Below are 68,241 nucleotides of genomic sequence, written 5' to 3'. Positions count from 1 at the left end.
AAAATAGGTCCAAAGAAAAGGCTAAAAACCTTACAAGCCTACTTGTTTCTCCTTTTCATACCTTTGATTTATTACAGGTATCACCTTCTTGCTTTGTTGAATACCTACATTTTAAGTGATCATTTTATGGGTGATTTCTCATGATCATTTTGTGCCTACATTTTTTGAGTGGTGACCACTTTGCTTTGTTGAATACCTACATTTTAAGTGATCATTTTATGGGTGATTTCTCATGATCATTTTGTGCCTACATTTTTTGAGTGGTGACCACTTTGTAGGCAATTTTTCATAAACTACCATCATAGTGACCATTAAAGTTCATTGATCACCAAAAGGCTCCCAAAAGTGCCTCTGCCAAATCTGTCCAAAAAATTCCAGAATGCACATCTTTCATTGTAGGAGTCATAAAATCCCATATAATGCATATCAAATGGCCAAACGACATCCTCCCATAATAGATCTTGTTGTTGCACCACCTAAGAAAGTGGTTGCCATGCATCCTCATCCACAAGTAAATCCACTAAAGTGTGAACATCTCTCATAGATGGAAAACCACATCCTCCCATAATAGAGATTGTTATTGCACCTAAGAAACTGGTTGCATGCATCCTCATCCACAAGTAAATCCACTAAAGTGTGAACATCCCTCTCATAGATTAATCCCACCACCGAGGTCAAATGGGAATGTATCCTTTTGAAACATCGAGATCAAATGGGAATGTATCCTTTTGAAACACCGAGGTCAAATGGGAATGTATCCTTTTGAAACACCGTGTCATCCACAATGTGATCATTATTCCAACCATCGGGGTCAAATGGAAATGCATCACCCTCTTTTATGAAAGAGTCATCCTCATGTGACTCTTCACAACTTGTGTTCCTTCATGACAGTCCTTAAACTCTTCAACTTCATGAGACTCCTTGTTGGCATGTGACTCTTCAACTTGTGTTCCTTCATGACAGTCCTTAAACTCTTCAACTTCATGAGACTCCCTGTTGGCATCTTCTCCTCCATCCATGAGAATCATGGTGGCTACAACCTTCTTAGCTTTGCATACATGCTTGGGTGACCATGTCTCTTTGCATTTGAAGCATAAGCCTTTGCTTCTTAACTCATTAATCTTTGGGTCATCCATCCTTTGAGTCTTGCTGAAGGTTTAAGAAGTCTTCGTGGACAAAACCATTACCTTTCTTTGCATCATTTTGAACTCCACTCTTGGGCTGTCCACCTCCGCATGATGAGGGAAATCTAGAAGTAGAAGTGGGTGTTGTGGAAGGAAAACTTTCACCAACATTTGAAGAAGTATTGGATGGTTTTGGAGAGGGTATGATGGGCTGAGATTTTTTAAACCTTAGCTCATAGAGCTCCGCCAACCTCATAGCCTCCTTGATGGTGCTAGGTCTTTGTGCCGATACATCCGCCTTGATGTACGAATCTAGACCATGCATGAACTTCTTCATCTTCATGTCCTCATTGAGTCCATCCACAAACATAGAGAGTTTCATGTCCTCATTGAGTCCATCCACAAACATAGAGAGTTTCATGAACATTTTGATGTACTCTCTAAACCAATGTGCCCTTTTGTGAGAGTTCATACTATTGTTCATGGTATCGGTCAAGAACCAAAGACGAAACAAATGCCATATTTATCTCTCTCTTCAATTCTTCCCAAGTATGTGGCGTAGTCCCTTCTTTGACCAAATGTCTCCACCATTGATAGGCATAGTCTTCCAAGTGTAAGGATGCAAATTGCACTTTATCCCACTCATTCTTTGGATATAGCTGAAAATATATCTCCATTTTATTCATCCATTCCTCTAATTCATGAAGGGTTGATCCTTAGCCCTTGAATTTGAGAACTGATACCTTATCCTTAACATCTTTGGAAGTGGTAGATGATGTATTCTCATGAGATGATAAGAGGATTTATACCTTTGCGCTTGCACATATGATCCCAAGAATTGTGCAAAATCCTTGTAATCTCTCTTGATAAAGTTAGGCATTTCCATCCATGTATCATGAGCCTTCCTTTGCCTCTTTCGGTGAATGACATATACTCCCAATCATGCTCAACCACATCATCATCGACATACAACTCTTCTTCAAACATGGAAGATTTTTCCTTCGGATGTGAGGATACTCTTTTGGGTTCTCCAAGGTTTGGTTCTAAATGTTTTGACCAAGATGTATGTTGCTTTCCATGTAGTTGTCGAGAGGGACTGGCTTGGAAAGATGTAGGCCTCATTTCCCTCATGAGAGGGACTGGCTTGGAAAGATGTAGGCCTCATTTCCCTCATGAGAGGGACTAGCTTGGAAAGATGTAGGCCTCATTTCCCTCATGAGAGGCCTTCTAGCCTCCGCTCTATGAATCCACTTGTGGCATTGTTTGTAGGATTTTCATGGGTAACCCTTGTAAAAGCCTCTTGCATATGTTGATTGCCTTCCCTTCAGTCTTTAAAAGAGATCCCATGTCTCCTTGATGACCACCATGACTATCATTATGCTTAAGTTGACCCATTGGTTGGGATAACTTTTCTTCCAATCAATCCCATTGTTGTAGCCATAGTTTAAAAATTTCCATTCATTTCCATCAACATTTGGATAAGAGTGTCATTTGAAACGGTAGGGCAAGGGGGGGTATGCTTGTGGGCACTTCCAACATTCTTCAACCTCTCTTGAAGGTTTCCCAAAAGTCTCCTCCGATACCTCCATGTTACCATGTCCCACCATCTCTTCACCCTCTATATCCTCGGAACTCAATGCGTTCTTCCTCGGCCTTCCTTTAGGCTTGGGTGCCATGAAAATGTATTGTTTTAGAAAAAACTGGCTATAACTTGGGCTAGGGGGGATTGGGGAGATCTAATGCTTGATAGAAATCTTATGAGATACCCTATCCAACCATGCAAAGACCCAATTAAGATGAGGTGCCCTAATATCCTCTGTTTTAGGGTTCATAGGTATATAGGCTGAAAATGGAAATTAGGCAATAGCATACTCAAAACTCACCAAATTTGGATGAAACTTGGTGTGTGAACTTGTGATATGAGTACTAACTATGCCTGAGAGGTTTTGACCAAAGTAAAAGAGCATGTATGCTCTGTTTTGACTTTTTGGTCAAAGTCAACCACCTAAGTTTGACTACCCAAACAATGTCAAAACGAAGAGGTTAAGGGCTTATTGTGTAGGTCTAATTGAGTACTATGAGATTATGTAAGCACCTAAACTTCATTCTTAATGTGATTTGACTGAATTAGGGAGTGCCTATGCAAGAATTATCAAGAATGGCTCCATTAGGCTCATATTGCACTCCAACTTGCGATGCATTGCCTCTTGATATCCCCCAAGTGTAATGACCATAAAAAATAACTCTGTTCATGAATTATGTGCCATCAATTCACTCCATGCATCAAAAATTTTGGAGAAACTTTACCATAGTCTTCTTTGTATTATGGACAAAATTTCAATTTCCCAAGAAATCAAATGGCATTCCCATAATATCCTTTGCATTTGCCAATGCACTTATCACATCAAAGCATCAATGACCATCATTGCATAATGCATTTGGCATCAATTTCATTGCAAAACCAATCCATTGTTTCAATTCATATGCATTACATAGTATTGGCCATTATGACCTCTTGCATTCTATATGTCATTGAAGCTTGAGCATCGATGGAGAGATTTTGCTTGCCGATCTCTCGGCCAAGCCTTCTAGCCCCCTTACCAAAGTTTTAAATCCAAAGGTACAAGTTGAAGCCATGTCTTCACTCCGTGTACCTAATCCTCTGATGTACCACTTGTCCAAGGCATTCATGACATATTGTTAACAACTATTCACAACAATAAGCCCGAAATGTCCCAAAATAGTTGCAATACAATTGAAATGGGATTGAAAGAGGCTTGATTGAATGCAAGGTATGAAGATTGCTCAAGGCTTAGAAGAAAAGTATTCAAATCAAGATTAGGGCCCTCAAAACCCTAATCCTTCAAGAAACCCCCAAAAGTATGAAGAAAATCAAGATTTAGATCAAATTTGATGCATAGTGATTGCATATGATCATAATTGAACATGGAATAGCTCCCAGTGTATGTGTATGGCATGATGAATTGACCAATTGCAAGGAAGTAGGGTTCTTGTTATGAAATCCCCAAATGCATCACTTGAGAGATGGAGAAATTGAGGAATTAGCTAATGTAGAAACTTGATAGGAACTTATTCATGATAATGAAGTTAATAAGCCACTAATTAATCTCCCTTATGTTTTCTCATTTCCATAGAACCCTAGAAAACAAACGCAACCATTTCCCCCCCCTTTGTGAGCCAAAACCTTAAGTAGAAGTTACTAATCTTGTAATACGAGATTTAGAGAGCTAATTACCATAATTAATTGGCTCGAAAAGAACTTCCATGAGGCGGCACTGTGTGCAGGTAGCCGTGAGGCTGCAGTCCATGATTCGGGTCATTTCTCTCCATTGGGCGACATCAATGCCAAATGCTTCCCACAAACCATAACAAGCTTCAATGGTAGGGGTTTTGCTCCAAGAAATGAGAAAGAAGCACGCAGCTGTCCAACGCCCTCACGGGTAGAAAACAACCAAGAAATCCCTCATTGAATGGCTCTTTGTGATGCCTTTGACATGCCAAATGAAAACCCTAAGCTATGGCCAAGGTTAAGACAAGATTGAGGCACCTAATCACTCCAAGATCAAGCAGGAAAAGGAAAACATTTTAGATTAAGGACACTAATCAAGATTAGTGAAGTTTCTCCCAATTTTGGTCATGAGATTCAAATTTTTGGTGCATCTCTCCCAAATTTTGGTCCCCATCAAACCCATGGCCCTAAAAGCTTAGGACAAAACAAGAGATTCAACCATCCAAAGTCACCATACCCATCTTCTTGATCAAGAAAATTCAAGAAAATCAAGAACACTCGAAAGATTTTCAAGAAAACTCAAGAGTGGATCAAAATCAAAGCTTTGATACCAATTGAAATGGATCTAGACCAAGAATCAAGAAATCAAACATAGAAAAGACCAATTCTAGCATCCATTTGGGTAACAAACACACATGAGAAATATATGAGATTATAAAGAAAATAGAGAAAATCCATATGCACATGCAGCAAAGGAGGTATGTGCATAAGGCCTAAGTGATTTAACCTCTCACCATAAGGATGGCTAGACCATGAGTGACCATCTCCAAGAAAAGAGCCAAGACTACATGTAGATGTCCAAGATACGAATCACTAAAGGATCCATACTATGAACCCAAGGCCCTATTTATAGTAGCCTTGCCCATGGCCCATTATTTACATGTTTTGGACCTTGGCTTATGCTTCATTACAAAGTCAGAATCATTTTCATAGGTTCCTTTCATGTTTTCAAATGAAATACCCTCAATAATAGATATGTTATTAATGCTAGGTCTCCTACCCAAAGCATTAACTACAACATTTTCTTATCCAGGAGTGTATTGAATAGCTGGTTGAAAACTTTGAATAAAAGATGCTCACTTAATATGCCTATCTGAAATCAAAGGTTATGAAAGCAAATGTTTGATGCTTTGTTGTGATCAGTTTTAATAATAAATTTTGAACCCATGAGATACTGCTTTAAAAAATTTAATGCATGCACAACAACAATCAGTTCTTTGTCATAAGTGCTATAATTAATCTCACATGGTCTTAATTTCCTACTCTCAAATGTAATAGGATGATTGTCTTGAATAAGTACAGCACCAATTTCATGTCCACTAACATCACTTACTACCACAAAGAATGGTCTAATAAAATTAGGTAGTGTCAATATAGCATTAAAAGATTTCTCATGTATGTCAGTCTAATGAAAAACTTTGGCCTTTCAACAATTCAGTCAAGTAATACGCTTTTTAAGCAAAGTTTTTCACAAATGTCCTATAATATGAACACAGTCCAAGAAAAGATCTCAATTCATAAATGCCCTTTGGTCTTGACCAAGTTCTAATGGTCTCTATCTTCTTGGGGTCAACACAAATTCCATTGGCAGACATGATGTACCCAAGGTATTCAATCTCTTTTTGAAAGAAATCACTCTTGTTTGATTGGAATAGAGTTGATTCTCCTTCAAAAGGTTAAAAAATTTCTCTAAACACTAAAATATCATCAAAGAAGACAACCACAAAATTCTAGTGCTTCAAGAATATACGGTTCATCATACGACTAAATGTAGTCAGAGCATTAGTAAGTCCGAATGGTATTACTCTAAAAACTCATAATAACCCATTTGCGTGCAAAAGGCAGTCTTGTAGACATCCTCTTTGGCCATTCTAACCTGATGTGGTAACCTGATTTAAGTTCAATCTTAGAAAATACCTTAGCTCCTTTCAACTTGTCTAAGAGATCGTCTATACAAGGTATAGGATACATATTCTTAATAGTATTCTTATTTAAAGCTCAGTAGTCTATACACATGTGAAATGTTCCATTCTTCTTTTATCAAATTTTTACTTTCTTTTCCACTTTTCCTCAAGCTTTCCATGGCTAGGGTTCATCATACAGTAGCTATTTGCCCACACAATCTTGGGGCTTCGGTCGAGGACATTTTTAGCAACACATAGAGCACCATTTTGAGGCGTGGATTCTTTTATTTTCTCCCTCTTCCTATGTGTTCGAGAAATCCTAGAAATGGCATTCCCAAGCTTTCAAATTGATCAAAGGATTTCATACACACCTTCTACCATCACTAGGGCACATTTGGGAGCATGTTATGTTTGTGCGACCTCTCAAAATAAGCATATAGGCTAGCGGCAAATTCTGCCTATAGGGAGTCTTGTTTTCATCAAAGACTTACTTAAATGCAAGCAAGGGGTGGCTTCTCTAGCTTAGCAATGATCTTTGAAGGCCAATTGGCATAATCTTGGTACATTTCTTGAAGCTCTTGGAGATTTTGGAGCAGTGGACAAAATCAGAGAATAGTGCTTCACAAATCAACACAAAGAGAGGGCAAATCTTCATTGACTCTAAGCATTGGTGATGCCTAAGGGTCATTGGTGAATAGATATTGCCAAAATTTGATTCCATGGTTTTTTTTCTTGGAAGTTTCCATGGCATTTAGGGATTTCTTCAAGAAACCCTAATTTCTCAGAAACTAGCCATTCGCTCTTGTCTCATTGGGAACTCATTGAGGCTATTGGAAGCATTGTTAATGCCATATGCATGTATAAGCTTTCATTTTGGACAATATTTGGCTTATTGTGGCATCATTAGATGAAATTTCAAGCTTGTGGATTGCCAATTGCATAAGTGATGATGTGTTGAATGACCATACATGCTATGGATGCACCATTGATGCTTTGGATTACATATTGAAGCTATTTACATGCTTATGATATCATTCATGGCCATCTACATGCCATCGTGGTTTCATTGAGTTGAGAGAGCATTCATCAAAGCTTCTACACTCATTTGATACCTTAGAATTCTATTAGGCTTATATGCATAAATAATTGATGGCAATATGCTCATATTTGGCATGAGTTGTAGTTGTTGGTTGTGGTTTGATGTTGTTGTGGGCTACCGCACCTCCCAAGATAGAACTCTACCCACCTTCACAATTGGAAGAAGCAATAGACAACAACCACTGCTTCAAGCTTACGTCCCTTGAGGCTCTCCAAGCTCGCTCTTGGAAGCTCCACTCCTCCAATCTCCACGCTATCACTATGGAGTTTCTCACACCACAATGCAAGGCAATCCTCCTCTCACTCTCCAATACACATGCATAGAAGAGGAACATGCACTAGAGTACACTCTCTCTATGTCTCTCTCTCTCACACACAAGACAAAGCAAGAGCTCTCATAGCACAAAGGGGGATTGTGTTCTTCCATTATGAGAAATTAGCTTTTATACATCTGGCCCTTATTCACAATTGGGTGCAAAACTTACTAATCTAAAGCCTTCGTTGGCGAGTATCTCATAATGTTTATAATGCCATTATATAACACTTATTAATGTCCTCAATTGGAGGAGCATCTTTGTTAATCCGAAATGGGATTAACATCCCCCCTTACCTGATTTAGGTTATGTCCTCATAATATCTTATCGAGGTCAAAAGACCCAATCGCCGAACTTATGTCTATAGAAGTTCCGGTGGGATTGAAGCTTTTTAAGGGATGTCTAGAACTAAGTGTCTACCATATCCTTGAATGTGACATGCATGTAACTTGGTAGACTCTTAAGGCGATGATAGTAAAGCGTCATGCCTCTATTCATGTCGAAGCAAAGCTACCCGACATCAAACCCATTGTACCTTTCCTTTGGTTGATCGATAAGCACTACGATCAACTTCATGAATTGGATGGCAGCTAGTGTGTCCAGATCTAGAATTCTTCGCCATGCTCATATCCATGTGAGCATTTGCTGCCTTTGACTTTTGGTATCGTAGAATGTTGATGGCAAAAACTGTGGGACATTGTAGTAGACATGAGAATCTCTTTACTTTGCTCCATGGAACTGAAGTGGAGGGAGCTTTCTTTTGATTGGCATGCAAAGTGGATCCACTCATTATGTTGGTGGGGAGCATTGGTATTGAAAATTGTACTCTAGCACTGAGAGGTACTCCTTGGGCCAATCAAGTTGTATGCCAAATTCCTCGAGTTGTCAATTGTGTTGATTGTTGTATATCCTCCCCATGTATGTATTGGTTGGATGTTGTTTGTGCCATCTGCTCTGCGGAAACAATAACTGATCATGAACGTTACAATTCTAATTTCTAGCAGATCAACCAAGCTAGTTTGGTGTGTCATGCCACATTTTCCCACAAGGTCCCCTCTCCTCCCATTGGTGTAGGAGCTCTTCCAATTCAGGCATTGGGGGGCTCGAAGAGGGTATGGTACATATGGTTGCTTCCATGACTCCATGGTAGAGTAGGCATCCGGCATGATTCTTGGGGTAGGCTCAAATGGTGTAATTTGCATCAGCACTTTGAACATCAGTTTAGGCTTCAAGAGGGGACTTCCCACTCAAATGAAGCTCTTGTACTCTGTAACTGACAAAGACTCAATGATATTTGTATCAGAAAAAGTTTGTATGTCATCTTGAGGGGAAAGATCACGTACCTCATCGAGCTACCATGGGGGAGGTAGACTTGTTGTTGGTAACTCTTCGGGGGCGAGAGGGTTAGTGGGAATATGAACTAGGGTAGAAGAGTAGCAAAAGAAGATACAATCAGCCTTAGTTCTGTTAGTAGGAGATACACTAGGAAAGGGATTTAGTAGCTTACTGGAGATGGAAGAAAACACGAAGTAAGTAACAGATGTTGAGGATCCTAGTGTTTCTTCTTGTCCTTCTCTTGAATTGGGTGGTGGTTGGGTGGGCTTGTTAGTTTTCATAAATTCTTGGAGGTCGAGGATTTCTTCTATGGTTATATTGGGATATTCAATATGTTCTTTATCAAAATTATATACCATAGTGCAGTGGGTGAGCATTGCCTCTAGGTGTTTATGGATGTTTCTATATAGTTTTGTATTACCATATGCAGGATATAATGTTGATTCAGAGAGATTTAGATGTTGATGAGTAGTATAAACTTCAATCCACCCTTGGCTAATTACCCATTGGTAGCTATGTGCAACAACTTCGTAGTTGGCTGGTGTTATTGGTATGTCATCTAGTATAAACAGGTCGATTTTATCGACACTCTCATCCAGGATGGCCGATTGTTGCAGCACATGACACCAACTATGAAGGTTGCGCACTATTGGGTGTAATGGGAAGAAGAAAATGTCGGCTAGGCTAGTAAGTACTAGATCCCCTCTAAGGATTCCCATTACACCCAATAGTGCTAGATCCCCTCTAAGGCTAGTAAGTACTAGATCCCCTCTAAGGATTCCCATTACTGAGGTTGGGTTCGTGTCTCTTTTCGTATTCTGATGTATAAGTGTGAGGTCTCCTAAACTAAGGTCATCGGTTAGGTTAACTTCATATTGAAGAAGAGAGAGGGTTAGTGTAGATAAAAACAAAGTGAGAGTCTGAGGATGGAGCCCGAGGTGTCTCTGGTAATGAACCTATCTTTGAACCTATCTTCGAACCTATCTTCGAAGCTCGCTCAATGAGTTGTCATAATTCATCGGGTTGATCATCCTTTTGAGGTTGTTGCTCGCAGTGCAAGCCTTTGCTCCAGTTCCTAAATCCAAGAATCTTTGTAAAGGAGTGCGGAGATGGCTACCTCACGGGCCTCCCGAGTAGCCACTAGCTCCGTGTATCGTCTTTCGGCTTCATCTTTGGCTATGCTATGGGCTGTGGTTTGAGCTTGAGTCTCGTTTGTTGACCTATTGCAAGTGCTCTTGTGCCAATACTTGGGTGTTGTGGAGTTGTTGGTTCACATGTTCAATCACTTGTTGGTGGCTTACCAACATTTGATCCATCTCTTGTGTCTTGGTGCTGATAACCTCATTGAGGTCTCTGAGCTTCCTTGTGTGTGCCTTGTTTAGATGTTCTCTTTCTGTCTGTAGGCTAGCCACCTTTTGCTTGCGAGGAAATAAGTGTGTCCTTGAGCTCTTGGATCTTCTGAGTGTACCCTTCTTCTTTAGCCTAGAACGTGGCCTGGGCTTCCCTTAACTGTTGTGTGTGTTGTACCTCTTTTTCCTTGGTGGTCGCTACTTCCTTTTGGAGTTGTTCCTTTGCTTGATCAACTTGCACTTTAAGCTCATTGTTTTCTTTGGTTGTTATGACTATGGTCTGGCTTAGTAGCCGATTGTGCCCTTCCAATGTTTGAAGCCTTTTTTCATGTTCTTTGGCAACCTTTAAACTTTTACTTCCTTATGTGTGTGGCATCAGCACGGGAAGCTAATTGATCTCGAAGAGATTGCACCTATTCTGATTTGTCTCACAACTGGCTGCCATAATTTTTCATGTCTGCTGCTGTCATGTAGTAGATGAGTTGTGACAAGGTGACTGCCACACTCTTTGTTCCTGTGTGACCAAATAGAGGAGCTGGAAGAGGCCATGCCATCTGCTTCATGAATTGAAGTTGAAGCAACCTTTCAAGACCGTCCATGGTTTTCCGTCCATGGTTTTGTCAAGAAAAGAATCTACATCCTTATGTATATGTAAACGATCTAGGAAGGATGCTGTGCCTAGAGTGCCTTCGAAGTCCAGTTGCCTTTGCTTATTGGGGCTGGGGCTTTCCTCTATCCTCTTGCGTTTGTCCGCTTGTTGGGGCTGGGGCTTTCCTCTATCCTCTTGCGTTTGTCCGCTTGTTGGGGCTGGGGCTTTCCTCTATCCTCTTGCGTTTGTCCTCTTGTTGGGGCTAGGGCTTTCCTCTATCCTCTTGCATTTGTCCACTTCTTGTTCCTTTTGAGCAGCCTCCTCTGGATGTGCGGATGTGGTCTCTTCATCCTTGTTGCCCACATTTGTTTGTGGTAATGGCTCTTCTTCCCGAGCTCGTGTGGCACCTATCTCATCTAAAGTGGGAAGATCCTGTAGTTGTCATGAGAGGTTTTTGAATACAAGGGTGGTAGTGCTGGTAATTGGTGTTTGTAAAGAGAAGACTCTAGAGCTGTGGCCTCAGAGGAGGGTAACTTTCATGTTAAGCTCATGCTCTCCATTCCCAATTCTGTGTCAACTATGGTTGTTACCTTTGGTGGTGCTTGGTGTTCCTCAAGAACTTCCTGATATATGAGGCAATGTCTTTCGGGACCTCTTCCCCTCATCTTTTTAGGCTTTCTTGGCTTCTTTCCTTCTTTTTAGGCTTTCTTGGCTTCTTGGCTTCTTTCCTTCTTTGACTCCCTTAGCAATGCCCTGTATAAGCTCCTTTGTCTCTTGAAGGATAGCTTATCCTTGCTGTAGCTCTTCTGGTATATTTGTTGGGGGCTCCATGTCTCCTTGGGCATGTGATATTTCCACTTAAAAAGGCATTTCGGGTATGGGGATGTTTCCTGCATGGCTTCAAACTTTCGAGTTCAAACTTTCGAGAGGAGGAGCTAAGAGTTACATACTTTGGATTGGTGAGAGTGGAGATAGTTCTTCATTTCCCTATGGATGTACCATGCCCAATCGTTGAATTTCTCCTCATGTACTTTGGTGATTCTGTGGAGAGAGATCCTATTGTACACCTGTCCACTGGTTTCACTTGCATGAGCATAAACATTGCTCAATAGGCTCTTTCATTAGCTTCCTCCCATATGTTCTCATGCTCAGCTCCATATGTACACCTGTCCACTGGTTTCACTTGCATGAGCATAAACATTGCTCAATAGGATCTTTCATTAGCTTCCTCCCATATGTTCTCATACTCATCTCCATTGGAATTAAAGGAGACCCTCTCGAGCATGGGCATCTGATCTAGTGAGGCAACTATAGTGTATCTCTGATGATGGCTTCAGTGAGAGTGATGAGAATAAGCTCTATGTAGTTCCATTTGGCTTTGTGATGGTCCCCCTTTTTGTATTCTTGTTTTAGGTTTTGATAAATAACTTATTGCTTTTGACTGGGTCAAACTTTGCCTTTGGTGAAGTTTGGCAATTTGAAAAGTCAAACAGTGCCCAATTTGACTAGTTAATGGCTTGATAGGAAGATCTAAGGGATTACTTTAAGAGTATTTATTGCTTTTGACTGGGTCAAAGTTTGCCTTTTGGTGAAGTTTGGTAATTTTGAAAGTCAAACAGTGCCCAATTTGACTAGTTAATGGCTCAATAGGAAGATCTAAGGGATTACTTTAAGAGTATTTGAATTTCCAAACCTCAATCCAAATGTGCATAGGGTTTCAATTTCTACATAAATTATTAAAGTGACTGCAAGTAGATTCCAATTGTCTTCCAATTGCATTAGGTCATCATCCCTTGCATTATTAGCATAATGAGAATTCAAAAGCACATCATAATCACCATATCTACCTTCAATCCCTTATTTGCATAAAATTACATAGTCTCCTTTGTAATTGGAGCTAAATCTTAATCTTCCTATTACATCCAATCTAATGTCCAATCAATCACTTGCACTCGACCACATTGTATGCATCCTTTGGCACCACTTAATGCAAACTCTTTGACCAATTCATGTGTCAATGTGTCTATAAATGGGCCCCCCTTACCCGCATGCAAGTATCCTTTAAAGTCTTCAAGTGTCAATAGGCCACACTGCCCTCATGCAAGTATCCTTTGAAGTCTTCAAATGTCGAAGAAGCATGTTGATGCTTGCTGATCTCCCAACCAAGTACTTCCCAAGGTAAGAGTTGGGGATAAATCTTCACACCGGGTAACTAATCCCCTCTCATATCGCTTTACCAAAGCACTCACGGCACAGTCGGTTCAAGACATGCTCCCCTTGGTCTCTCCATCGTATGCCAAGGTACCCTCACACATCAGTAGTATGTTAGGAAGAGTAATGTGTGAGTACAATGTGTAGTGTTACTGTAGATGAATCATAATTATAGGAGTAGAGATACTTACAATGAGTTTTGCATCACAATTTCATATCATTAACCAACTTAGCATGGAGTCATACTTCCTTCCATTGGCAATAGTAGCTCCCAAACATCTAGTGAAAGCGTGGAGGTGAAGATCAGAGAAGTGGAGCTTCTAAATGTGAGCACATGAAGCATTGGTAAGTACCGAGTGATAGTTATTGTCTATTACTTCTTCTGATTGTGAATGGGTAGAGTTCTCTCTTAGGAGGTGCAGTAGCCCACAACATTTTTGGCGCCCGCTGCCCCGACAAAGCAGGGAAACACCATTGTTTCTTCCATCCTCTTAGAGCTCCAACTCCATTATGCAAGATTCACTGTTGCCTTTGCATTTTAAAGATGCATTGTGAAAAACTGTCTAGATACGATCTGTGTGGAAAAGAAGAAATTAGAGTAATTATGGAAAATTGTGTGTTTGAAAGTGTGGGTGAGTACTTGGTATTTCCTAGAGGAAAGCTACACTTGGTTTTACTTTTAATTTTGATGTTTTTGTCACTAATTTCTAAAGCGGGAGCTAGTAGTTGGTGACATGCTTTGTTCTGTTTTTCAAAAAAATATAAAAATTTACAAAAACAAAGAGCCTTTGGTTGTGTTGCATTCCAATTGCTTGGTGTACAACCTTTATGGATCTTTTGGATAGGGAAATCGTACCCTGAACATCATTCTGTTAATGTAGCTATTAACACGTGAGCATGCAAGAAATAGTTCACGATGTGAACTATAGTCTGCTACTTCACGACATGAAACACTCTCCGTAATTAGCGTCAAAAATTTTGAGATTGCCTTACTAAAGTTAGGGCGCCTTATCTTAACTTGTTTGACACAAAGAAATGCCCAAAACCTTGTCCCGTGAAGCAAAATAGTTCACAACGTGAAACACATTCTAGTTCATGACATGAAACACCATCTAGTTCACAACATGAACCACACTCTACTAGTTCACGGAGACCTGCTACTTCACGCGATAAGAAAAGTCTTGCTCTCACAGAGTAAGAATTGTTAGACCAGTAGTAAGATAAGTTTATAAGTACACCAAAGGAGTCTCCTCGACTCGAATTACTACAATTCTAAGCTAATTTTTCAAAGCGTGAAACACAAGTTGTGTAAGGTATGAAACATAGTTCACGGCATGAACCGTAGTCTACTACTTCATGACGTAAACTATAGTCTGATACTTCACGGAGTTCTGTTGTTTCATGACAAGAAGAGTCAACCAGACAAAACTCCAATCATAGCGATTAGAGTAGTGATTTAGCATGTCGAAACACATTCTCATGCACTTGAGGTCAAGGATACTCATTAGAGACGATCTTACTCCTCCTGACGGTGACAATACATCAAATCACCCTGGTTCTTCCTACTCAAGAAGTGTTGGTTCAGGTCGCTCGATGAGCACTCAATTGAGTGTTGCAACTTGGAGAAATCTGACCACTCTAGAAACAAGTAGCGAAGAATCTGGGGAAAAAGAGCCAAGATTCTGTGGCTTTGGAAAGGAAGAAAAAACAGCTTCTCCTACGAAATCCAGCGGTATCTTTGATATGGCCAAGGGATTTTTTGTCTCCAACATGGCACATAAGACGAAGCGCAATCTAAGGACATGGGCCCGTCAATAAGTGTAAGACGAAGCGTAATCTAAGGACATGAGCCCGTCAATAAGTGTAGGACACGGTCTAAGACCAGATTTACCAACTCAACCTTTTGGGCCCAGGAATGCTAACACAATGAGGATTAGTGGAATGACTCCTAGGTTTAGGAGATAGGAAAGTGCTGCCAAGATAAGTCAAATCTTATTCCCCACATATGAGGAAGTGGAAATAAACTATACGATGGCTGAATCAGAGAGACAATTGGCGGTAACTGAGCTTAAAAAGGCAAGAGCCCAATACACGAAGAACGAGGGCGAAATAGAGAAAAATGGAGAATTTTAATCTGTTTTCAACCATGTGGCAAGGATATAGAAATATCTAGAGATGCCACTGATAACATGTGGATGGGGATGAGAGAAGGAGGGAAACCAGCCCTAGAACCTATCAATGAGGAACCAAAGGTTGATGAAAACCTTGAAACACAAGAAGAGATAAACAATCTACCTAGGACATTTATAGGAGGAGAGGATCGGCTCTACACAAGAGAGAATATACAAGAAATGATCAAAGATCCCACATTCTTGTAGAGCACATAACTTTTAATCCAACAAAGGCGGGGGCTGAAGCCGCTAATAATAATAAGCTAGGTGATAAGGAAATTTTCGGACCCAACCATAGACCCGAATTGAATAGAAGAACCAATGCAGGAAGAGGATGAGGTAGGTAGGGGGGGTAGTTCTTTGAAGGCCAATTGTGGATCCTAACACACATCTAATACGGTCACAAGGGCAGATCTGTTGCATATGGCCGAAGAAATGGGAAAAGACATGGTTAGGGAACTAGGCATTGCCCTTGAATCTAGACCATCCCAGATGAAGCCACATATCATTTCAAAGCTGGTGCAAAAATTCTCAGGTGTGATGGGGACCCGATCCAACACATATAGGTCTTTGAGTCAACCTATGAAACATGTGGGACAATGAGTGATGTAAACATGATACATGCTTTTTATCTAACCCTAGAAGGGAAAGCCCACCAATAGTATCAAACCCTAAAGCCTAAGGATAAAGTCAAAATTCACTCGGCTTAAGAATGTGTTCATATCGAGCTTGAAGCGGTGATAGGTGGAGTCATGTGGCACAGCTCTACAACATCAAGCAAAAAGAAAATGAGTCCATGTGAGATTATGTTTTTCTGCTCAAGCACTTGAACTCAAGATGCAAATTAAGGGAAAGGCTAACTGATGATCAATTATTTCCCTGTTTCTAGAGAGGGGTCCGAGATCATAAGATGCATGATTATCTGTTGTTAGCCTGACTGACAACTCTAGATACGTGCTGTAAGTTGGCGATTGGATACGAAGATAACATGCTTGATCTGCCGCAAACCGGAAGACACCAAGGCAGCTTCGATAGTAGCAGCATCACAAGTATCTAGTCATCAGGATGCAAGATCTAAGAACAAGCAAGTTGCCAACATGATAGTCGAGGAACTTAGTAATGCCATCTTGGAAAAGTTAAAGGTTAGGGGTGGGAGAGAAGCATTAGGAATCACCCATCTCTACCCTCGAAGAGAGATGATTTGGTGCTCAATCTGTGGACAAAATCATACGTGCATCGAATGCCCTCACCTAAGGCCAAGGTAGTTACTTTATTGTGCCCACTGTCAGAGATTAGGAAATCATGACACTGCCATGTACATATATCTAAGGATCCAACCTCTAGCATAATTAGCAGCACACCCTAGCCTTACCACAACACCTCCAATGCAAACCAATGCGGCTACGGGGTAGCCAAATACGTCCTACTTACCAAGGGGGATGTTCAGAATGCAGGACATGTCACCATTGCCGCGCAACTTGTCCTACCACCACAGCCTCGATCTACCAGGTGTTGATTTAGGAGCCCTTGGAAGAAGAAGAAGTCATGTGCGAGATAGAAGTCAATAATGACTACTACGAGGAACCCAGAGAGATCACATCGGAGTACTACGTCTTACAAAATAATACACTAGCACCAGCGTTTCAAACCACGGTACAGTGGAAAGGAAAAGACAAATTGAACTATGAGAAGGGGATCCATATAGTTTTTTCATTGTAATGGACCTCATCAAGTAACGAAGTGTCCTCTAAAAAATGTGGCTAATGGTGGGCAAACTCAGCCGATCATAGCATAGACCAACGTCATGCCAACACTTTCATGTGTTAAGTCTAGTGTTGTCATTTGATGAAGGACTGCCCATATCGCGTCAATGGATCTACTTCTACTTCAAACCATGCCACCATCAAGACTATAAGTGTGTATCCTAGAAACATCATGCCACTGAATGTCTTGACATGTGCACAAGTGAAACAAGTGGACAAAGGGAAAAAACCAGGCGGTGTTACGGCCGCTAACTACGACTAGAAGAAGGAGAAGAGTGAAAAAGGTGGGCAAGGGTGATACCATGAGGGTGATACCATGGCCATAATTTAGGATGGATCCGAGGAAGATACCATTGACACCCGATCCACCAAATCAAGGGAAGGAAATGTCCAAGTGCCGAAACTATATGATCACCCAAAAGAGAGACCAGCAACCCCCAAGGGTGTTAGAGAATATCCAAATGGTTGAAGAAGAAATAAGGAAGCTTGAGGAAGCTAAGGCCCTTGTTGAGGAATGTCAACGTAGCCATGAAGCCAAATTGAGGGCTAACAGGGTCAAGGATACAATGTATCCACATGAAATGAGCTATTAAAAAAAAGAAAGTTGGATGTGCCTAGTGCAATTCCAGAAGAGTCTAAGGACAGAACTCACATGTCAAGAATATTTGAGCAGGCAGATCAAGATTTGTCAATCCATTCATTTCCTATGGTTGAATATACAACAAACACGTGGAAGGATCCCTCACTTGCTAGAGAACCTAAAGACATAGGCAGTCTCTTAACAATACTGTCCACAACTGTCAAAATGCTACTCGGACCATTGCTACGCAGCACGCCGACATTGTGGGTAGATCAAGATTTGTCAATCCATTCATTCCCTAGGGTTGAATATGCAACAAACACATGGAAGGAGCACTCACTTGCTAGAGAACCTAGAGACATAGGCAATCTCTCAACAATAATGTCCATAACTATCAAAATGTTATTGGGACCATTGCTACGCAACAATGCAGCATTGTGGGCAGATGTCAAGGACTAGGTAGAAGGAAGAATGAACCCAATGTCCAATACAGAGGAGAGCAAGTCACCTCTAGTAGAAAAGAACCTAGTGCCTAAGGAAGGGGGAGCACCCAGATTCATCAAAATACCTGTCAACCAATTGGGCTGATATTATGAGAGTGATGACACAAATGCCACAATTTCAATCCACCATAACGGGTACCAAGCACTTGCTATCCTAGATGGGGGTGCGGGTGTGAGCATCATCACTAAGACGTTGGGAAAACTGGGAAAAACCAAAATTAGAAAGGGCAAATCTAATCGTTAAGTGCTAACGAGCTCTGGGAGAATATAAAAAGCAAAAAAAAAAAAACTATGTTTGCTCATTAAGGAGCATTTAGGCACTCCGACATGGCCACGACCAGGGATCACACAAGGACTAAACCCAATTGGCTTCGAGCTATTGAGATCACACAAGGACTAAACCCAATTGGCTGACATCTTCGAGCTATTGAGATCTATGCCGCAAAATGCACCTCCTGATACCATTGGCTATGTCTGTAACAAGCATGTCATCGGGTTTTACACCCCCTGTCACTTCGATCCCACCGCGGGCTTTGGTCCCTTAACATTCCCGTGCAAATTCTATAAGTACCAATCCTTTCCTAGATGCCCACACCATGGACATACTGACTAGTCTAGAAAGGGGGTTAGCCCAATTGACTCAATGAGACTCTCCCAGCAAGGGCATTCACATATGGCCTTAATGAATCATAGAAAAATATGGCCGTACAAATTTCTAAAATTATGGGCAAATACAACGGAATAACAAACCTTGTTCAATTCATTCAAATGTTTGAACAGAGATATGAAGTCTTTGGAAATCCTAACTGTCCTACCAAGGTACATGCATTGCTTAGAGGGAAAAGCTAGTCGATGCTTCATCACATTGATGCTTGCGGATCAAGATCAACTTCAAAACCTTGAAATCAGCCTTTATACATGGCTTTTCCAGACAAGGTGATCGGTGGAGTGCAGCAACAGAACTCTATTCAATTGAGCATCAACCAAATGAATCCATTAGAGATTTTATCCTTCGGATAAAACTCTTAGACTCACGTTATGAGTCATGGGAAAAATTAAACGATGTTCAATTGAAGAGATGTTTCATGGTGGGCTTAAAGAATAATAGCTTACACAACTTGATCATTGTATCCAATCCGGAAACATTCCATCAATGTTGTAAAGAAGCAATACGTTTAGATGACAACATGCTGGAAGATGATCATGCTACAAGGTGTTCCTCATCTAAACCAAGTGAAGCAATGGCAAAAGAAAGATCGATCTCGAAATTGACATTCCCCGAACTCTATGCAGCCTTGCTTAAAACCTTTTAATTGACATCTTCTAAGAGAGGATGAAAACCTTCAAAACCAGACATCCTTAATGCCTCTACAAGTGAGGAATGAAATGGCTTGTGTTGAATGTAATCATCATAACCATCCTAATCCCCATTGTACATACAAGGCACCTGTTCTTCTATATTGCATATATTGCCACGATACTGAAAAGTGTCCCGCTTCATCCACAATTGACTCAAAATCTCCATCTCTCGTGCACCAAACAGAAACAGTCCAAAGGGTAGAAACTACTCAAGAAGAAGCAGTTAATCGAACACTTCAGTGTTTCTATTGTCGTGGACCTCACAAGGTGGTAGACTGCACAGTTTGGAATACTTCCATGCCTATCGTCTCACTGACCCCTTGCGACCCATGCGTGAACGATGTGGCATTGAACATATGTTCCAAGACGAGTTATGTCAATGTAACCTCGTCTTACAAAATACAACTCTAAACATCTTAAGTTTACAAAATGGGGAATTTACCAAGGTGCCCTTGAATGTGCTTACACATTTACAAGCCAAGGCATGGGAAACAATAAAAAAGAATGCAAAAGACAATACCTCAACATGGGTAGAAGAACATGCTTTAAAGTAGAACCCAAAAGAAAAAGCAAAACCTTCTAAACCCAAGAAAAACAAGGGACTACAAACTATCAAAACCAAGGTCAAATTAATAGACAGGGAAAAGGAGCCTATAGAGGACATAAACCCAAAAGTACAATTGCTATTACGGGAGGAAGAGACCTTGCAGGAGCTGGAATTTCTAACATATCTTACTGAAAAGATCCCTAGGATTTTGGTTGGATTGGAAATTGCAAATAAAATCACCACAGCTCAAGCACAGCTTTATCCTACACACGAACACAATCTCATGACCCTCGATGTTAGGTCAGCCAACACTCATGGCACATCTTAAAAGAATTCCCTTCACACAAGACTTGAACATGCCAAGTTTGGGGTACCTTGAACATACTTGAATATACAATGTATATTGAAACTAACCCCCTTACTTGTTTTTGGTGATTGATTATGTGTTGGAAGTAGATTTGATCTTGGGGCATAAATGGACTATTGCTGCCCATTGTGCTTTGCTAGCGATGGAGTCATTCATGATAGTCAACGACGACAAAAAGTTGACAATACCATACTGTAAGGAGGAGGATCCAACTTTAATGGATTTCTATGATGCTGAACACAAAAGGTTACAAGCCTCTTCCGAAGAGGCCCCTCTACACAATGACCTACCATTTGCGTCAACGACCAACTCTGATAAAGCATCTACTCCTTTAACCCCATCTTCACCATTGAAGTCCAATGCCAAAACCTTGTAAAATCAACAGCCATTCCTGATGATGTTCTCCCCACGCAACCATCTATCTCTAACAAGAACTCAAAGGAAAAGCCTCAGAGCAGTCTATGCATCTTTATTGACAAACCTCACCAAAAGAGACAACCACATGCTTGAAAGCCTCATCATCGACATCCACTCCACAAGAGACTCTAGCCTCATCATCATCAACAATGCCCATGAGTCTCAACCCTGTAGCCTCTGTGCCAACCAAAATCAAGGAGGGCTCCAAACCTTCCACACTCTACCTAGACAACCACGATCAAGATATGTTAATAGTATCAAGATGTGGGTGGAGAAACAGCTACTCGTAGCTTAAGGCTACTATGAAGGTGCCAATCAAATTTGGGTGCCTCGACAGTCAAAGCTTCTTTCTCAACATAGCACTCAGAGGCCAAGGATGAAGAAAAGTACTCCACAACACCATCCACAAAAGCCTATGTGAGTTCCTCAAAGAAATCTACCAAGTCAACAAGTGTGGGTACCAAAAATACTATTGCAAGCACAAGGGTACTACCAAAGAAATACCAAAGCTTGGGTACCCAAGCGCATCACAAAGTCCCCTAAGCTTGCACAAAGAAGGAAGCCTCAGCACCAAGCACATCGGCCACCAGTTTATAATGTTCATCAAAGATGGGTGCTTGTGTATACGCTTCAACAACAAGGATACTATGATGGTAATTCCATCGTATGGTTGCCAAAATCGAACAATGTAAAGGAAACCTCACCACTGACTTCAACCCCAACAGCTTCACTTAAAGTTTGACAAGAATGGAGCCCCAAGCAACAACAAGAAAAACACTCAACCACTCTCGTGCATTCAGCACCAACACAAGAGCTTGTGTGTTCAAGCAAACAATCAGCAGTCTTCCCTACCGCCTCGACAACATTTGAGACACAAATTCAAGAATCAATACCCACATCTGCAAAACGGAGATTTATGAACGCATCAAGAACAAAATAACAATGCTCTTGTCACCCCTCTGGATGTGAGAAATAAGTGCACAAGAACCTGTTGCCTGCATGTCATGCTCTGGTGGCTGATGACCCATAGAATCATTTTAATCAAACATCATCGGGGTCAGAACCTGCACTTTCATGGGTTTAGGCATTTTTACGAAATAAATTCATGGCCCCCCAAAAAAAAACTCATGGAACTACATTTCACAGAATTCCATCTCACGGAACTACACTTCACAGAATTCCATCTTATGGAACTCCATCTCACGGAACTACACTTCACGGAATTCCATCTCATGGAACTCCATCTCACGGAATTCCATCTCATGGAACTCCATCTCACGGAACTACACTTCACAGAATTCCATCTCACGGCCAAACAAACCTGCAATCTCATGGGATTGAGCATTTCACGACATCCCTTCACAGCCAAAAAACCTACATATCACGAATTCAAGTTTCACATGAATTAACAGACTCATGGCTTACAAACCTACAATTTCATGATTTAAGCCACATCATGGATTAAGCCATCTTATGCATTAAAACTTTTTCAACAATCTTCAATAGCCATTATATATTTGTTAAACTTATTGCTTACTATTCTTATGGCTAAATTAATGTAGCAGCTACTCCATGAGTATATATATCCATACTCATACACTGGAGAACATTTGCACCAAAGCCTTACCATACAACTTCCAGGTACATCTCTGTGGGGGGCCATGGTAGGCAAAAACCTGATCAATGATACAACCCATCACCTAGAATTTTCCTTCAAATTACAAACCTCTCCAAACGATGCCACAATCTTCACAAATTAATGATCTTCAATCCTTAGTGAAGATATCTATATTAGCCTCGCAAGTCAACATAAGTCTTTCAATCCTCACCCAACAAGTGGCTACTTCAACACCACAGAGTAGTTCAATAAGAGTCTATATGACTCGATTCTTGTACTCCATGTATATCTGCTTCATAAGAGAACTTAAATATACATAAAAAATAAAAAGCACGGGCAGAAGAAGCCAGGAACAAGTCCTACTCAATAATATTTGACAAGAATCCTGCCACACAAAGGGACATCATTAAAGGCCAATTTTCTCAAATGATGAATGTAGCTTCAATAATGAATCAAATGAGGAAATGAGAATCACCATCTCATTCTGATGAATTAAGTCTACATTCCTCCGGATCCTTGCCTCTCTTCTCTCCCATTCATTATTAACATCTCTTTTTAGTATCCCCACTAACACAAATCCCATGTAACATTACTTATGATTGCCAAAAACAAAGTGAGCAAACAATTTTTTTTTAAAAAGCTCACACAAATATAAAAATGGAATCATTTGCAAAAAACCCCACCCCCCACCCCGTTAAAATTCCCAATAAACCACTAACCTCTTCATTCATTAACTAGCTTTTCCTATTTCTTCTGGAGGAACAAAGACCATTGAACGTCACTTAAACATCAAAATCGTCGATAAAACTTGTTCATTCTCCCCACACAAAGATCTTCAACGTGATCACAAAGACGCGATCGCCATCAGGAAGGGGGGTGTTAACCCAATTCTAGGGTTAACAAGAGCTACCACCATTATCTTACATCAAGGAGTCACGGTAGATACACCAAAGGGACATACATTTAAGATATAAATCAATGGTGTCCAAAGCTACAACTTGGACGGGCACCCGTAATGGTGTGACGGAGTATTTATGGTAATTCTCGCTTCAAGAGCATGTGGTAGCAAATTAGGATGAAGTCATAAGCGATGTACTTCATGGATATATTATGAGAGTAGCCATTGTAATAGCATTAGGCCTCTTATGAGCCTAAAGTGCCCAGTCAGCCATAGTTTAAGTGAGTGTGAGCACTTATGGCCATGTATATAAGTGAATTTCTCTCATAATACAACATACTCTCCCATTGTGCAATTGAGTCTTGCTCTTGCTAATATATCTCCTTAATGCATGCTAGTGATGAGTGTGTGTGAGTGTGTAATGAGTGTGTGTGATGAGTGTGTGTGAGTGAAGTGAGGTCAGAGGAGGGACGAGTACCCGTAGTGCAATGCGGCGGTGTGACAACGCTCACGGGAGGCACGGTGGAATTGCTTCTCAAGGAGTTGTAGAGCTTGGAGACCTTAAGGGTTACGAGCTCGGCCATCGGTCAACGACAGTTTGCGGTTCACCACGTAATCTCTTTTTGGATGTGCTTCAAGGAGGGTTAGGGTGAGCCATAACACTTCAACACACCAAGATGACCCGAAAGTGGAGAAGAGTGCATCTCATGAAGCACCTTTGGTATGTAGGATTAAGTAGAAACAAGATACACTCGATCCTTGTACCATAAGAGGTTATTCTACAGCTTGTGATGATGGGGAATATCTTCATGATTACCTTGCTATAATTTCTTGTAAATTTGGACAACAACCTCATTTAGGAGTTATTTCTCTTGGATTCCCTTAATCCAATCACCATAATCCTCCATAATTGATGTCATAGTACAATCCACCTCTTTTGTTTGGGAGGTAGAGTTGTTTGGGATAAGAAAAAATTTAGCACCGTATGATCACTTCTCTCACCTTGAAGTGGGAACCATACAAGTAATGATGCCACTTCTTGATAGCATGAAGGATAGAAAGCATCTCTTGCGCATAAACATGCAATGACATCTCCCTTTCGGCAAGCTTTTTACTCTCAAAGGTAATGAATCCATGCTCTTGATAAAAAAGAGCCCCAAGTCCTCTTCCACTTGCATCCGCTCTCACATAGAAAGTCTTGGAGAAATCTGGACAAACAAGAATGGGGGCCAATGTAAGCAAAGCTTTGATCTCATTGAAGCTTTTGACGGCAATACAATCCCAAAAGAAAGCTTCCCTCTTGAGAAGATTGGTAAGACGTGCCACTATTGATGCATAATGCTCCATGAATCTTCTATAGAAAGAAGATAATCCCAAAAATCCTCCCAATTGAGTTGAATTGCTTGGTGTTGGCCAATCTTTGACACATGCTACCTTCTTTGAATCCACTCTTATGCCATTCTCTCCTACCAAATGCCCAAGATATTCCACTTCATTGACCATGAATGAGCATTTTCTCTCTTTTTTCCAAATAGCTTGTGCTTCCTTATCACTTCAAACACTTGCTTCACATGAGATAGGTGCTTTTCTTTGCTCTTGCTACTATATATCAATATATCATCGAAGAACACTAGTAGCACAACCTTAAATATAAAATGAGCCGATACCTATTCATCAATGCTAGGAAAGTGGCCTGTGCATTTGTAAGACCAAAAGGCATGACCATAAAGTGAAACGACCCTCTTTTGGTCCTAAATGCAATCCTTCTCTTCATCACCCTCCTTTATCTGTATTTGATGGTATCTTGATCTTAAATCAATCTTGGTGAAAAGTCTTGCTCTCTTGAACTCATCCAAGAGATCATCAATGCATGGAATGGGAGAGGAGAAGCAAATGGAGATTGCGAGGGTTAAATAAGACCCATGGAAAGTAAACATTGCACTTGCTTTGCCACTTCCTCTCTTTCCACCTTGGGCAACCAATAGGGAGGCTTGTTGATGGCCTTTGCATTCGATTCAAGTATAATGGCATGATCAATCTCTCTCTTAGGAGGTAGACACTTTGGCACATAAAAAATATCTTCAAACACCTTAAGAAGGGTTGCTATATCTTTGTCCATATGTTGTCCATTTCTTTCCATCCCTTCTCGAGCATAATGTAACACATAAATAGTGCCAAGAGCCTTAAGTTCCCTCTTAAGTTGCTTCGGGGTGATCAAAGAGAGCTTCTTTGAATGATTTCTAGCCAATAACACTTGTTGTCCATGCATGAAACTCATAACCCCTTGTTGAAGGTTCATGTGGACAAAATCACATCAATAGGACCCATGTCCAACACTTTCAACACACTTTCAAGTGTATGAAGGACTTAAAATCATTTCAATAGAAGGATATGCCAAGCTAGTCTTCTCATTTTCTCCATTGGCCACTTGCACTTGAAAGGTTATGGTGGGTAGTTCCACCAGAGCAAGGTCGAGAGAGTTAATGGATTTAGAATTGATGAAGCCATGGGTACTTTCGGAATTAACTAATATATGCACAACTTTCCCATTGATGGATCAAACCAAACGTAGGGTGTTTGGGCTTTGGCAACCGGCCATTAGCTCTTGAGAAATAGAACATACACCCATTGAAATTTCAACATTTGTGGATGCAACTTCATCCAACACATTCCCTTTATCTTCTCCACCAGGATCAAAAGGAAATTCCCCATCTTCTTTTTTATGAAGGAGTGATCCTCAAGTGACTCATCATGTGATTCTTCATTACAATCCTCAAATTATTCCCCATTATGAGAGTCCTTGGTATCTTCCTCCTCCTCCATGAGGATCATAGTGCCCACAACCTTCTTTGACTTGCATTTGTGCCTGAGTGACCACCTTTCTTTGCATTTGAAACATAGATCTTTGTTTCTCAAACTCTTCAATATTAAGGTCATCTACTTTATGAGTTTTATTGAAGGTTTGGAGAGGCTTCTTGTTTGTTAAAGTTATCCCCTTTCTTTGCATCATAATAGGCTCCGTTGTCCACCCCCATAAATTGTAGGGAATCTTGGAATGGATGATTGGGTTGAACAAAGGGAGCTTTTGCCAAAGTAGGAAGGAGTGATGGTTGGCTTAGGAGAGTCCTTTATGGTACCCACCACCACAGGTTGGGATCTCTTATATTTGGGTTCATAAAGCTTCGCCAATCTCATGGCCTCTTTGATAGTGCTTGGTCTTTAGGCTGAAATATCCGCCTTGATGTTGAAATCCAAACCATGCATAAACTTTTTCATCTTCATGTCCTCGTTCAATCCTTCCACAAACATTGAAAGCTTCATAAGCTTCTTGATGTACTCCCTCACCCACATCCCCTTTTGAGATAGCTCATACCACTCCTCATGGTATCTATCAAGTACTAATGGTGGCGAAATGAATGCCAATTTCATTTCCTCTTCAACTCATCCCATGAGTGCGGCATGTTCCCTTGTCTGACCATGTGTCTCCACCATTGATGCGCATAGTCCTCCATATGCAATGATGAAAATTGAACTTTGTCTTTCTCATCTTTTGGGTGGTATAGCTGAAAGTATGTCTCCAATTTAATGAGAATTTAGCAATCCATTCCTCCAAGTCATATGGATTTGAGCCATCACCTTTGAACTTTGAGATTATGACCTTGTCTTTGACATCCTTCAAGGTATGGATTGAGTTCCCATGATGTGGTGAAGGTTTGAATTTTCGCATTTTACAGTAAGATTCCAAGAATTGAGAGAAATCCTTGTACTCCCGCTTGATGAGATTAGGTAGTTCCATCCATCTATCATGCGCATCCTATTGCCTCTATATGAAGGACATATGATCCCAACTTCTCCATGAGAAGTTTGAAGTCAAGTCGATCCACTGGCAGTTGTTGAAAGAGAGAGCGGCATTCAATGTGGGTTGTGAGGCTTGAGGGTTCAGCTTATGTGAGCACTCCCAACATTGAACTCCTTTTCAACCTCCCTTGAGGCTTGACCCATAGTGTCCTCCATATTGTCCGTAGAGTCATCATCATTCATATCTCCTCTATCCATTTCCTTAATGGCCAATGACAACTTCCTTGGTCTCCCTTTTGGTTTACTGGCCACATGAAAACATAGTTTGTCCAAAAGTGGATGATAAAATAGAGTAGAGATGTCGGAATGAGGTGATCTAAGGCTTGTTAAAAAGCTCTTAAGATGCCCTATCCATCTATGGAAAAACAGCGAAAATTGGATGTGCCATGGTATTATACGTTTAGGGTTAACAGGGATATAATTGAAAATGAAGATTTGCTCCTTAAATCCTCAAAACTTATCAAAATTAAAATTTTATTGGCTCTTGATAATTCTCTAAACGTGTACTAAATAATGACATAAGGGGTTTGACCTTAGTTAATGTGCAACCATTCTCCGTTTTGAATTTTTGGTCAAAGTCAATCCTAGAGATGTGAAGTGTTATTTCGTGAAGTGTTAATACGTGAACTAGCTAAGCCGTGAGGTGTTAACCCGTGAAAGGCTAAGTCGTGAACTAGCAGTCCGTCAATCTGTGAACTAGTAGACTATGGTTCATGGCTAGACATTTGTGATGTGTTTTAGCAATCTGCACTATTCCTTGAGTGATTGATCATTTAATGGTAGATGTAGGACATTAGTTTATTTTCCATGAAGTAGTAGGGAGCGGGTTTGATATCGTGAAACAACAGACTGTTGTTTCACGTTTTAAATCCCGCAAGTATGTGAGAAGTGATTATGGGAAATGAATAGGAAGCTAAAATAATAAAAAGGGAAAAGAAAAAGCATCAAATGCAAGCATTTGGGCTAGGGATCATGTGCACAGAATCGTATAGATAACCACAATTGATAAGCACGATTGGAGTAAGCTTAGAGCTCCTACTTGAGAATGATGGCACGCAAGCAGACGATGATGGTGAGATGTGCTGGACAAACGAGGCATCAAACATGCTCCTGAGAGATGATAACAGATGATAACTCTCGAAAAAAGAAGACGAAAGATGCATGAAAGAGGAAAAGTGAAGTATTTATGATCTAGCTGTCGGCACCGGCGGCCATCTTGATTGGATATGACACGTGTTGAAATACGATACATGGAGGCTTTTTGACCGTTTCCCAACATGAATTGGCATGAGTCGGTTCACAATGTGAACTAGCTTGAAGTGTTTCACGATGTGAAATAGCTCGGAGCGGTTCACGATGTGAAACAACCTCGTTCCCTTTTACATGTAAATGGTGATACCCTATGGATTCCTATATGCTTAAACATTCCAAGGCCATTCATAATGCATTTAGAGGGGTAGACTTGAACACATGAAATGTATGAATACATTTCATGGTGTGAAATGCATACCCCTTTACCTTATACCCATTTGGAGTTACTACTTGAAGCTAGGTACTCCTTGTCACTCTCCTTCCTTTTATTGCCATGGGAACCAAGTTTGTACTTTGGAGGTTGTGGGCACATGTTGTTGTAACCACTTTAGTCCGAAGTAAGAACTTCTAAGCTTTTCTTCCATCTAGCGGAGGAGTACGTCTATCGAATCTTGGTGAACCTGTTTTGTGTCCTATGAATGTGAGTGCACATTTGCATTACCTTATTCCACCACTCGTCTCAACTTGATCTCTTTGGTGGTACTTTTGCATTGCCTTGATAGTAGCCCTATGCTACTAGTAAGTCTTTTCTGACCCACCACTTTTGGATGTTGAGTGTTGTTCGGATGTACTTGGGTTGCTGCTTCCTCTCCTTAGATTTTTTCCCTTGTCTCTTGCATGTAGTGCTGCTTTCCTGATTTGACACCCACGGGGTTTTGTCCTTATCATAGTATCCTTAGGCTTGAATTTGGGACTTGGGAACCCACTGTTGTCTGACTAGATACATTTGTTGCCTTTAATGTGGTTCTCTTGACTGGGGAATGATGTTTTAACGTGGATGTATGTTCTGTTGATTCTTTCGCTTGGCTTGGCATTGGCAGCTCCATGCCATATGTAACTGCCTGCTTTCCCTTATTAAATGGACTCCATAATGGGAGGGTGATGGTTTCCTTGCCATCGTTGAGTTGTACTGTCCGTTTTTCCCATTGGATGTTACAATTGCTCGCAAATCTAGGATCATCCAAGAATCATCTCCTCTTCCATGGTTCTTGCAAGCATAACAAATACCTTTCCAACCAAGGGATTATTTCTGATGGAGATATTAACATTTAAAAATCCCACTATTTGTGTAACTACTGATAAATACATATTATGAACATGTGCATTGGTTGCCTCTAGGTGGGCTTTGTTTAGAGCTACTCATGTCTCTCATAGGAAATCAAGTTCTAACTTGGTCCCATATCAATCAGTGTAATGCTCTTTGTGTGACTCCCCTTTGTAGCGACCTTTACACTGAGGCGTGCTGACTCAATGTCTACGTCATCCTCTTTAAGCAGGGTGAGTGAAGCCATGTTCACATGTAGCATTCTCCCTTGGAGCCTCTATTTTGCTTTGGCTTCCTCTTGAGCTTGTCTGATTTTTTCCTCAACTAGCTCTTTCTTTTGTTTTAGAAGATGCTCTTGTGCGAGCATTTCTTGGGTCAGGGGTCCATAATATTTTTTGAGTTTACTTCCATTGATATATCCTTCCATTTCTACCCCATTGATGGTTTCAATTCGGACTGACCCTTGAGGGGTGATTTTAGACACTCCTCTGAAAAGCCCTAATCCTTTGTATTTCTGTTTCTTTTTCTTAGTGCTTTCAACATTGTACATGAAGGTCCCCCGTTTCTAGTTCTTTGTGTTTCAGGTTATGGTCAAACTAGTGTTTTCTCCGTAGTTTTTCAACCTTAAGCTCATGCGAAGCAATTAGCCAAATTTCATCGAGTTTTCTAAATCAATCAACCTCTCGACTAACACATTTTTTGTGAGCCTTTCCTCTGTATTGCAATACACAGGCTTGGAACTAAGAATTCCATAGGCATTACCATATCAATACCGTAAGCTAGACGAAAGGGAGTGTATCCCGTTGCTACTTTATACAATGTATGATAGGCCCATAGTGCTGCAGTCAGCTTATGTTCCCAAATCCGACTGGCTTCTAAAGTTTTAGTCAAGATAGCATATAAAATCTTGTTTGTGCTCTATGCTTGGCCATTTGCCTGTGGGTAATAAAGTGATGATTTTTGATGGACTACAAGGAATCTTGTGAGTAATTTTTCAATCACTTTATTGATGATATGTGAATCCCGGTCTCATTGACTAATTCCAATGGGTAGCCAAATCTAGAAATGAACTGTTCATATAAGAACGTGGCTGTAGTTTAAGCATCAACTACTCTTTTCGAGGCTCTCGCCTCTGCCCACTTAGTGAAATAATTTGTGGCCACGATTACATAATGGGCTTGTGTGATGGATACGCCGCTGGACTAATAGGTCCAACAAAATCAATACCCCATTTCTTAAAGGGTTGTCTCAAAATTATAGGTGTAAGTGTCATCCTATCCTTTTGTTATAGAATAGCAAACCGTTGACATTCCTCGCATATTTTCACAAATTCCATGGCATCTCCGAATAACGTAGGCCACCATAGTCCTGCTTAAACTACCTTGTGAGCTGTAACTTCTTCCGCAGAATGTCCTTCGACTATTCTCGAGTGTGCTTCTTGTAATATTGTGCAAACTCATCTTCTTGCACACATCTCCTGAGGATATTATCCTTGCCCAGCTTATATAGTTCTCCCACTATAATCAATTAATATGGTGCAGCCAGCTGAATAAGCCGACGCATCTTAAAGGTCGATCGTGTGGAGAACCATGAGCTAGATACTCAGATATTTCCTCGCTCCACTCAGGCACCATATCAATTTTGAACAGACATGCATCTGGGAGGTCATTGTTGTCAATGCTAGTTGCAGGTTCTCTGTTTGGAATTCTAGACATATGGTCTACTAAAACATGTTGTGTTCTTTTTCTCACTGTGACCGTAAAGTCAAATTCCAAGAGTAAAAGCAACCAGCGCGTGATTCTCCTCGTGGTGCATGTCTTATTCACTAGATATCATAAGGCTTGGTGATCAACAAAGAATACATACTTGTTGGCTAACAAGTAATGTCGGTATTTCTTGACCAACCCTTACGCTCAATTGTGGTGTAGTTTATCTCTGCATTATTCAGTTGTGAGACGACTGGCAAAGCAAAATGGGTAATCTAAATTTGAATTCCCCGGTCACACCAATATGCATCCTATAGCAAAATTTGATGCATTGATGTGCACATGGAATACAAGATCCCAGTTGGGAGGTCTCGGAATTGGTGTACTAGTCAGTGCTTTCTTCAACTTATTATATGCATTGACATTCCTCAGTCCATTCAAAGACGATGAGTAGTTTATATAATGGCCTAGCAATTTTAGCATAGAATATGATGAATCGTCGGTCGATAATACCCAACATGTCCCATAAACCACTATACACCCTTGCAGTTTGTTAGCGGGGGTAATTCCAAGATCAACTTCACTTTGCTCTCATCAGTGGAAATACCATTCTTGGACACAATGTGCCCTAAGATTACACCGTGCTTGACCCAAAATTGACACTTTAAAGAGTTTAAGGATATACAATAGAATTGACATCTTCCTTAAGCAAGCCAAGTGGTCAGTTCAGGGCGTGAGTGTACACATAGATCGCCAATGAATACCTCCACCCACTTTTGCAAGTAGTCCTTGAAGGCTATGCACATCAGTTGTTGTTGGGAAGCTTCTGGGGCATTGGTGAGGCCAAAAGGCATAACCTTAGAAGCATAGGTCCCCCACGTTGTGTTGAAGGTCATCTTGTGTTGGTCTTTTGGTGCTATAGACACCTGATTGTAGCCTAAAAACCCATCTAAGAAGCTCCAAGCTTCCTCGTCTACTACCCGTTCTAATACATGTTCCATATATGGCAATGGGTAGTGGCCTTTCCTGGTGGTTGCATGAACCTTTTTAAGATCGGCACATACTCTTAGCTTTCCATTCTTCTTTGGCACAATCACGATTGGTGAAAGCCAATCTGTGTGCTCAATTCATAGATGAAATTCACATCGACGACGAGTTTAGCAAATTTCTCCTTTATAATTGCTGCATATTTTGGATTCATGTAATACGGTTTAGGCCTAGATGGTCTTGATCCTTCCATGATCGGGATGGTGTGTTGAATCACCTCCGGTGGTACACCCTTCATTTTCGTGTATTTTCAAGCAAAACAATCCTTGAACTCTTTGAGGAGAGCAATGAGTTCTTCTTCTTCAGTCGTTGCAGTTAAGTCTTTAGCAATGTACACAGGTTTGGTATCCTCCCGTGGCTCTGCAATGTCTACCTCCTTAACGTCCGTTAAACCGTTGTAGAATGTGGATTGGCCATTTTCGTTCACTTTTTTGGTCGTTAATTGGACCACTTTTTGTTCATCAATGGTGTAGGTTTTGAAATGGTCCGGCACCGAGAGTAGGCCTGGTTATTGTCCTCATCATCTTTTGTTAGAGCCATCGCCTTTTTTGCCTCGTGCTCGCCTTCAGCTGGAGCCTTATTTCATTTTCTTCTTTCTCCCTTAGAGAGTTTAGGCATATCATGCTCGTGAGGCATGGTTTTCTCCTCTTGTTTTCCTGCCCAGGTTATCTTATTCAATTCCTCACCCCAATTCTTAGAAACCTCCTCGTGCACCTTAGTGACTTCAAGATATCTTAGCCAACTGGGCGTCCATGGGTCTATTGTGTAACAGGGCATTTCGTCGGGCGCGATATACCTCTTGTTTTCACCACTTCCTAAGGCGTTGGGTGCTGTTGCAACCTTGCGGCCCATACCCTTCTGTGCTGGAGGCTTCATCCTTTGTTTCCTCTTATCTTGGTTGCACATCTACCATACACACTGAGGTGGTGGGAATGAGTCTGGATTCAATGTATTTGGTTCCTCTAGGAGGCAACACATCTATGGTGGCAAGTATATGCATCCAGTTTTCACTAAAGTCCAGAGGTGGAAGCAACATACATTTCGGCCTCTTCCTCTTTCTGTGAATCCTCTCTAACTGGTGGCAGACTTGTACGGATGTAGTTCATTCTGTGGTGAACTGAATCATCTCCAAACAGTTTCCCTTCCATGGGGTGTGCCTTCCACGTATGGAGATCAATTGGAAACCATTAATCAAGATAATGGGTTATGCGTAGATTAGAAGAAACACGATGGAAAAAGCCAAGGGATGGCTCCCTGGGCAGAGGCGCTAAAAATGTTATGGCTCACCCTAACCCTCCTTGAAACACATCCAAAAAGAGATTACCTGGTGAACCACAACAGTCGTGAGGATCTTTTCAATGGCCGAGCTCGTAACCCTTGAGGTCTCCAAGCTTTGCAACTCCTTGAGAAGAAATTCAACTGTGCCTCCCGCGAGCGTTGTCACACCACCACATTGCACTACAGGTACTCGTCTCTCCTCTCACCTCACTTCACTCACACACACTCACTAGCATGCATTAAGGAGATAGATTAACAAGATCAAGACTCAATTACACAATGGGAGAGTATGTTGTATTATGAGAGAAATTCACATATACATGGCCATAAGTGTTCACACTCACTTAAACTATGGCCAACCGGGCACTTTAGGCTCATAAGAGGCCTAATGCTATTACAATGACTACTCTCATAGTATATCCATGAAGTACATCACTTAGGACTTCATCCTAACTTGCTACCACATGCTCTTGAAAGCGGGAATCGTCATAAATACTCCGTCACACCATTACGGGCGCCCATCCAAGTTGTAGCCTTGGATACCATTGCTTTATATCTTGAATATATGTCCCTTTGGTGTATCTACCGTGACTCCTTGATGTAAGATAATGGCAGTAGCTCTCATTAACCCTAGAATTGGATTAACATGAAGATATATGATAAAGTGAGCAAAGGTTTATTTTGGAAAGGCACACAAATCACTCCATCTACAGCCTATCAACCTCAAACGGAGTGTACCAACAAGTAGCTTGAGGTGTACTTAAGGCATTATTGTCATGATATACAAGCTTCATGGGATGAATGGTTGCATCTTGCTAGAATTTTGTCATAATTCAAGCAATTTGAGCATTGGGATGTCTCCTTTTGAGGCTCTTTATGGGTATCAAGTGCATATGCCATCCATAGCCTTTCAAGAGGATAAGGTGGTTAATCCTCTGGCCAAAGATGAATCGACAAGGATGAGACAACTTCTTCAACTTTGTAAGGACAACATGAAGAAGGCTCAAGATGTCATGAAGGCTAATATGGATGAGCATAGACGCAATGTGAAGTTTCAAAAGGGTGACTATGTGTTGTTGAAGCTTCCAAAGAGCTATCATAGCATTCTCAAAGGCTAATATGGATGAGCATAGACGCAATGTGAAGTTTCAAAAGGGTGACTATGTGTTGTTGAAGCTTCTAAAGAGCTATCATAACATTCTCAAAGGCTCCACCAACCTAAAGTTTTCTCATAGGTATTATGGGCCATACTTGGTGCTTAAGAAGGTTAGTGACTTGGCTTACAAGTTTGATTTGCCCACTTCTACAAGAATCCACAATGTATTTCAAGGTGAGTGTATACATTGAGGAGAATGCATTTGCAACCCATTATGAGCTCATTACTATCCTCTCCATTGATGTATATTGGAGGATGTAACCAAGTATACATAAGGCAAATTTTGAGGACAAAATCTTTGGGGAAGGGAATAAAGTAGGAACTTTAGTTAGGGCATGGGCATGGGCTCAACTTTAGTTAGGGGAAGGAATGCCCTAACTAAAGTAGGAACTTTAGTTAGGGCATGGGCATGGGCTCAACTTTAGTTAGGGGAAGGAACTTTAGTTAGGGCATGGACTCAACTATAAAAGGGGCTCATAGATCTTCATTTGTATCTTTCATATGACATTTGAATGAACCTTGGAGCCTTGAGCTACCATACTTTGGCTTATGGAAGGCTATTTCCATTCTTATGGTGGGAGATTAAACCACTTATGCATTATCTGTGATTCTTGTTGATTGCATGCTAAACTACATAATGATTTGTTCCAAATCTTAGCTTTTAATCTTGCTTAATCTTGCATTAGTGATGTTCCATTTCAAATAATTTCAGAATGTTTTTGCTTAAAAGTTCACTAACATGAAGGGAATTCGTCTAGAAGTAGTAAAACACACTATCCCTCTCCATGAAGGCACAAAACCATCCAAATAGAGAGCCCACAACATGAATCCCAAGTACGAACAAATGGTCAAAGAAGAGCTTGACAAGCTCATCGTGGGGGATTTATGTATGAGATTAAACACATCGAGTAGTTGTCATAGATAGTGATTGGAACAGAAAGCTTAGAGGTTGTGTACATGTGAAAAAGTTTACTATCGCCACAGTTCACGATCACTATACCCCCCTACTGTCTACACGGACAATACGTTGGAAAGAGTTTCCCTAAAGTGAAAGCTTATAGTTTATTAGATAACTTCTTAGGCTATAACCAAGCAACTAGTCAATCAATATAAGACATCTTTTGCTACATAGTGGGAAACTATCGCATCATGACATTCAGTGCGCTTGACCAATGCCTCTCACCACCTTCTAATGCTTGATGTGTAGAATCTTTATTAAGGATCTCCTTTGGAAGATATTGGAGATATTGATTAAATTTTATGTGCACTCAAAGTGGAAGAAGCATCTTGCTTATCTTAGACTAGTTTGTGAGAGATGCAGACTCTATCGCATCTCAAAGTGGAAGAAGCATCTTGCTTATCTTAGACTAGTTTGTGAGAGATGCAGACTCTATCGCATCTCAATGAACCAAATGCTAAACATATTATCATGCTTGGCCAATGCCCCCCCCACCTTCCAATGCTTGATGTTTATATCCTTTATTAAGGATTCCTTTTGGAAGATATTGGAGATATTCATCATTGATTAAATTTTATGCGCACTTGAAGTGGAAGAAGCATCTTACTTGTGAGAGATGCAGACTCTATCACATTGACCGTGTGCACATTGATGCTTTAACATTCGCTACTATTGGATGTGTGTTAGCATAGCCGAGGGAGCACAACATGGAGTTCCCTATGACCTTTGGTAGCCAATCAGTTTAATGATGTAATTATACCACCTTTGGTATGCTATAAAGAAGTATAGACATTATCTCTTGCTTACAAAATTTATTTATTTTTGTTGACAATCAAGCAATGCTTTATTTGGTGAACATGCCTTGCACCACGAGGCACATCAGTAGATGGTTGCTCATTCTTTTGAAATTTGATTTCACTACTATCACAATCATGCAAAAGAGATTCGTGCATGTACATGTCGACCACTTTTCCAAAATTCCAAGTAGAGAAACCTCTTTAGGAGTGGAAGATGATCTTCTCGATGCGCCATTATTTCACATTGACCATGTATCAGAATGGGGTGAAGACATCGTACACTTCTTGTTCGATGGATTCTCGATTGATCATCTCATTAAGAAGGGCAAAGCCATACACCTCATCTCATGAAAGCTTCCCCCTATTAATAACTGATAGTGGGAATAATTTACAAGAAGGGTCAAGATGACATCGGATGAAATGCATTCATGAAGCTGAGTTATCCCATTATCGCATAGGTGGAGGACGTTTTGCCGTTCGGACATAACAGCCTGCATGGTTCTCCAAGGTGGACTATTGTGGCCTATGCTCTTTAGAGACGTAACAGAATCCATTTAACGCCTATGATGATGAATTCTAAAGTTTTGCTATGGTTTAAGAAATAGTAGGCATAGGGAGTACAAGTTGCACTCTATACTATGGGCCTACCACACCACCTACAAGGTGGCTATCCGCATACAAATTAATGTTTAAAAAACTACGATGCAAGCAGTGGTTTGATGACAAACTCAAGGACAAGTCCATGAAAAGGTAAAAGATATGGTATTTATATACAGTGTCAATAACATCAAATGGAAACTCAAGTATAGAGGTAAAGGTCCCTATCAAGTCACTGGAATTGTGCAGTAAAGACGAGACCTTGGATGGGGCTAAGATGGAAGAATATTTCAATGGTAGCAAGCTAAAGTGCTATTATGGGCCTCTCACCCAGGACATGCTCTATCAAATTCACAAGAAAAAAGAGAAGAAACAAGAGGCATATAACAAAAAACGAAGGGCAAGCTTGATTGCCCCAACAAAAAGAATGAAAGATGCCGTAGGTCCCCAAGTATACAGATCTCTATACATGTAGTTGTACTTTATGATATAGCTAAATAGAAAACAACGATGAAACCTACTCGCATGCGCTAGAGTTTTCCCAGAAAGACTATGTGGTTACGTGGCCAGCCTTGGTTGACAATTGGGGTTACTCACAATGTTTTGTCTTGGGAGACGTGGACCTCGTTAGGCCACCCACGTCTCACACCATCCACAGATACTATCATCACCATAGTAAACATTTCTTGATCTCCTTAATCGTCGGTTGTTTTGAAGCAAAGTTTTACATTTCATCTAAATTGTTTTATGTGACCCCCACATGTACAATGAAAGAGTGCATCATCCTCAGAAGGGGATGGATTAACTGCATCATCAAGTGACAAAGAAGAGGACACCTCGAACACTACAACATCCCAAGTCTTGTCATCCCATCACACACGGCCAACCATGTACCATCATCTCCGGTAACATTTCTCTCACCTCCTCATTAATGTCACCCTCCAACGATTAAAGGGAACACAAAGGAGGATGCATGTGTTAGAAGAAGTGGAGGTGCTGGTGTGCATAACAACTCAAGTACATGGAGCTTCATCTACATCTTTAGGACATTTTGCTCTTGCTTTTCGCATGCTTCCATGCTCCATTCTTAAAGCATGAAAGCTCCACATGTAGAGATGCTCTGATTGGACTTAGTTACAGATTGTAGCTGACGAATTGGATGTAGCTCACTTAAGTAAGTTGGTTGCACAACTATGGGACGATGTTTGAGTCAACATTTCACACTAGCTTAACCCATGTCTCATGCCTATGTAATTAGATCTCTTAAGGCTATGCTTTAAGGGAGTAACGAAATCACTTTTGGTGGAGTTAATGACTAAAGCGTTTCTCTATTATTCGAGTCAAGGACAGCTCCAACTGCCTTGAACCTGGCTTGAAAAATAGAAAAAAACCTAACCCTGGTCAGGTGTGAGAGGAAGAGCAAAGGTGCAGGTGTGCATAACAACTCAAGTACGGGGAGCTTCATCTACATCTTTTGGATATTTTGCTTTTGCTTTTCGCATGCTTCCATGCTCCATTCTTAAAGCATGAAAGCTCCACATGTAGAGATGCTCTAATTGGACTTACGTATAGATTGTAGCTAATGAACTAGATGTAGCTCACTTAAGTAAGTTGGTCGCGCAATTGTGAGACGACGTTTGAGTTAGCATGTCACACTAGCTTAACCTAGGCCTCATGCTGCTCTAGGTCTCTTGGGGTGATGCTTTAAGGAGTAACAAAACAGTTTTTGGCAAAGTTAAAAGCATTTCTCGTTGGAAAAAAAATAATCTTAACCCCAGCCAAAAAAAAAAGTGTAAGTATATTAATCCGATGCGAGCAATCCTCGACCAGAGAGTTTCATATCGACTAGCACACCCAGGCTGCACCCTACGTCATGGCTTCATGTGTGGTTGCTGCCCAAATACAATCCATTCGCTGCATCGGCCATAGCTGCTCTTCTCATGCTGTTTCCGTTCAGAGCTCGTTGTCATCGTTTTGCACGATCACCATCAGAAGCAGGTCTTGCCCCCTCCGCCATCATCATGTGCTGCGCTTGCGCTCCTCATTCCACCTCCGTACGACTGGCGCTCGGTTGGCGCGGCGGACAATTAAGTGTAAGCTCTCTGTTGTGGAGTTAACTGCAACTTTAGAAATCACTAACTGCAACTTTAGAAATCACTTCTCCTTTTATAACACGCAATACGCGACTGGTATCAGTACAAGCGTCGGCCAGCCCTGAAGAACAAGGACAGACAAATTTTGGGCTCGGTGGACCAGGAACGTGGTTCGGATTTGGAAAGAAACAAGAACGAGAAGTGGGCAGACTAGCAATGGTGGGATTTGTGGTAAGCCATTCAAGGCAATTCTTTTTTGAATGCTAGCACGCCTCATTATGAAAGTACGGCGGGCTAATCTAGTGAGATGTGTGAAAAGAGTCTGCAGACATGATACTGATGGATATGGAGTCGAACACATACATGCATGTTCACACCACATGGCACATTCACATCAGATAAGCTGTTTGTAACACCGAGAAAGTTGGGGTTGTCCGCATGTCAGACGAATCTTCTTGATGTACTGTGAAAGGCCTATTTTAGGGTGCTCAATGCTAATACACATATGCAAGTTAACCATAGAGGACTATCATGCTGTGCATCTTTGTTTCTGCTTAAGTAATAGTATAATTGACTTTTGTATCATTAGCAATTTATGTCAACACAACTTTTGGGCCCACTCTATGCTGTTTTGCTTTGCGTGCTAGAATTGGTGGCAAGCCTAGGTAACATGGTTTCACCTGCCCAACCTACCGTAAGGCACTTAGTCAACTTACCCACACAAATGGATACTTATCCTTTGTAAGACGGCGTTGAAATGGTCTTACTCTTGTTACCATTTTTAAGTTTGGCTGGTCTAGTGTGAAAACTAATCATTTGTATATAAGTTATTTTTTGACAGTTAGCAATGGAGAATCATTAACCGGCCCATGACTTTGTAGCTCCCTCCAGCGCTTCGAATGTCAACACTCACTGGTGGGTCGAGCTTCTTGTCCATGTTGGCGAAACCTCCAAGGGCCACATCCTCTAGCAACAAGAGCTCAAGAGCAGGATGCACACATCCGAGAACAGGGTCGGAAGCTTAGCCATTCCCAACAACTGCTTCAAGCCGCCCATGCGAAGAACGTCAAGCTTAAGAAATGCACCCGTGAAATCTATCGGCTTTAGATTGTGCTTGTGGCAGTTGTAGACACCTGGGAGTTAGTCGATACTCACAAGTAGGACATGGATGCCCCCCAACTTCTATTACAATCCCTCGAAACTGCCAAGGTTGTGACAGCCTAGGCACCTGAAGCCCAAAGAGACCAACTCCTAGATGAGCTCAAGCAAGCTAAAGCCGAAGACGTCCAAGTGGTCCGTGTGGCTAACCAATTTGCAAAGAAATGTGATGCTACTATCAGAATGCACAGCGGAAATGAAGACAACTATTGTAGAGAGCAGTACACAGATGAAAGAGAGAGAGAAGTTGTGTAACTCTGCTATATACACTACATAAAATCTTGAAAATACACACGATGGAGTGTGGGAGCAATGGGCCATTTTATATGGCCGTAGGCTACTGGTCGGCCAGCCCATAAATAGGCCGACAACAGCTTATTCTCACGACTGCCACACTTGGATTGCTCATGACCATCAGATACCTGGTCGGCTAGGTGCATGCAGTCAGTGAAGACTGTAGGACAAGACTCGGGCAGCAAAATCATAGTCGGCCAGCATCTGGGGGCAACTGATAGCCCATCCACTCCTCCAAAAAAATAGGAAAAATATACGGAGAGTGAGGAAAAATGGGAAGACACTAAAACGAGCGGGCACACCCACAACAGAGGCCCTGACATAGTGTAAAGACAGGGGATGACTACTAACACCCCCTCTCAGCTCCTGGATGTGGAACCAACCCCAGTGAGTTGGAGTGCCGCCGGAGCATAGCTTGAGGTAGAGACTTTGTGAAGAGGTTTGTCGCATTGTCCTCCGTTGAACAATAAAGAAGCAAGATGTCACCAGCCAAGATCTTCTCACGAACAAAGTGATATTGTATCTCTATGTGCTTGGTCCGGGCATGGAAGACCGGGTTCTGAGCAATAGCGATACAGCTATGGTTATCGCATTGGATGATCGTGGGCTCCCTATGTGGAAACCCAATCTCGCCAAGCAACCTCCGCAGCCACACAATCTCGCAAGTAGCACAAGCAGCCCAGTACTCTGCCTCTGTTAGACGACAAGGCAATAGTTGGCTGCCTCTTGCTGCTCCATGAAACAGCTCCTGAGCCGAGGGTAAAACTGTAGCCTGATGTAGATCTCCTCGTGTCTGGATCTCCTCCCTAATCTGAGTCACTCCAACCTTGGAGTCCAACTCGATCCTTCGTTTCACCTCCCAATGGCATAGAAGAGTCCAAGATCCTTCGTACCCTGCAGATAGCGCAAGATCCGCAATCCTGCGTCCTAGTGAGAATTCAACGGCGTTTGCATAAATGAGCTCAACAGCCCCATAGGAAAGCGCAAGTCCAATCTGGTGTTCAGCAACCAGATCAATGAACCAACTAGCTTCCGGTATAGAGAGGCATCAATTGGCTCACAAGGATCATTAACTGTAAGTTTTGTGTTCGGGTCCATTGGTGACGTGATAGGCTTGCAGTTCTCCATCCCAAAGGCCTCAAGAAACTCATGGACATACCGCTGTTGAGAGACAAAGAACCCCCTCTGGGTCTGCGAGATCTCCAATCCCAAGAAGAAGTGGAGTAAGCCTAAATTGGTCACCTCAAACTCCTTTGACAAGGTAGTCTTCATCACTGCAATGTGCTCCACATGACCACCAATGAGAATGAGGTCATCCACTTAAAGGATGATTGACGAGACCATGCCGCGTTCCCGAAAGAGATATAGGTTAGGATCTGCAACCGATCTCTGAAATCCAGTCCGTAGAAAGAAGGAATCAATCTTCTGATTCCAAGCCCTGGGAGCCTGCTTAAAACCATACAAGGCTTTCCGCAACCTGTAAACTATCCCCTTTGATCCTGGAACCTCAAAGCGTGGAGGCTGCTCAACATACACCTCCTCGTGCAAGTCACCATTAAGGAACGCAGATTTCACATCCATTTGAAATACGGGCCACCGCTGAGAAGAAGCAAGGGCAAGAACGGTCCGAATCGTGGTCATCCTTGTTGTCGGTGCAAAGGTATCCTCATAGTTGATGCCAGGCCGCTGAGCATAACCCTTAGCCACAAGTCTGGCTTTGTGTTTGTCCACCGATCCATTTGACGTATACTTGGTCTAAAAGCACCAACGACAGACCGTTTGGACGGCCTCGGAACCAACTCCCAAGTTTTATTCTTCTCTATGGCATCCAGTTCCACCTCCATGGTTTCCTCCAAGTATCCTGTGCAAGGGCTTCCTTGACGGAAGTGGGCTCTTTGTCCCGCATGACACGAGACATCAAAGCATAGTTTACCTGTAAGAGCTCTGCTGAATGACTTTTGTCACGAACTCTATGCGATCTTCGAGGTCCGTCCTTTGTGGTCCATTCGGAGGGAAGCTCCATAACACCTGACTCTTGGAGGGTGTCTACCAATCACCTGGGTACTCGAACAGAATGTGGAGCCTGCTACTGCTCTGCGGGGGATCATCTCCAGCCGTGGGCTCAACCTCCTCAACTGACTGAGGCTGTCCAGGTGGAACAATCGACTGGGAATCATCATCAGAATCATCTTGGTCTCCAAGGAGTGGCAGCTCATCAACAATGGAAACTAGAACATGCTCGTCAAAAACCACCTCTCTGCTGACGATGACCTCGTTCCTCTCTGGATCATACAACTTTATCCCTTGGAAAGAGAGTTATATCCCACAAAGACAAGCTTTTGGGACTTAGAGTCAAGCTTCCCCCTTTGCTTCTTTGGAATGTGAACATAATAACATATGCATCACTCCCAAACACACGGAAATGGGAGACATCTGGTTTCCTGCCAAAATATGCCTCAAAGGGAGTCATGCTCAGTACTGAAGTCGTCGGAGAACGGTTGAGGATATGGACAGCCGTAGCCACAGTCTCTCCCCAAAGTGGATGAGGAAGATCACGATGCTCCAGCATCGTTCTCGCCATCTCCCAGCACATTCCTATTCTCACGCTCAACTACTACATTCTGTGAAGGCGAACCTGTATTGGCCAGCTCCCGCTTGATGCCATGTTCCGCACAAAACCGCATGAATGCATTGGAAGAAAACTCTCCTCCTTTGTCAGCCCTAAGAGTCTTTATCTGCAAGCCAGACTTTCTCCACCATCACATGCCATTCCTTGAACCGAGCAAAAACTTGGTCCTTCTGTGAAAGAAAATAAACCCAAGAGAATCTGCAGTAGCATGAAATACAAAGAACCTCCCAAGGATGGCGTCTGCATAGGTCCACACAAGTCAGTGTGTACCAACTCCAAAGGTTTCGAAGCCCACTTGGAAGCCTGCTTCGGAAAAGATTCCCTGTGTTGCTTACCACGAATGCAAGAACCACAACGTCCTTGCCTGCTGCCAACATTCGGTAAGCCAACCACCATCTAGTCTCGGAAAGCTCATCGCAGCGCATCCACATTCAAGTGGCCAAACCGAAAGTGCCACAAGTCACCAATCTAAGAATCTATCAATGAGGAGAGTGCTGAGAGTTTGTATATACCATTCTCAACTTTGCCTTCCCAAACAACCTGGCCATTCTCTCGGTCCCGTAGAGCAACAGAATGCTCCTCAAACTCCACTTGGAAGCCAGTCTCGCAAACCTCATGCATTGACAACAGATGAAAACCAAGTGCGGGGACGTAAAGAACAGGATAGGAATGCTTCCCCCCTTTGTCGTCGGGAATGATCTCCATCCGGTCCTCACTGTGAATTAGTATGGTGGAATTGTCGCCAATGAAAATGCAACCTGACTGCCGTTTCAGATCTTGAAAGAAGTCACGAGAAGGAGTCATGTGCCTGGAAGCACCACTATCAAGAATCCACTCCCGAGTATCCTTGGCGGTGAAGCCAATTGTCTCCTTGCTCGAAGAAGATGAAGCATCGGTGTCCAACATCTCCAAGTGCACAAAGGCTGGAGTCTTTGCAGTTGAAGTTGAAGAATCAACACTCTTCCCAGTTTGCTTGTTGGGACACTTCCTCCAATAGTGGCCTTTCTCACCACAATTACAGGTCCTCTCGGCCTTCAGTTTCTCACGGTCCGAATCGGGTTTCTTCTCAGAAGACTTCTCCGATGAAGACTTCCCTTTGCCCTTGTTGTTGTTGTTGTTACGTTCTTTCGACCGTTGGCCAATCAAGGCCTCAGAGCCTTCGCCCTGTGGAGGGTTCGTAAATCGCTCTTCCTGGTCCAAGACCATTGGCACAAGCTCCTCCCATGTGATGGTGCTGAGCTTGCCACTGGTGATCAAAGAGGAGTAAAAGGCTGAGTACTGAGAGGGCAAATAGGACAACAACGTGATGGCCATATCCTCTGACGATATCTCTTTCTCGGCCTGGAGAACCTCCTACTGAAGAGTTTGCAACTTGCTGATGTGCTTCCGCATCGTCGATGACTTTGCAGGATTCATCACCTGCATCTGAACTTACAAGGAGATCCTCTTCATGGGTGATACCCTGTTGTACAGAGAAGCCAAATGTTGCCAAATCTCTCTGGCCATCGTCATATGCTTTATGGGATTGATCACCTGTGTTGTGCAATTTAGGAAGATGAAAGAACGGATGTGGGCATTAACATGATCCCATAACTTTGCCTGTGCCTCTTGTTACTTCCGTATAGAGGGTAACTCCCCATCTTCCAACTCCGGCCGTGGAACCCCAACAACAATGAAATCAGCCAAGTCATAAGACTCCAAGACAGACTCCATTACCTTCCATATGCCGTAGTTGTTCCCGCCCAACTCTTGGTCCACTGGGAACTTGGGATCTTCATGTGCTTTTCAGCCATCTCAAGCAAGTCAGCCATCTCAAGGGTTCACAAGGTCTTGTGAAGGGAGGCTGGGTGGGAAAAAGAAGAAGAAGAGGTTGCAAATAACATCTAAGGTGGTTGTCCAACGGTGATGGCCGCCTTCAAGTCCCGTACAGCCCAAACAGTCTCCAATCAGCACCTCCAATCAGCAAACCCTCGACGTCCCACTGTTTCCAAGCCTCAAGCCACCTGGGGCTCTGATACCATGTCAGAATGCATAGCGGAAATGAAGACAACTGTTGTAGAGAGCAATACACAGATGAAAGAGAGAGAGAAGCTTTGTAACTCTGCAATATATAGCACATAAAATCCCAGAAATACACACGATGGAGTGTGGGGGTAGGGGGGGCATTTTATATGGCCCCAGGCTGCTGGTCGGCCAGCCCATAAACAGGCCGACAGCAGCCTATGCTCACGACTACCACTTGGACAACTCACGACCAGGAGATACCTGGTCGGCCAGGTGCATGCAGCTGGCCAAGATTGCAGGACGAGTGGGGCAGCAAAATCATAGTCGGCCAGCATCTGGGGGCAGCTGACAGCCCATCCACTCCTCCAAAAAAACAGGAAAAATATATGGAGAGTGAGGAAAAATGGGAAGACACTAAAACGGGCGGGCACACCCACAACAGAGGCCCTGACAGTGTACAGACAAGAGATGACTGATAATAGCTACCCTCCCTGTAACTCGCGGTAGGTGCCCGGGGGACTAGGGCCTTTGACACACTTGTTGATACCATCAATGCATATTAAAACATTTAAACATGGCCACAACCTTAACACATATCCATCATCACTTTGCATAAAACATAAAAGCTGGACAAAACATCCACAAATGCTGAAAATGGAGCTTGCACGTGTGACACCGCATAGAGGCCGGAATGGGCAGGAGATATTTCTTTCGGCTTCATGACCAACCTGACCAAGAAAAGCTAAGTATACTTTGAGTTTGCAAAGTTGGTGCTTTTGCTATTTACTATGAAGTGTTTTTGATGTTCACTAACCCTTGTATAGCCAGGAGATTTCTTTCTTGGACGAGATTTATATAGAGATTGGGCTTCACAAGCAATTTCTATGGACGAATCTGTCCGAGTTTATAGAGAAGAAATCTTTGGATATCTCATGGATATGATGCTTTTATGAATAAAGTCCACCTCTACTCCAAGGTGTGTAGTTAGCACGGAGTATGTGGTAAGAGTTATGGTATACAAGGATTATGGTATATAGGTCTATGGATTCCTGGACTTCTTTTCTAGGGATTTGGATCCATCCTCAGGTTTATGGATTATGTTTATGACTCCCTTTTACTAGGATGGATTATTCTTTATAGCTCTCTTTATTTGGGATGCATTGGACTTATGAAACTCATGGTTCACATATCCTGTGTAGTGTTCTCGTCCTACGTGCTCTCTTGAAGATTGTTTCTACCATGTGTGGGTGGAACAAAGAGAGCAGATGGAAGGGAACATGTGCACTTCAGAGGGTAGTGTCGAGCACAACATGCCGTGTGTAGTGTTCTCTTGTCCTATGTGCTCTCTTGAAGATTGTTTCTACCATGTGTGGGTGAAACAATAGAGAGCAGATGGAAGGGAACATGGGCACTTCAGAGGGTAGTGGCGAGCACAACATTCCGTGTGTAGTGTTCTCTTGTCCTACGTGCTCTCTTGAACATGGGCACTTGAGAGGGTAGTGTGAGTTGGTGGCCGAAGTGCCTACAAACTATTGGTGGCCGAAATGCCTATAACTATGTGCAGCAGAAATGCTTATGGAACACCAGGCTATTTATGCCTGCGAGTGATTGTTTTATCTTGTTACTTGAGCCCACCTCTCATCCAAGGTGTGTGGTCAGAGTACCAGCATGGAGTGCAAGTGGTAAAGTGGACATGACGCTTGGTTGGCACGGGACTTATGTCTATGCCAAGGGTCATGTGGACCGATGTCTTGTTGGCAGGAGACTTATTTTGTCTCGCCCATTTACTTGGGACATGGATTATGATATCTGGACTTATGGGATTGATTTGTCTCGCCCATTTACTTGGGACATGATTATGATATCTGGACTTATGGGATTGTTTTGTCTCGCCCATTTATTTGGGACATGGATTTATTTATTTTTAAAAGCCATACTAGAATCACTATCTCCCCATACAGAGACCAAGAGGTTCATTGTTCATCTCACCATGCATGTGGATTCATGTTGGGATTGTGAGAGGGCAATTCAATGAACACCACACCATACATGTGGATTCGTGTTGCGATTGTGGAGTGAGTGTTTCATTGTTTCCACACCATGCTTGTTGACCAGAGTTGAGATTGTATGGGAGAATATGGGAACTGTTGGGATTGGGAGAAAGGATTGCCAGAACTATGGAGAACCAGCTTTTCTGTAAACATGGTTTGGGCTCTTGAATAGCACCAGTTTGTGTGCATAGCACATGTTTCTGTGCGAGGCACTAGTTTCTTGTGCATGGCACTTATTTAAGTGTCTTAGCACCTGGTTGGTGATTTTCATTGGTATATGATTATCTCATTGATATTGGTGATTGAGACACAATTGGCTCTTGTGCCTGTGTCTAGCATATCTTCCATGGAATTCTCGCCCATTTATTTTAGGACATGATTTTGATATTGGTATTATGGAGACTTATTTAGTCTCACCCATTTCTTTGGGACATGGATTCTTCAGATATATTGGATTTTTGAGACTGTCTCGTCTCGCCCACTTCATGATTAGATCTTGAATATATGGCTTAAAGGTTAAAGTTGCGGACAACTTTTAAGAAGTTGGGGAGGATCTCTATAGAACCCAGTGGCAATGTCTCTGATCTCCCCGGGCTCAGTAGCTACTGATCCGTCCGGCCTCCCAAGCTGACGGACTCCTGCTCGAGCATGGCGGGGTCCACTGATCTCAAAAAACTCCCCAGTCACTCTATCACCAAGCTGCGTCCACTGAGAGGCCTGGCGACGATAATAAAACTCATGTCTCTGCTCCTCTGCCTCTCTAACCTCCTGGCGTGCCTGGCTCAGCTGGGACGCCACCCACTCACATGCAGGTTGCTGCTCCTGAATGCGCTGAAGCGAAGCAAGGCTGCGTCTCAGCCGATGCTCCCGCTCGCGAGTCTCTCTCAGCCGTGTCAAAGCTGCAGAGTGCAGAAAAGAGGTAAGCTCGATGAGTCCCTGGGCACACTGGCCTGCTGCATCTTGGTCAGAGCACTGACTATCATGCCAGATCCTCTCAATGTCCTCAGCGAGACTAGGATCTGTAAGTACCCTCTCTGGGATCCTCAACTGGCAGGCTGGGCTCCCGTGTCCGCTCCTCAAATGTCAAAATAACTGGCGCATGGTCTGAAAATGAGGTGCCAGCGAGAATGCCAACGGAGCCCCCTCGCTCCCCTAACCAGTCGCCCACATAAAAGCGATTAATCCTTGATAGATTAGTCCCTCCCTGCCGGCGATCCGACCGAGAGAAACTAAGACTGTCCTGAGAGCGGGAGAAGGCCCCATGCTGCCATGCATCAGTGATCCTCAGTGACATGCAAAATCGCTCCCAAGCTGCAAGCTCCGTGCCGTGCACTGTAACATGACTGCCTCCCACCCTATCGGCCGGGTCCTCAAGCATGTTGAAGTCTCCCCCGACACACCTATGTGCAGCCTCTAGCAATGCATCCGTAACCTGGGTCCAGAACTCTGCTCTGGCACTAGCATGGTTGGGCGTGTAGACGTTGAGCACGCCCAAGAGCTCATCATGCATCCTCAGAATGACATAGTGTGCTCTACCAGGCACAATGATCTCTCGATCCACAATGGCCTGCCGCCATACATCTGCAATGACCATGCATACTCCTCCCTGTCCACCCAAAGGGCCAAACCCTGCAGACCAAAAGGTGTCCCATCTACCAGGCATCACCGAACCATACCTCCGGATCCTGCTCTCACCCAAGTGGTGCTCCTGCATCATCAAAATATCAATACTGCCACCAACCAGGCATCTCTGCAGCTCCTGCCACAAGCAACCACGACAGCGTATATAATGTGCTCCGCCAAGGCCCTGTACATTCCATGAGATGATCCTCATGGATGACCTGCTGAGGTGGATGCTGTCTCAGCCATACGGCGGGCCTTCGCGAGCGGCTTGGATGGAGAATAGTCCCCATCTGAGCGGCTACGAATCTGCCCACCCGGTGTGCTGCAAGAATCACGGATCAGGCGTCAGCGGCTGTGTCCCATGGCGACTGCCTCCCGCTCAGACAAAGCAACCTCGTGTATGCATACATATCCAGGGTCGCGTGCTAAGTCTGCCACTATGCGAACAACCAAATGACGAATCCCTGAGGTATCCACACTCCCGGGATCCAAGAAAAAATGAGCCAACTCCCATAGTCGGCCTATCACATCTGTCACCTCTAGATCGCTCACATGGTGGGAAAACTCAACTGCCTGAGTCTTCAAAGTGCTAAGAGCGAGCTCCAGAGTCCACTCTCGGTCGCATGGGCCACAGAGAGGGAACGAGAAGGCCACGGCTGACTCAAGTGCCTCCTCCCCGCGGGCTGGTGGTATCACTACATGAACTCGGATGGGTGTTGGCTCATGGGGGCCCTCTGCTCCAAAAAGCCGTGTGAAGGAGTAATCAAAAGCCTCCGAGCGCTGTCTAGTGCCGAGGCAACTTAGCCGACTGCGGATAGATGATATCCGTGAAGCCCCGAATCGGCATGGTAAGTCTCCTCTGCGGTGCTCGATCAAGGTCGGTGCTCAGAGCCCTCCGGACTGCAGGTGAACGCCAGGGACTGCCAGGGCCTCCCGGGGAGCTGAGGCGGGGGGGGGGGGGGGGGGGGGGGGGGGGGAGGGGGGGGCGATGGGGGTGAAGAAGGAGCCGCTGCCGAAATCGGAGCGGGGGCAGGAGGCGGCGAAGGTGGAAGCGAGGCGGTAGGGGGGGACGGGGGTGGGGGGGGTGAAGGAGGGGTGCTGGCATCTCCTGGTCCTCAGTCGTTCGCAGGGGCTCCTCCTGGAGGGGAGCAAAGCTGTTCCTCACGGGAACCCAGTGATGCTGAGACTGTGGATGCTGCTGCATCGGTCTCTGGGCGTGCTGCTATGGCTGTCTCACTCGACGGCGCCCCTGTCCAGGCTGCCACTCCGAGGTCTCGGTGGCCTGAGCAGGTGTCCCGGAGGCCGAGCCGCATCTGTGGGCGTGCCACCAGGGGCGTGCTGCTGCGGTGAGGGTCGGGGTCTCTTGCGAGGACAGGCCTTGGCCAGGTGGCCGACTTGCCTGCAATTAAAGCACTGGTTCGGGAGCCCCGAGAACTCCACTCTCTGATCAATCCATCCCCCCCTATCCTAGGTAGCTGAATGACCTTCGGAAGGGAGGAGATGTCAGGGACCAACACTTTGACCGACGGTAGCCCAGCTGCTCTGGCCACCACTGAAGCTGCTGTGGGGCCAGTCTCTAGCACCGAACCCCACCAATGCTCCTAGCCTAGAAAGGAGCGGCAGGTACTCGCGGCGGAGTTCAGGGAAGCAAACTGTAACATGGAAAAGGCGCTCTCCCTGCTCGGCTGCTGCTGGGTCAAAGCCATGCTGCCAAGGTCTGAAGAATGCCCGAGCACCCCTGATGTCTAGGGGACTCATGGCTAGGACCTTGGCCGCGCTCTGGGCTGTCTCGAACTCGATCTGGTAGTGACCACGGCCCAGTAGCTGAACGTCCAGGATCTTGCCCACATCTGCAAGAAGGCGGGCCTGGAGAAGATCCCGGATCTCCCCTTTGCTGGGGCAAGTGCCGACTATACGGCAGATGGTGGAATGTGCCTGAGGCGTTCCACCTCTGCGGCGAGGCTCGCTTCCTCTTCTGGCGAAAGAGAAAGCCTGATGGGGGTATCCTCAGGTGCGGGCGAGGGGGCTGCGGGAGAGTCCCTCTGAGGTGGGGCGGGAGGAGCCTCCATCAGTGTCTGAAGCTAAGTCGAAGGCGGAGCGCAAGCGGAAAGTCCTGCAAGAGCCAAGCTGCACACAAAGGACGGAGGGGGAAGGCGGAAGGCAAAAGGAAGGAGACCCCAGGGGGCGAAAAAATCAGAAAAAAAGGGGGGGGAGGCAAGGCGGGCGAAGACAAAAAAAAGCCCCTAGGGGGAGGCGGAAAAAGCATGAAACAGGGGGTGGGGGGAAGATAAGGTGACGGCAGCGAAAGGGGAGGCGGGGCACTGAAGGAAGATGGGAGGGCGCGAAGGAGAGGAGGAGGAGCTGGGGGGCGGCGGGCGTTGCAGCGCAGGGTCGTGCAGGGCAACCAGGCGGGGAGAAGGGGGCAGACGCGAGAGCAGGCGGGGGGGGGGGGGGAGCAGATGCGATGGCGGGAGAGGGGGAAGCGTGTAGACAGCGCGAGCAGGGGGGAGGGGGGGCGTGAGCTTCAGTCAACCACTGAGCCAGCCATTGAGGCTCGGGATGCTTGCAGACAGACTGTGTGGGCCCATGTGCAGAGGAGGGTCACAGATCGTATGCGTACAGTTCTGGGTGAGCCTCTTTCAGAGGTTGAGCTTGCTGAGGCCTTGAGGGTCCTGCCGCACCATAGTTGCCCAGGGGAGGACGGATTGATGCCTGTTTTTTTTATGCGCTATTGGGACCTTTTGGGACTAGGCCTCTGCAGGGGCTTTCAGTATGTTTTGGACACTGGGGTGATGCCACAAAGCTTTTCAGAGGGCTTGATCTTTCTTATCGCCAAGGGGGAGGGAGTATCAGATGATATTCGGCATTGGAGACCTATTACGATCCTCAATACTGTCTACAAGGTCTTAGCAAAGGCCTTGAGTTTGAGGATCCAGCCCTTCGTGGGGGAGTTGATTCATGCTACCCAGACAGGATTCGTCAAGGAGCGTAGTATCCTTGATAAAATTTTCACCTTCTGGGAGGCGACGGCCCGAGCTAGATTTCTTGGTGAGGACTTGGTCATGATGCTTCTCGATTTTGAGAAGGCATACGATAGAGTTGATTGGGGTTTCCTAGAGGGCACTATGCTTCGCCTGGGCTTTGAGCCAGGTTGGATTAGAGGGGTGGCGGCTCTGTATTCCACAGCTCGTAGCCAGGTGTTGATTGCAGGAGGATGGGGGCCGAGTTTTGAGCTGACCAGATCAGTCCGTCAGGGGTGTCCTCTCGCCTGTTTCTAATTCTCTTCTTTGTTGAGGCTATGAGCATGTATTCAATTGACGGCAGAGGAGGTTGGTTTGAGAGGACTCCAGCTCCCAGTCTGGGGGGAGGACCTGCTCGATGCGAGTTTGTTGACGACACGGGCTTATTTTTGCATGGCCAGGAGGCCAATCTTCTTCGGGCAGAGCAGTCGATCCAGGTTTTGGGGCACTTGGGCACCAGAGATTCGATGGATCTTCATAGAGATGAGGAGGACAGGCCTCAGTAGAGGTTGGGAGGACATATTTGCTTTGAGCATCCTGAGAGCTTGGGAGCTGCTGAGACCGGGGCTCTCTCAGAGACCTCCTTCTTGTGTTGAGGAGCGGGCCAGACAGCCGCTCATCTGGAGCCCAGCGGTTCGCACAGAGCAGGGTCATATGCTGGGTTCTCGGCCTCGTCTAGCCTGGGGACCTTTGGCGGCATTGCTGTCAGAGCTTGCACTGAGGATGGCAGATGCCTCTACTATGAGATTCAGGATGAGGGCAGACTTCAGAGAGTGGAGGTGGAGTCGCCTTTGGTTGCAGAGTGCACCTTTCAGAGGATACGGGTAGTGGCCGCCGCTTCTCGGAAGTGGCATATTGACCTAGACCCTGCAGATGTGCTCCCGGATTGGCGCATATGGGCATATGCAGCGCGCCCCTTGGCCCGGCTATAGTGGGACCCTGGGGAGTACGAGTGGCATGATCCTTATGCATCCCTTGAGGCCACAGAGATCACCCTTTTCCAGTATACTATTCGGCTGGGGCGGCATATTTTGACAGCGAGGAGGATGGTCTCTCCAGCTGCAGCGGGGCACTGGCGGCTACAGGGACTCTCACAGGAGTTCCTGGAGGATTTTGGGGCCTAGGATCTCGACTTTCCAGTGGGGGCTGGTCGCCCACACAGGGGCTCAGCAGTTGGCACCTGGCACCTGGCTTGTCTACAGCGGTCTTCCGGCAGCCTACGTCCGATGCGGCCACCCTATGGAGACACAGAGACATTGCCTATGGGATTGCCCTCAGGCGCAGCAGATTTGGCTGCGGATGCTGCGTATTCTGGCCCCCCTCTCTCCAGAGGGTATGTATACGTGGGGTGCCGCTGCTTGGTCGACTTCGTCAGGGCCTGCTATGGGCTATGAGACGGAGCAGGAGAGTCAGACCATCAGATTCATTAGGGGCCAGCCTCGCCTTGTTCCTTCACCGGATTTCTCGTCCGCCAGCTGGACACAGGAGAGGGATCTACGATGGGAGCTCCTTAGTAGCCTCACCATCTGGTTCACCTGGAGGGCCCGGTGTTTCAGGGCCTTTGAGGGGAGACTGGAGCCACCAGCAGAGACTGTACGGGGGATTTGGCAGGAGTTGATCCACTCCCTGCGAGGACAGTATGACCGCATTCGCGACTTGGATGAGGTGATCTTGCGGCGCCAGGCCTTTCACACCACCTGGCGCAACGACCCCTTCTACTGATGCTTGTACTTTTCAGCACCTCGGGAGAGTCTCCCGGGCTGCCTTGCTTTGTTCACTGCTCTGTTTTTCTTGTGAGCAGGAGAGGATCTTTTGTAGCCCTTCGGGCGTTTTTATATAACTAATGGAAGGATCTTTTCTCGGAAAAAAAAAGAAAAGTTGGGGAGGATGTCACCAGCCTTGACATTTCCCAGTATGAAAGGGGTATGGTGGACTCCAGGATGTCTAAATATTTGGAAAGTACAAGCTTTGGGAATGGGGGATTATCCTAGAATACAAAGGACCACACTCCTAAAATTTAGGAGAGCTGCTATTTTTGGCCCGACTCCGATGAAAATTTTGTTCGCGTCATTACATTTGGAATTAAGAGTTGGCAAAGTGCCTATGAGAGAATGTCTACTAGTTGGGATATTTTTAGAGGTAAAGATTATGGAAGGACCCATCTTTTAGATTGGGACATGTGGCAAGAAAGTGGACCAAAGTGAGACAAGTGGCTTGACACTTGTTAGAAAATGGATCAAAGTGAGACAAGTGGCCTCACACTTGTTACTTCAGCTATTGTGTGGCTCTCCACTTGTCATTGTAGCCTTCTCTTGCCATTTTAGCTCATGGGAGGCCCAAATCTATAAATTGGAGCCCTCTCTCTTCATTAATAGAGGCTCTCTTGCTGCACACTAGCCTCTACCACCGTTACAGGCTGCCCTAATGATGGCTACTCTCTTTCTCTCTCTCTTGAAGGCTGCCCATGAAGAATACCGGCTGTTGGAGACTGTTTTGGAGGCTTCCATCGTGAAGAAATACTGAGAAGGCAAGGATATTTAATCATTTATTATGATTTCTAGCCATTGTACTTGTTGTACCAGCCCTTGTACCGGTTGTATTAGCTTTTGTACTTACTGTACCTGTTGTACCAACCATCGTATCGGCTGTACCAGTCACTATACCGGTTGTACTAGTCATTGTACTTGTTGTACCGGCTGAATGGAGAGTTGTACTTGCTGTACCAGCTCTATTGCATGAAGACCCGTGGTTTTTGGGGAAGAATCAGCAGCGGTTGGCCATGGGGGCCCGACTGCATGCTGGTCGACTAGGCCAGGCCTAGTCGTGGGCTTATGATGGGACTGTCGGCCTGATTCTACTGTTCGACTGCATGTTCCTTGACATATAGATAGCACCCGTGCCCCCTCTCTCACATTTGTACCGGATCTTGTGTATATAGCAGAGTTTATACGGCACCTTTCTCCTCCAGCGCGTTTTCGTCTCTCTGTTTTTTGTCTCATTTCCGTTGCACATTCCGACATGGTATCAGAGCTCAAGGTTGCTTGAAGCTTTGGAGACGCTGGGAGCTTGCGGGATTGCTGTTCTTGGTGCTAATTGGAGAGTATTCGAGACGTGGAGAAGTGGGTAGAAGGCGGGCGTCATTGCTGGACAGCCACCTTGCAAGAAAGTGCTGCCTCTTCAAATTTTTTTCCCACCCACCCTCCCTTCACAAGAGCACGTGAACCCCTGAGAAGGCATATTTGCTCCGGATGGCGGAGAAACTTGTGAAGATCCCCACCCTCCCGACGTTCCCGGTGGACCGACAGTTGGATGGGAACAACCATGCGATCTGGAAGGTGATGATGGAGTCTGTTTTGGAATTTTATGATTTGGTTGATTTCATCACGGTTGGAGTTCCAAGACCGAATTCGGAGGAGGAAGAACTTTCACTTTCAACTAAGAAAGAGCGGGAGGCCCAGGCACAATTGTGGGATCGTGTCAATGCGTACGTGCGTTCTTTTATCGTCCTCAACTACACACCCCAAGTGATCAATCATATCAAACACATGACGCTGGCTCGAGGGATTTGGCAGCATTTAGCCTCTCTGTACAATCGGGTATCACCCATGAAGAGAGTTTTCTTGGGAGTGCAGATGCGAGTGACGAATCTTGCAAAGCCTTCGACAATGCGGGAGCACATCAACAAACTCCAAGCTCTTCAAAAGGAGGTTCTTCAGGCAGGGAAGGAGATATCATCAGAGGACATGGCGATCACCCTACTGTCTCATCTGACATGGCCATCACCCTGCTGTCTCATTTGTCCTCTCAGTACTCAGCTTCCTGTTCTTCTTTAATCACCAACGGGAGGCTCTGCACCATTAGTTGGGAGGAGCTTGTGTCGATGATTTTGGACCTGGAGGAGTGGTTTCTGAACCCTCCACAGGGCGGAGGTTTTGAGGCTTTGACTGGCTATCGGTTGAAAGGCCGCAACAACAACAACAATAAGGGCAAAGGAAAGTCTTAAAGTCGAAGTCTTCTGAGAAGAAGTCGGACTTGGTTTGTGATGCCTTGAAGACCGAGCGGACCTATAACCATTGTGGCCAGAAGGGTCACTACTAGAGGAAATGTCCTCAGCGGAGCAATGAGAAAGGTGTAGATTTCCGCGAAGACTCCAGCTTTTGTACCCTTGGAGATTATGGATACTAGAGCTTCATCTTCTTCTAGTAGGGAGGCAGTTGGTCTCATCATTGGGGATACTCGGGAGTGGATTCTGGATAGTGGTGCTTTCAGGCACACGACTCCTTCCTAAGAACTGTTATAGGACCTTCTGAGACAAACATGTCACATCTTTATTGGTGACAAATCCACTTTCTCGATTCACAGTGAGGGTAGGTTGGAGATCGTTCCCTATGGTAGAGGGGGGAAGCATTCCTCTTTGGTTCTTTATGTCCCATCTCTTGGTTTTTATCTTTTGTCAGTACATGAGGTTTACAAGATTGGCATGCGGGTGGAGTTTGATGAGCATTCAGTTGCTATCCAGGACAAAGCAATAGGTCAGGTTGTTTGGGAAGGCAGAGTGGAGAATGGGATTTATAGGCTCTCAGCACTCTCTTCTCTTACAGGCACTCATCTCGGTAATTTGTGGCATTTTTGTTTTGGCCACTTGAATGTGGACTCGCTGCGGCGGGCTTTCCGGGACTAGATGGTGGATGGCTTGCTAGATGTTGGCAGCAGGCAGGGAGATTGCAGTTCCGCATTCGTGGGAAGTAGCATAGGGAGTCTTCTCCGAAGCAGGCTACCAGGCGGGCTTCGAAGCCATTGGAGTTAGTTCACACTGACTTATGTGGGTCCATGTAGACCCCGTCTTTGGAAGGGGCCTTGTTTTTAATGTTGATTGTGGATGATTGTAGTACGTTCACATGGGTGTACTTTCTGCCACATAAGGACCAAGCCTTTGCTCAGCTCAAGGACTAGTATGCTTTGGTTGGAAAAGGAGTCTGGATTGCAGGTGAAGACTGTTCGAGCTGACAAAGGAGGGGAGTTCTCTTCCAATGCTTTTGTGCGGTTTTGTGCGGAGAACGGCATCAAGAGGGAGCTAGCCAATACTGGGTCTTCTTCAAAGAATGGAGTGGTTGAGCGAAAGAACCAGACTGTGGTGAAGATGGCGAGGACGATGTTGGAACATCGCGACCTTTCTCGTCCCCTTTGGGGAGAGGCTGTGGCTACGACTGTCCAAATCCTCAATCGACCTTCGAGGACTGCAGTGCCTAAGTTGAGGCTTATTTTGGCAAGAAACTAGATGTGCCTCATTTCCGTGTTTTTGGGAGTGATGCCTATGTTCACATTCTGAAGAAGGTGAGGGGGAAGCTTGACTCCAAGTCCCAAAAGCTTATTTTTGTGGGATATAACTCTCTTTCCAAAGGCTACAGGTTATATGGCACGGAGTGGAATGAGGTTGTTGTCAGCAGAGATGTTGTCTTTGATGAGCATGTTCCAGCGTCCATTGTTGAGGAGCCACCGCTTCTTGGAGAGCCAGATGAGTATGAGGATGTGTCTCGGGCTATTGTTCCAGCTAGCCAACCTAAGTCAGTAGGAGAGGTTGATCCTGAGGTTGGGGATTTGCCACTGCAGCAATAGGAGGCTCCGCGTTCTATTCGGGTACCAAAGTAGTTGTTGGATACCATTCGGGAGTCATGTGTGATGGAGTATCCCTCTGAGTTGACCACAGAGCATGGACCTCGAAGATCGCACAGAGTTCGTGAGAAAAGTCAGTCAGAGGAGATTTTACAGGTAAACTATGCATTGATGTCTCGTATCATTCGGGACAAAGAGCCTACTTCAGTTCATTCTTTCTTTCAAAGAAAGGGTTTCTTGAGATTAGTTTGCAGATCCGAACTTGTATCTCTGTCGGGAACAGGGTATGGTCACATTGATTATCTTCTATGTGGATGATCTTAGTCTCACTGGCAGTCATGTGGAGCTATGTTGGCAGTCATGTGGAGCACATAGCTGTGATGAAGGCTGCCTTGTTAGAGGAATTTGAGATGATGGATTTAGGTTTACTTCATTTCTTTTTGGGATTGGAGATTTGGTAGACCCAGAGGGGGTTCTCTGTTTCTCAGCAACAGTATGTTCATGAGTTCTTGGAGGCCTTTGGGATGGAGCATTTTTCCAGTGGGGCTGTTGAGCTCATTTATGCGGACACCTTTGAAGACTCATTGGGACGCAAGATTGTGGATCTTGCGGTATATGCAAGGTACGAAGGATCTTGGACTCTTTTATAACACTGCAAAGGGAACGGAGGATGGAGTCAGTCTTCGAGGTTGGAGTGACTCTGATTGGGGAGGAGATCTAGACACGAGGAGATCTACTTCAAGATACAGCTTTACACTTGGCTTAGGACCGATTTCTTGGGGCAGCCAACTGTTGCCTTGTCTTCCATTGAGGCAGAGTATCGGGCTGCTTGGTGAGGAGGTGTGGCTGCGGAGGTTACTTGGCGAGATTGGGTTTTCACAGAAGGAACCCACAGCCATCCAGTGCGACAAAGAGCTGTATAGCTATTGCTCGGAACCCGGTCTTCCATGCCCGGACCAAGCATATAGAGATACAATATCACTTTGGTCGAGAGAAGGTTTTGCATGGTGACATCTTGCTAGCCTTTTGTTCGACGGAGGACAATGTGGTGGACCTCTTCATGAAGCCTCTTCCTCAGCAGATGCTCCGTCAGCACTCCAGCTCACTGGGATTGGTTCCACATCTAGGAGCTGAGAGGGGGTGTGAGCCTTCATCTCTTGTTTGTACCATACTATACCTTAGGGAGTGAGGCCAGTGAAGTGTGCCCCCCCCCCCCCCCCCCCCCCCCCCCCCCCCCCCCCCCCGCGGGAGTTGTCCCTGTTTTTGTCCATTTTCCCAGTTTTGTAGGCTTGTGGGGAGCGGCTATTTTTCTGCTATTTTCTTTTCCTTGGCTGACCTGTAGGAGGCGGCTGGCCATGGGGGCCCGACTGCGTGCTGGCCGACTAGGCCAGGCTTAGTTGTGGGCATATGATGTGGCCGTCGGCCTGTCCGACTGCATGCCCCTTGGCATATTTATAGCACCCGTGGCCCCCCTCACATTTGTACCGGATCTTGTGTATATAGCAGAGTTTATACAGCACCTTTCTCCTCCAGCGCTTGTGCGTTTTCTTCTCTCTGTTTTCTGTCTCATATCTGCTGCACATTCCGACATGATAATGGCTGCCACGTGGCAGCGTAGGAGAGGAAGACTACAAAATCCAACGACAACACATCCATTCATTTTGCACCCAAAGTTGGGTAGTTCTTGAACTTCACCAGGTTCCTATGGACCAGCTTGCCAACCACCACCAACTTTCTGTTCCTCTTGAAAGACAATTTGCTTAGGTTGTAAAACCTTTTCAAGCTCATCCCCTTCCGGTGGATCTTCTTGAACTGGTCCAATTGGTATTCGCCCATATAGGGCCTCAATAGGCTCACATGAAAAGCATTATGTACCTTCCAATGATTTGGAAGAACAAGTCCAAAAGCAACAATATTGATCTTCTGTGAGATCCGAAAAGGCCCATAGTACTTGTTTGAAAGCATGGGTTCTTTGGCTGTCCGTGCCTGTGCCAATGCAATATCCAAAATGGGGAGGGGATGATTAGCCCGAGGGAGGGATTGTTGAGTAGTCTTCTGCATGCTTGCCACCTTGCATGCAGCAGACTACTCAAATTGGGGACTGATGGCTGGGAGAAATCACAGTCCTGGGAAGTAGTCAATAGGTGGAATCTCTGCAAAGTTTGGGTCCATGTTGTGTCAGAGGCCATGCTTCTTTGGAGCAAAGGATGCAGTAGCGTTGTGTGATGCTATGTGCTCTTCTCTAGGGTGGGGAATTGATGATGGTGCAAATCAAACTGTTTTTTTTTTTTTTTTTTTTTTGGGGCGAGGGTATTCTCCAGCTTTGCTCCCTAGTGCTTACTTTTCTGATTGTGACTCTATCCCTACAAAGGTGCCAATGGGCTCAGGAAAGGCCCCCTTTTGTCTCTTGCAGTCGCGACCTGTTTCGACATGATGCTTTTGCTTAATGCATCACTAATGAAAGGATTTTTTATGTGAAAAGGATTCGTCCTGCAGCAAATGAAACTCAATATTGCCAATATGTGAGATGCTATGCCCTTTACTAAAGACCTTTTCCTTGGTGTCTAAATTCTCAATGCTTAAATGTTCTTGCTGAATGACTATTGTGTTCTTTTCATTCTCAGGCAGGTGTTGTCATGGAGGTGTTGACTGGGAAAGGTATCCTAGCTCAGTTGGGCCTTGATCCAGTTGCAGTCAAGTACCCGTTTCTTGCGGGTCTCAGTTTTCTTTTTGTTGGTGGCCTTCTTGGAGGTTATGTGGTTATTAACAATCCTCCAGATTTTTCCAAGGTGCCCCCAAATGATGGGGCTGGTTTGCCTCGAGATCCCTTGAAAACTTATGATCCACAAAGTCTTGATCCGTTGACTACCTGGACACGAGGGGGGGTGGTCAATCGCCCATCTGGACAGGTACTGTTTTACTGTTACTGTAGAATCTTTGTTGGAAATTCAAGATACTTCTAAGGGGAACCTTCGTTTGACCTATTTCCTTTTGTGGATTTGTATGCAGAAGGGTCGTGAGCCCTACGTGTCAGACCTTGATTTGCCACCTCCTGGCAAGAAAGAGTAGCATTATAATTAATCTTTGACTCAACTGGTAAGTGCACGTGAGCTGTATGCGTAAGGATTAGGGGATCTGAGTATCATGTCTAATGCTCGTGGCCTTGGTTACACCTCAAGCTTCAGATGAGTCTGATTTTGTATCATTGTAATGCCTAGGATTGGGGGATCTGAGTATCAGGTCTAATCCTTGTGCCCTTTGTTACACCTCAAGGTTCAGATGAATCTGGTTTTGTATTGTTGTTCAATGCCTCTTAAAGCACCAGTACATGTAACATTATTTTTGTCTGTGATAACAGTGTGAAGTTTTTCACTGCACAACACTCTGCACCTTGAGATGAGTTTGTCACTGGTACGACTAAGATATTTGTTTAGACACGAACTGTTTAACTCTCTAATATCCTAGTCACGAATTCTTTAACTCTCTCTGATTGATTGCATTTATAAACGCACAGCTTATGGGTTGGGGATTGGCCCTGCTGCTCAATCCTACTCTAACTGAGGTATACGAAGGTGTTCACCACTTCCTAGGTGGGCCTGGTAAGTATCTCTTGGAGAGATGCCATTAAGGTTTTAGCTAAGCATGATTATTGTGTTATGGACAGTCATAATGGATCCACAATCAAAGCATCCAAAATATTGTTCTTATGCTTTCTTCGAAAATTGGGTCGTGAAAATCATAGCTTTGACACACGATGTTTCACTTTCGTGGATATTTTTCCAGTTGCAAGCATCATTTCCAACCTTCTTGCATAGTTTTTCAAGGTTCCCAGGAGCAAGAATACTGCCCTAATTTTGACTTTGCTCTCTTCCATCAGCAGCCTAAGGGATAGCCAGTTCCCAGTAGCAAGAATACTGCCCTAATTTTGACTTTGCTCTCTTCCATCAGCAGCCTAAGGGATAGCCAGTGTTAAGTGTGATGTGTGTTAGACCTGTTTCTGTTCCCCGCATGTTGTGATGGACATTTCCCAAAGAGCTTGGCTGTTTACATATTAACATGCTGGTTGGGTAGATGCCCAGTTCGGTCTCGTTCTATTTGTGGAGAGGTTTTATGCCGTCATCCTGTGTTGTGTTACCAAGTTGAATATTTACATCCACTGTTTTAGTCTCGTCTCCCACCCACTTGAGCATGAAATGATGCGAGTTCACCTTTTTATCAGGCTTGTGCTACTTGTCGACTCTGGTGAAATCTGAAGAGGTTTTTTGAGCGTAGTGACTGGAGGCATGTTTCATGAAATTGTGCTTGAAAGGCATCGTTGAGACCGTTAATTCTGTCTACAGTGTCCGCATGCTAAACTCTGCAGCAAAGTTGGGATGATGTTTGCTCCCCGTGAAGCCACTTGTCACATCGATAAAAACAACCAATATAATACTTGAATTAATGTTACTCTTAACTTATTAATGCACTTGTATTTTTGGTGCTTCTTGGTTGCGTGATCATCTTTTCCGATGGGGACTTGCAAGTTTGATCTCTCTCTCTCTCTCTCTCTCTCTCTCTCTCTAGCCTACTGATCTACAATGGCTGCCTCTGCTTTACTGAAGAGTAGCCTTTCTTCTGGCAACAAGAAGGCTAGTGGGTCCTTCCACAGGTACTCCGATATTTTGCCTCAAAGGCCGTGTGTATGTCAAATATTACTAGTGCCCTGAAGAAAACCAGTAGCAAGAGCGTTGGATCTTGCTGTTTTCTCATATTATGTGATCGTCAAGGTGTAGTAAGTATATACACACACACACCAACAATCATTAAAAATTTATATCTCTTGCAAACTTCTAAATGTGCCTATTATAGAATGGCTTTGATGACTTGAGTCCAAACCAGAAAGCCAATCTTCGCAATATATATATATATATATATATATGTATATATATATATATAATATATATATATATACATACATATATATATATATATACATTGATCCATTTTTATCGAATTATTTCTGTTGTGAAATTTAGAAATTTGACTCTGCTTTCACTATGTTCATTTCCCTTTATGTGAAACATGTAGCTCATGAGATGGGATGTGCAAACACAAAGATGACTGATCCAATCAGCTGGCGTCTTATGTTTATGCATCACGAGAGAGAGAGAGAGAGAGAGAGAAGAAATCAAATCAAAAACTTTGTTCATTCATCAACCTCCCATATGATTTCTAGTGAGAAATGGGTTTTGTTTGTACATTTGATCATGCTTTTATCCATTTGGGGGATCTGTTGGCGTTCAAAAAAAATCTGTCTCGACTGGAAAAGACGAACATAAAATTAAAACCATAGTTATTTTTTAATATTATTGCAGAAAATTCCCAAGGATTCAGGCTGGGCGTTATTAATGAATTAATAATGGGGCTTGTACTTACCTCCATCGATTAACATATACCCCCTCCCTCTTTCTCATCGTTAAGCTCTTTCCAGTATGGTTTTCTTTGCATAATTCATCTTATGATTAAGGTCGAATATAATTCATTTTTACGAAAAAGCATATTTACTAACCCTAAAAATCAAGGTACATTCTACTACCCATGTTGCTAGTTGGATATATATCAAACCATTTGTTTGTGTAATGGCACATCTTTTTGGGATATTTTTCTAGTGAAATCAAAGGAAAGATGTGCTTCATAATTTTAGCAAATTAGGGTAGAGACTCACATCATAACAAATTACCTTTTTGGGGCTTTTTTAGAAGGAAAAAGATTCACTATAATGAGGGGTGTCCCAAAGTGACATTTAGAATGAGGGTTTGAATTGAAAGTTAACTATGAGAGCATTATTGTTATGAAAATAAACATAAACTAGTACTCAAACTGCGCTTTGTTGCAGTATGTAAAAGACATTAAGAAGCGAAACGTAGAAAAGGAAGTTGGAATACAAAGCGTTAGATCATTAATGGAAGCCAAGGGTCAAATCGATGAGATTTTCTTATTATTTTTTAGAAATCTAGGATTTCTTTTTCTCTCCTCTCGTTGTGCCTTGGTTGGTTGTCAATGGTTAATAGTAATAGATATATGGGCTTTTTTTATTTGAGTTTTGAACTTTTAAGAGGTATCTAAATTTAAAAATAATTTAAAATCCCATTATAACTTTAATAGGTAAATTTTATGATTAATTGATTAAACAAATTCAAACAACTTTGTGTGTGTGTGTGTGTGTAAATACCTCACTATAATTTAATTGAATGTAACATCACGTTTAAACTCTAAACATTACATGCACCTTTGTCCATGTCTAAAAACATAGGCAGTGACATCCTTTGGGCACTTTTGTGAAAGAAAAATAAATTTTAAAGTTTACTTTAAAAATACCTTAAATAAAATTTAAGCACACTACTCTACTTTATATGAATTATAAAAATTCTTCTAAATGTAGGCCAAGGGCATATACTAAAGACATACTTTTTTTTGTTGAAGACATTACTTTTTTTTAATACACGTTTCCTTGAAGACATTACATTATTTTTATGCTATTTTTACAGTCTAAAACTTACTAGCCACCATAAGACTTTTTTTTTCAAAAGTATTACCATAGGTCAACTCATGCTAACCAAGCATTCTCAAGTACTTTCGTGGAAATTTAAGTAGATTTACCTTTTCTCTTCTTTAAAGTTCATAAATCAGCTTGTTAATTAGAAGACTAGTGTAACAGTGTTAGACAATATTTAGGATCATTCACTCCCATGTAAGCCTATGTTTTGTTGTTATTCTATGTTTCTTTTAGCTTTTGCTTGCTTGGTATTGGAGAGCAACATCTTCATCTTTCTAAGCATGTTTTCCTCTTGTTTCTAATGTGTTCCTACTTAAGCAAATTTTTACCATGTTAATGACCAGTCATGTAGGAGTTTGCAATTGGTATATAACCCCACAGAGTTTTAAAGTGGAGTCCTTCTCTTTCTCTCTCCATTTTTTTTTCCTTTCTTCCATAAGAGTGTGCCTCTATTAAGATAGCTATGAGAGGTTCAAACCAGGTGTAAAAGTTGATTTGGCACACTTGTTTTAAATTGAGTGCATTATTCTTGATTTTTGCATATTTTTATTCTCTTAAAAGTCTTTGGCAAAAAATGAAATCTATTTGCTCTAAAAAATGATCTCTCTTAACTCTAAAAAAAACAAACCAACCATATATATATATATTATTGATGACAAAAAAATACCATGGATTCAATTTTGAAAATTACTAGTCTCTCCCCTTCTATCACTTACGCCTTGCTCATCCGCGCGACCGTCACTTATTTGAGCTTCTAACCCGACATAAGGATCAGCCTCTTTTGAATGAATGGCTATGAATTCATTTTTCCACTCATATTTAAAGGAGATCAGAGGAACGGATTAGATTTAGTGACGATAAAAAAAACATCAGTTAAGATTGCGATTCTCTTTAGAACACAAGCATGGTTCTCAAAAGAAACATTTTAGATATCCCATGGAAGAAGAGATTGTAGAAAGAATCTATGGAAATTTAGTGAAGCATCACGTACCATGAGAGACTATATTCAAATGACCAAAAAACCATTTTGGTTTTCGTTTACCTCATTTGTTCATCTATCTACAATAAGAAGGAAATCTAATCTTTGCTATGGTATATGTGGAGCGTCTACAAAATTCACTTCTATATTTTAGAATACTCTTGGGAGCATCATGAATGAGAATCAATATCACTAAACAGAGGGTCATGAAAAAGCATAGTTGTGCAACACAATAGGGGAATCTTGTCCTTTTTTTATGTTTGGTTTCGTAGCAAAAAAGGAGCAATGTCTTATGAATTCTTAGGATAAAGAGAACGTGGCAGACTTGAAATGAAAAGGAGGCTTGATATGAATCAAACAATGAAAAAAGATATCAGTAAAGAAGGGGTAGTTGAAAGATATAGTCCCAACACTGATGGGGTAAATACTTAAGAACCAACTCTTCTTTCTCTTTGGTGCATTACTTGAAGAATACTGTCGGTGTTCAAGCCAAATTATGTGTCATTATGCCTTACCTTTAGAGCCGTAGTAGCTTTCTGACGTGGGTGCAGTAGCTCATCCATCGCGTCCTCACTCCGTTGTCACACCAGAATGCTTGTTACCTTACTTAGAGCCATACTCGCAACTCTCTGATGTGGGTGTCCTCGCTCATCCATCGTATCCTCACTCTGTTTGTCACCACACTGGAATGCTCCTTTACCAATGGAGTGAAGGTAGAACTCTCTATGCCTACATGGAGGCAAGAAGAGATAGCCTTCACACGATGGTTATCTCTCACAAAAAGTGGAGGAAGAAGAAGACGTTAATGCAAAAGGAAAACCTACAAATGAATCTATCTAGTATGCAAGAAAGCAAGATTCAAAAGTGGAGGAGGAAGCAGAAGCTAATGCAAAAGGAAAACCTACAAACAAACCTATCTAGTATGCATCCACCATCAAGCAAGATCCAATAGCATACATGTAAGCAAGAAGAGAGAAGAGAAGAGAAAATATTTTATGTTCTCCTTAGACTTTCCCTAGTTGACATTAAGCTCGTAAGGTCGATTTATATATATTCCAGTGCGGTTTTACAAAAGGTAAGTGCCCATTTGAGTGAGTAAGATGGCAAAGCACCTTAGGTAGTGCGGGCAGGTGAAAGATGTTAACCTATGGAGTGGTTTTAAGATACCCGCATCCTTGCATCACCCAAGTTGGTGTGGTGAAGCATGGATGGTCCAGTGATACGCTTTGAAGTTGGTTAAGTGGTATGGTTCGAGACGTGGTGGTGATAAGCTTCAGGTAGCCCTGATGGTATATGTAGCTTATCGAGGCACCATGTAAGGTAGATGTGAAGTAGAAGATCGTCATGCGAGGTCTCCTTCTATGGATTGGATCCTTAAAAATTAGGTAGATTGTAGTAGTTCACACCTTGTGATGGCGGGATGAGCACTAGGACCACCATGGAATGATTTGTATAAGCAGATGGTGGTTTAGATCTTCTCTTCTTGGTGCATGACATGATACTGTGCATAGCATGATGCCTAGACATTGGGGTTCTTCATGGTGGTGAATATGTCAGCTAGGGTAAGGTTGCATTGGTGTTGAATTGGAGTCGAAGTAGAGGTTGCATACATTAAAGCGCTTTGGAGATACATGTAAGGTCGAGGATTCTCTATGTGTAACACTCCTTTTTGGAAGGCAGTGAGACTCCATGAATCTAGCGAGATGAGGACCAAAAAAAAGAAAATTCCTTGGCAAGTTTACTCTATTTCTCCCCTCCTTTATGCCCTTGAGAACTTCTAATTAGGGACTAGGCTTTAGGCCCTTTTTCACACGTGTGTCTCCCCTGCTAATCGGGATAAGCCATCTAGCCCTTGTGCACACGTCTAGACCCCTCAGACTTGTTGTAACCACGTGAGCACAAACACGAGTTCCTAGCGACTCGTTGTAACCCCGCATCCTCCTCCTCTGGCTTCTGACATCATGTGCTGTGGCCAGTCATGCTTGGTCGCTTCGAATGTAACTTTGCTAACTTGCCATATCTAGTTTATTGCCTTTCACCTTGGTAGAATTACCATTGTGATTGCATGAAGTTTTACTATGAGAATCGCACTCTCTCCCCTTTTCTAGAAATCATTGTTCTCGATGATAAAGGTAGGGAAGTGTTGACATAAGGAACTTGCTAGTTCCCATGTAGCATTTGTCAATGGGAGGCCCTTCCATCATGCAACTAGATACTCTTGGAGAATGCAACTAGATACTCTTGGAGAATGCAAATTTTAAGCCTTTTCTCCCTACGATCTAGTAATGATATGAGCCATGGTCTGTAGTCTCGTGCTCGTGCAAAGAAACAATACCATCAATTAAATTGTCAATCTTGTGTTTTAGCTTACTAGCATGAAAAACTAAGTGGACACAATAGCCACTGGTCCAATTTGTAAGCTACGTCATTGATCTTTTTAAAGATTTTCCATGGTCCACACTATCTCGGTGAGAGATTTGGACACTTTCCTATTCTCAAGGAATTAGATTTAGGTGGGATGAGTAAGAATACCTCATCTTCCTCCTTAAAAAATCTCTTCTTATGTGTATAATAGTTTGTTTGGCTCTATCTGCCTGCTCTTGGATTTTTCCTTGAGCCAATTGGTAGCATGTGTTGTATTCTCTCTAAAAATTCAGTCGCACTTGGGCATTTGGTGGGAATACCAATTGTACCAGGATTAATTGGTGTAAACCCATAATTCATCTTAAAAGGAGAGAAAGTTGTGACATTATGAGGTCGATTGTTGTAGGCAAATTCAAGGAGTGGCAAGAACTTCTCCCAATCTGTTTGCCTCTTTAGTAGTCCATGCAGCCTAAAAATATGCTGCAAAAATAACTTAGCCACTTGTTGTGGCGCATGCACAATCTTAGTTATGGAAATGAAGTGTGCCATTTTAGACAAGCGGTCAACTACCACCACTAATATGGCATCCTTCCCTGATTAGGAAGACCAATTATAAAATCCATGGATATACTTTGCCATTGCTTTTTCAAACTTGCAAGGGGAGAAGT

At 43.4% G+C, this 68,241-nt stretch overlaps 1 protein-coding gene across 2 annotated transcripts; it reads left to right on the top strand.

Annotated features, from left to right (window-relative positions):
• The first annotated feature begins 38,996 nt into the window (after positions 1-38,996).
• Positions 38,997-61,138, top strand: LOC147613477 (uncharacterized). 2 transcript variants are annotated; one of them, XM_086781417.1, is made up of 4 exons: positions 38,997-39,303; positions 39,407-39,534; positions 60,320-60,604; positions 60,708-61,138. In XM_086781417.1, the coding sequence occupies exons 1-4, from the start codon at positions 39,084-39,086 to the stop codon at positions 60,762-60,764; spliced, it is 690 nt and encodes a 229-aa protein (XP_086637543.1). In that variant the 5' UTR covers positions 38,997-39,083; the 3' UTR covers positions 60,765-61,138. The 2 variants fall into 2 exon arrangements, with proteins under 2 accessions (XP_086637543.1, XP_086637542.1); XM_086781416.1 differs by having other exon boundaries at positions 39,008-39,303; positions 60,705-61,138.
• The last annotated feature ends 7,103 nt before the right edge of the window (positions 61,139-68,241 follow it).

Source organism: Cibotium barometz, chromosome 43 (genome assembly GCF_041138505.1).
Source record: "Cibotium barometz isolate CiBa-2024 chromosome 43, ASM4113850v1, whole genome shotgun sequence".
Taxonomy (NCBI): Eukaryota; Viridiplantae; Streptophyta; class Polypodiopsida; order Cyatheales; family Cibotiaceae; genus Cibotium; species Cibotium barometz.
Note: the sequence above shows the minus strand (reverse complement) of the source record. Positions and strands in the feature narration are given on the sequence as shown.

Bases quoted from the DNA above. Each gene is read 5' to 3' on its own strand.
- LOC147613477 (XM_086781416.1), top strand. From the start codon at position 39,084: ATGGCTTCATGTGTGGTTGCTGCCCAAATACAATCCATTCGCTGCATC. The intron at 39,535-60,319 runs GTAAGCCATTCA...TTTCATTCTCAG, and splicing joins TAGCAATGGTGGGATTTGTG to GCAGGTGTTGTCATGGAGGT. The intron at 60,605-60,704 runs GTACTGTTTTAC...ATTTGTATGCAG, and splicing joins TCAATCGCCCATCTGGACAG to AAGGGTCGTGAGCCCTACGT.